Raw genomic sequence first — 72,089 nt, forward strand, 5'->3', positions numbered from 1 at the left:
CCAGTCTGGCTTATAGCTGTCATAGGAACACTTTGTCCTCTACTCAGCCCATAGGGACAAATTATTGCCTTTAGCTTCTATTCTAAAATTTATCTGAAATATCAATTTTTTTTCTTTTTGGGTCACACCTGGTGATGCTCAGGGATTACTCCTGGCTCTGTACTCAGAAATTATTCCTGGTGGTGCTCAGGGGACCATATGGGATGCCAGGAATTGAACCTGGGTCAGCTGCATGCAAGGCAAACTTGCCCTACCCACTGTACTATCATCCAGCCCCTGAAATGTCAATTTTCAAATGATAACTTTGATTTTCAAATGGCAATGATGTATGCATGATTATTAATGTAATAACCTAAAATAGAATCCCAAGAATATATAAATAAAATATTAATGTACTTGAAAAGAGATACTAACGCAATAATAGTAAGGATATTTTATTTACCTATATAATTTGCTTTATACCTGAGAAGTAGTACCTGTCCTAGAACCAGTCTGTGAGACATTAGTTAGTGACACTCTGTGGACCACCAGTAAACCACCAGACAGTGGTTATTTTCAATCATTTTATGCCTACAGACCACCAAAAGTCCATGAACTGGTGGCTGAAAAATCACAAGTCTAGATTTTCTATTGAACTGTAGTAATTTAAATAATTGCCTCTTCACATCACTATTTGGATAAAATCTCAAGTACAACATTCTAAACTTCAGAACGTTCCCACAAAAATATATTCTCCATTTGCAGCTACCACTACATACTTCAGACTTCCTTTACCTGTTCTGTGTTTTCATGGTATAACTCTTTGGTATTGCTCTCTTTGGTATCACAATGCAATGTGCTATATATATACTTCCTCATTTTACTCTGTTTATTTATTTTTTTAATTTATTTATTTTTGATTAGTGAATCACTGTGAGGGTACAGTTACAGATTTATATATTTTTGTGCTCATGTTTCCCCCATACAAAGATTGAGGACCCATCCCTTCACCAGTGCCCATTCTCCACACTCTGTTTATTGTTTATTTTCTGTTTCAGTATATATACTATAAGCTTCATAAGGCAGGGATCACTTCAACAGGCAGGGATCCTTGTTTGTAGCTTAGCTTAAAGAGAGACTTACACAAATGCTCAATAAGTCATTGAACAAATATATGTTGAACAAACATCTCTCAGTAATTAAGTCATTCACTGTTGTATATTGGCCCTAAGTGTTTTAGGCTTCATCAGTGAATTGTCTCTCTCCCCCCAGAGAAACTTACAGTGCTCTTGCAAGCATACCTAATCCCCTGAGTTTATCTTTAACCTTTCCTTTGTGCTTTACCTCTTACTGTTACATTCCCCAGTCAGTCTTGGTTACTCATAAGTCAAAACTTCTGTTTTGGAGTACAAATATGGAATTGTATTTGTTAAAGTAAGAAAAGGGGGACCAGAGAGATAGCATAGCCAGTGGAGTGTTTTGCCTTTCATGCAGCTGACCCAGATTCTATGCCTCACAACCCCATATTGTTCCCCAAGTCCTGCCAAAATGATCCCTGAACACAGAGCCAGGAGTCATCACTGAGCACAGCCAGATGTGGATGAAAACCAAAAAAGTGAGAAAAGGTACAATTTTATAGGATTTTATTTATATAGAAACTAAAGGCAGAGCCTGGCAAGTTACCCATGGTGTATTCGATATGCCAAAAACAGTAACTATAATGGGTCTCATTCCCCTGGCCCCGAAATACGCCATTGGGCTATACTGTCACATGACAGGGACAAATGGAGACGTTACTGGTGCCCACTCAAGCAAATAGATGAACAACAGGACGACAAATGATAAGTAATCAAGTGATTTAATTTGCTTATTCTTTTGTTCTACACTCAGAAATCCCCCAGGCATACTCCTGGCTTTGCATTCAAGAATCATTTGTGGTAGGTTTTAGGAACCATATGAGGTGCCAGGGATTAAATCCTAGTCAACTACATGCAAGGCAAGTACCGTACTTGATATACTATCACTCTAGCCCAGTTTCATATCCCACTTTCATCAATGGAAAAATTACCTAGACAAAAAATTAACAGTAGAATATGCCTTTAAATGAAAAACTAATAAAATGAGCTTAATACATCTTTACAGAGTATTCCATCCTAAGACAATAGAAAAAATATATTCTTCTCAAGTGCACAGGGAATACTTCCAAGGATAAGCCATATGGTAGGATACAAAATTAATCTTGAAAAATTAATAAAAATTTAAATAATTTGGGGCCGGAGTGATAGTACAGTGGGTAGGGTGTTTGCCTTGCATGTGGCCAACTTGGGTTCAATCCCCAGCATCCCATATGGTCCCCCGAGCACCTCCAGCAGTGATTTGTGAGAGCAGAACCAGGACTTAATCCCTGAGCAGTCAGCGTTCCCACCAGCAATGTAGGAGGGCCCCTTTCTCCCCACATCCACGCCAACAGCAGTTGCTTTTGTTCTTTTGGATGTGTGCCAATCTCTGTGGTGTGAGGTGGTACATATAATCTAATTCTTTTGTCTGAGTTAATGTTTGTTTTATACTTTAAAATGCTCTATATGCACTTGAGAAAAAGTAAATTTAGCTATTTTGCAGTAATATGTTCTATTAAGCAATCTAGTTCATAATTTATGCTTCTGTTTTCTTATTTATTCTCTTACTGATTGGTTCATGAAGTCAACATTACCCTGATAACAAAGTCAGATGTGGACATCGTGGACAAAGTTCTCGCTATCTCTTCTTTCTCTCCTCTCTCTCTTTCTCTCTCTCTCTTGCTCGTTCTCTCTCGCTCTCACTTGCTCACTCTCTTCTCCCTCTCTCTCTTCCTCTCTTCCTCTCTGTCTTTGTCTCTGTCTCTGTCTCTCTGTCTCTCCAGTGAATTGGAGGTTGTAACCCAGAATTTCATGGTCGTTCTGATGCAATCCTTTTCACTCTAATCCTCTGTAACAAAACTTGTCTTTATTTCTTAGTGTCTTCCTTCCTTCCTTCCAGATCCTTCCTTCCTTCCTTCCTTTTAAATCCTTCCTTCCTTCCTTCCCTCCTTCCTTCCCTCCTTCCCTCCTTCCCTCCTTCCTTCCTTCCTTCCTTCCTTCCTTCCTTCCTTCCTCCCTTCCTTCCCTTCCTCCCTCCCTCCTCCCTCCCTCCCTCCTTCCTCCCTCCCTCCCTCCCTCCCTCCCTCCCTCCCTCCTTCCTTCCTTCCTTCCTTCCTTCCTTCCTTCCTTCCTTCCTTCCTTCCTTCCTTCCTTCCTTCCTTCCTTCCTTCTTTCCTTCCTTCCTCTCTCTTTCTCTTTGTTTTTTTCCTTGAAATTATATCTAATTAAATTCTTTATTAAGATACCATGATTTACAAAGTTATTCATAGCTGAGTTTTAGGTCGTGATGTGTCCCACCATCACAACTTCCCTCAACCAGTGTCCCATATTTAAAAATCACCATTGTTAAAACGCCATTTTAAAAAAATCACCAATAAAATACTTCTTTTTGGAATTTGGGGGGGTTGGAGTCATACCTGGTGATGCTCAGGGGTTACTCCTGGCTCTGTGTTCAGGCAAGACTTGGGGCGGAGCTTGGGAGATCATATGAATGCCATGCATTGAAATCTGGGTCAGCTTCATGCAAAGTAAGCACCCTGCTCACTGTACTATCACTCTGGTCCATCAATTCTTCTGGATTTGAAAAGGAAGGGAAATGTGAAATTTCACTTTCCCCTTTCTTAAAAAGGGAAAATTTATTTGATATCTGTTATAACTTCTTGCTCATCTCATTTTTGTTGCAATTTACTATGCTTTCCTTTTTTGTTTTCATACATCTAGCTCAATCTTGTCAATCGTCTGTGGGTGTGTGTGTTCATGTTTTATAATAAAATTTGGTTTCATTGACTTTTTTTGGTTTTTCTTTTTTTTAAAAAATATGTCTTAGTATGTACCACCTCCAATAAAGTTTATTTTCCTTTTATAGATGATCTGTTTAATGCTTCTTGCAGAGCTGGTTTAGTAGTCATGGGCTTCAGTTGTTACCTGTAGTACTTTGTGTCATTCTTTTCAATTTGAGTGATAACCTAGTTGGATATAGTATACTTTTATGGTTGTTCTTGTCATTCAACATATTAGCTATGAAATATCACTGACTTCTGGCCTATAAACTTTTATTTGACAGGTCTGCTACAAGTCTTAGGAGCAGCCCCTTGTATGTAAGCTTTTGCTTTTGCTTTGCTGTTCTTAGTGGTGCCCATGGAGTCCCCTGCTAACTTCTGTAAAGTGGGGAGGAGAGTGGTGGAAGCCTCCAGGATGGAACCCACTGCTTTCTCCTGATCCACCTCTGGCACTGGAAGAATATCTGGGGAAATCTAAGACTGATAAGAGTCTGTGGTCAACCTTGTTCCCTGCAGGAAAGAAATGTCCTAGACTTAACCCAGGCCTTTTGGATTTTTGCCTTTCCCTCACGTCAGGAATTTCAGGAGGAGACGAGCAGTGAAGTTAAGACAGGTTTTACTTGGAAGTTTTGAGAAAGAGGATGGGAGAGAGAGGGAGAGGGGGAGAGAGAGAGAGAGAGAGAGAGGGGGGGGGGGGGGAGAGAGAACATGCTCAAGAGAGAATGTGGGTACATGGGTTTCTCCAGAATGGAAAGAGAACACATCCCAGAGGGGAGATACGAACAACAGGTACTTGGTACTAAATGCTCTCTACACTCTACAGCAATACATGGGTATAAGCAGTACATGGGCTCAGGGAGCATATGTACTCACTTCCTTTATTCTAGTTAGCTTTTAAAGGGCTTCTCCAAAGCTGTCCCATGTGGGGCTTTCTACCTAGGTGACAGTCCATTGGTGATTGCCAAGGGGCAAAGTTGGGAGTAGTTGATGGTCTTCTGATAATCCTTTCCTGACTTTTGTTTCTGCTAGAGCCTCTCTTGGAGGTGGATTCAGCCTTCTCTGGGTCTGTGCTGGTGCCAGGTCTTATCAGGCCTTTCTTCTCCTGTGCTCAAAGGTGGATTTTTGCAGCCAGGAAGTTAATTGGTTGTATTAACTTCCCAAGGATTCATTATCATGGGGGTCCTTCTTTATCTACTGCCTGTCTTCTTCATTCAGATCCTCTATTTCTCTTTTACCTTTTTTTTTGGTTTTATTTTTATTGTTGTTGACAATAATTTATTACATTCAATAGTTCAACACCAATCCCACCACCATACACTTTCCCACCACCATTATTCCGAATTTTCCCACCACTACTCAAGCCAAAGGCAGATACTAAATAATTTATTTTGTTGCTTGTTATGAATAATCCACTAAAAATTATCCAAAAATGTTCCCTTAGAGGAAAGTGTGTGAAAATTGTTGTATCTCATTTTGGAGCCATTAAGCCCCCTGTATAAGAGATCACTAACATATTGTTTCAGATTGAGCTTTGTGTGATAATATATATACAGGAATTCTAAACTTTTAAATAGGGTGCTAGAGCTGGAGTTAAAATTTTAACTAGATTGTGACTTTGGGGTCCACAGGCATTTCTGCAGTGCGTTGCTCTCTTCCAATATTTATTTGTGAATCTTTGGATGATGGCCGTTAATGAGCTAATATGGTGCATGGAGGCAGTTCGTGAGCACAACAACCAGGCACCTGGAAACACAGGGGGATGGGAGCAGGGCACCCATTCCTGACTCCGTATGAGCCTAAAAGTTTCAGTCACACCCCACATACCTGGATTTTTCAGCAGAATCATTCTCATGTGTAAGGGGCTAATCCCGAGTCTGTGAAGATCGGATGTGAGCATGGTGGGATTTGGGTTCTGGGTTTTGCAGCTGCTAGGATTCTGTTGGGGCATGTAAAGGGACTCACCTGTGCCCCTCTGAGGTACCCCTATGAAGTTAGCCTGACACTGGGTGAAGAGACATCTCTAAAGTGTGTTTTCTCTCCTCAGAGATTTATTTGTGAGTCTTTTACCTTTTTAATTACAAATTATTTAGGCACTCTTATTTTTGGATTTGTTTGTAATTTGGGGTTTCTTAGACTTTGGTATACGACTCAACCCTCAGATTGAGAAAACTCTTGGTGATCATTTCCTCAACTGCTGGGTATTAACCCTAAGTGCTTTAGTCTTCATCAGCGAATTATCCTTTTTCCTCCCCCCCCCCGAGAAACGTATAGTGCTCTTGTGAGAACCCCTAATCTACCGAGTTTATCTTTTTTTAAACAGTTTTATAAAGTAGTTCGCAATATCTTATTATACTTAATATTTAAACACCAATCCCAACACCCTAACACCTTCCTACCACCATATTTGGGATGTTTCCACCCCAAACCCCAACCCCTGTCCCAAAGCAGAACCGAAATAATTTATTTTGTATTTTTTGTTATGAATAAACCTCTGAAAATGATCCAAGAAAGTTTCCTTAGAGGAAAGTCTGTGAAGATTGTTGTATTTCATCCAAGGGGCCATTAAGCCCTTTTATAAGAGATTATTACAATTCGTTAAAGGTTGAGCCTTGTGTGCTTGTATATTATATATCTGTGTGTATATACATATATATGCAAAAATATATTCCCCTCTAAGATTGGTTGTCTTTTACTTTAAATCCCACCAAATACGGTGTGTTACTCTTGGAATATTAATGGTGTGAAATATGATATGTCATGAATGTGGCCGCATGGTCCAGGAGAAAGTTCACTCATGGGTTTCCCCTAAAAATGAAACAGCCTGGTATGGGGTTCAGCGGCATGATATTGGCAAGTCATTTTATGGACTCTTCCGAGAGAATTTATGAGTCTCTGGATCATGGCTGTTGATGAGATTATCTGGTACCAGCTAGAGGCGGCTTGTGGGCGTGTCTGCCAAGTTGCAGGAAATAGGGGGAGGTGGGGGGAGGTCACTCAGTCCTGGTTCCATTGAACCTGGAGTTTTCAGTCACAAGTCCCACATACCTGGTTTTTCTATGGATTCACTCATGGGTGAGACTTTGCCCGAGCACATGGAGAGTGGCCGTGAGCATGGCAGCAGTTGGGTTCTCCTGAGTTTATCTATAACCTTTCCTTTGTGCTTTACCTCTCATTGTTACATTCTCCAAGTCAGTTTTGATTTTATAAGTCAAATATTTGGGTGACTCTTAATTTTGTATTTGAAGTGAATTATTTGTCTTTTTCTATTTCTCCTTTAGCCTTCAAATTTTACTATAGAGAAATGTTCTTTGCTTATACACAGAAAGACCGTTAATGCTATGCTCCTAATATTTTGGAGTTGATTTACTCTGAAATGTATCTACTCCTGGGCATCTGTCATAATTATTTGACTGGGACTTCAGTTGTCATAGTTCCTAACACCCCACAAAGAGAAGTCTTGACCTAGGGTGCACAGCAAAGTTACCCGAGCATCAAAATGGGACAATCTCAAAAGCATAAAAGCATGGTCTTGATGCAAGCTGTTATGACTTAAGAGACTGGACTCCCATGGGGAAATATAAGGTGGACCAGCCTGAGGACCTAGTCTGTGATCTACAGTAAAAGCTTAACTTGCCCTTAGAGCCTAAAGAACTAAGTTTTGGAATCCCTATTACTTACTGTGTTTATCCAAATAACTGCAAGTATTAATAAGGAATAAACTTTTTTTGTTTAAGATGTACAACTAAAGGGAAAGAGAAAAGCAATATAGATAGATGTTACTGGGAAAAGAACGTCTCCTTGAGTTAATCCCCCCAAGAGAATTGCCTCCATTGAAATGCTTTACCTCTGTAAATGATCAATCACAACTGCGTGCAGTCCTATTCCTTGAACCACCCTCAGATGTTCTACAGGTATGCTAGCAGCTCTGCATTAAATGGACCATTTTCGCCATCTATCTTTGAATCTCCTGTCTCTTTTTCCTCTGCTGGGGAGACCTGGGGAGGCAGTTCTTGGCCACTGAACATACTGGTCATGCACCCACATTTTGAACTCACACTCAACCAATGATTATATCTTATTTTCTTCTCTTTTCCCACAACTCCTATAATATAGATGTTATTCTTCTTGTAGCTGACCCAGAGATCTCTTGTGATTTTTAAAATTTTTCTTAATTCTTCCTTCTATTACATGTGGATGGCTTCTGTCATTTTGCTATTAGCCCACCTACTACGTTTTTTTACTTTACTAGCTTTAGTCTTCAGTTAAGTGATTTCTGAATGGTACTGTTTAAATCAGAAAATTCACACACACACACACACACACACACACAAAACACAAGAGTAAAATTAAGACAAAGAGGAAGGGAAAATTTACTGTGCCCTGTTCCCAGAACAGAGGAACCTGCAGCACCTGTTTTCAGAATAGGGTTCTAGTAATTATGACATGACTGAGCTGCAGCTTGGGTCAGAATGCATGCTTTGCTAACTGTGATTCTTTCTTGCTTCTGTAACTTCTGTAACCTGTCTGCTTGCTTACTTAGTAAAATTCTAGGATATGGTTTTTCCCTCTAAAAACAAACAAACAAAAAACCCTTGCTTTTTGCTCTCAGGGCTGCCTACCTCATCCAGGCTGGGCTTGAGAGAGCAGTCACTGGCTAGCTAATAAAGACTCCTTGATTTGAAACAAAACTCTGATTCTTCTGATTCTGTGTAATAACTTTGGGGTTTCTGCCTAGCCTATAACAGTATCTACAGTATCTTCACATACACTCTCTCATACTTACTCCTTCCTTGCTGTGGATGGGGTCATTTTTCTAGCTTTTCTCAGGGAGCATTCCTATCATCCTAAATAGTGTTCCAGAAGTGTCACTTCCTGTAACGTTTGCTCAGACCAAATGAAAGGCTGCTGATGAGACAGTGACACATTTCCAGAATCAAGGATCACCCGCCTCCCGTGCTCCCCTTCCTTCTTGCCCCCCTTCTCCTCCTTCCCCCTTCCCCCCCACTTCACACACACACTCAGAAGACAGGACTTAACCACCTGGCATGATGGCTCATCAGGCTCCTGGTAGCCACCAGGCTGCATTGCATGCTTCTTACATCCACCCTGGTCCCACTGGTCTTCTCTTCCTGCCCAAGACAAATTAAAAATCACTCTGAGCCTTGTTCTGACCCCAAACTCGCAAGAGTTTTGTAGGGCCTGCCCAGAAGCACATCCCAATAAACCTTTCCTGTTTGTTCACTTACTCACCTCTGTCTCTTTGTCTGCTATGGGTGAAGTCTGAGACCAGTCAATTCCTTACCAGTGTGACTATCAAGTTTTAATCATTGAGCTTTGAGAAACATTATGTGGTTGGGGACAGTTCAGGATTTACCTTAATCCATTAATGTAGGTGAGTTGTTTCCTCCACTTATTTCTTTTCTTTTTTTTAAAAAAAAAATTTTATTTAATCACTGTGAGATAGTTACAAGCTTTCATGTTTGGGTTACAATCACACAATGATCAAACACCCATCCCTCCACCAGTGCACATTCCCCACCACTAATACACCAGTAAACCCCCCTTTTCCTACCCTCCCCCTGTCTCCATGGCAGATGATATTCCCCATACTCTCTCTCTATTTTGGGGCATTATGGCTTGCAACACAGACACTGAGAGGTCATCATGTTTGGTCCATTATCTATTTACAGCACACATCTCCCATCCCGACTGATTTCTCCAGCCATCATTTTCTTAGTGATCCCTTCTCTATTCCATCTGCCTTCTCCCCTCCACTCATGGAGCAGGCTTCCAGCTATGGGGAAATCCTCATGGCCCTTGTATATACTGTCCTTGGGTGTCAGCCTCATGTGATGTTATTCTATATTCCACATATGAGTGCAGTCCTTCTATGTCTGTCCCTCTCTTTCTGACTCACTTCACTTAGCATGATACTCTTCATGTCTATCCATTTGTAAGCAAATTTCATGACTTCATCTCTCCTAGCAGTTGCATTGTATTCCATCGTGTAGATGTACCAAAGTTTCCTTCTTTTGTCTGATGATTGTGCACTTAGTGGTGACGGAATTGTTTTATACGGAACTGGGTGGAAGTCAAAGGTTCACAATCACAAGTTTCATACAGAAACGGAGTTTGTGTTATTTTTTATCACTGCTGGAAATATTCAACTTTCAGTGTCGCCTTAATAATTCAAAATTGCTGGTATTCACCTTGGTTTTGTTGTCACATTCCATAAATTTGGCCATAATTACACAAGAGAACCATATTTCCTCAATATTTAGATAAAATCTCCTTTCTGACTATGGGTGAATGCCAGCACTCAGTCAGATTGCAGTTGGGGTAGGAAAGATGACAGCTTTTGCTTCACCTGAGCCATATAAGCTGTCTGCCTGCCATGTTCTCCCCTTGGCTTGGAATGGCTACTGGGGAATGCAAATGTACCCCTACTTTACCCAATGCTTGCTGTTCACTTCCCAGGTTCTTGGAGATTCCAGAGACTGATCTTGGGAGTAATCCTTCTGCTCTTGTTAATCATTCCTAATGGCAGTTTTTCCAGGTCCACATATATCTTATATGGTCAAATGGACCCTGTGAGATTCCCTCACAAGAACACTAACCTGATTCCTGAGATTCTAGCCTTAGGACTAAGTAATTCCCTGTTGAAGACCCCAACTACTAATGATACCATTTTTGAAAGTTAGGAATCAACTCTCCAAGTAGGAGAGTACACAAGCGAATGCACTAATCCTCCAGCTTCAGTCCTAGTCAAGCCTTTTGATACCTGTTACCAAGTATTTTCACTGCAACCTCATGAAAGCAGCTTCACTAAGACAATTCTAAATCCATGACTCTTGTCAGTGTTGTAGACTGAAGATAGGAGGTCCTAATAATGTGTGTTTTGGGGAAAACAGCATCTGAAAACTAAAACAGCCTGAAGGCATGGAGGCCTGTGACATAAAGGACCTATCTCAGGAGATGACAAGCCATTGAGATGCAGAATTCCAGGAGGCTCCCTGAGAGAAGAGGCTTCCTGGACCCCTTGAGAAGTGAAGGTTAGGCACTGCAACAAAGGCCATGTGAAGAATATCAAAAGGGCTGGAGAGGTGGTACTGTGGCAAAGGCACTTGTCTTGCATTTGGCTGACCTGGGTTCAATCCCCAGCATCCCATATAGTCCCCCCAGCACTGTCAGCAGTAATTCCTGAGTACAAAGCCAGGAATAACCCCGAGCATTGCTAGGTGTCACAGAAAAAAAAAAAAAAAAAAAAGAATATCCAAAGAAGACCAAACAGTTGTTCCAAACCGCCCCTTGGCAACTACCCTAGCAATGGACTTGAGCACGGTAGCAACTTGGGAGAAGTGTGTATAAATTTAAGCTGGGATAAAGGAAGTGTGCTATGTGCCTAAACACAGGATGCCCATACTTCCCTTCCTGAGATGTGTATTTTCATACTTTAACCCTGGGGTGTATACCTGCTCTTTCCATTCTGGAGAAACCCATGTGTTCTCTTGAGCACATATCTTAACTTACCTCTCTCCTTATCTCCCTTTATTTCACAATAAACTTTGCTATTCATCTCCTCTTGAAATTCTTTTCTGCATGAGAAAGGCAATGGATCTAAAAAGCCTAAGTAAGGTCTAGGATTGACTTTCCTTTCCTGCAAAGAGCATTTCTTTGCTCCAGCCTAAGTCCATGATTCCCTAAGAAACCAGATGGTAGGGATCAACTCCCATGCCATGCAGAACAAGTGGACTTCAGGAGCAGCTCAATGGCTGCCTCATGTGACTGGTGAAACATAAGATCTATACCACATAGGGGCTCATTGAAGACTTTACCAGTCCTATATTTCCTCAGCCACTTTCTAGGGTGACAGAGGTGAGGAAAGAAAAAGTAGTAGATTTCCTTCTTGAGAATGCCGCCTTTCTCTTCCCCACTTCACTTAAGTAAGTCACCCAGAAGCCTCCACCAGACATATACTTTGTTTAACTGACATATTTGAGGTAAAATTTCATGCAACAAAGATGGAGTTTATGGTCAGAACTAGAGCTCAAAGGCTGAAAAGGGCTGGAGCACATGCACCACATTCTGATGTCCTAGGTTCAATCCCCAGTACCGTAACAGTCCCCAGAGCATTAAGGTAAGCAACCTATAAACACTGAGAACAATTTAGCTGCTGTCACCCAAAGGCTTGACAAGGCTGGAGAATTTGCTTCCACAATAACTTACTCACTTGATTATTGATAAGAAACTCTATTTCCTTGCAGACTTTTGGGAGGCTGTGTCAGTTCTTCCAAATAGACCTTTCTAGAGACAACCTAATGTTATCTAGATATAACTAGTTTCTGTTAGTAAATGGTCCCAAAGAGTAAGGAGGCAGTAATTTTTCTTATGATATAGTCTCAGAAGTTGTACATAGTCATATCCACAATATTTCATTCATTGCATTCATTAGAAGTTCAGCCCTTTTATTAAAGAGAGATAACTAAGCTCTATCTTTTTGTTATTTTTTTTTAACTGTACCAAAAAGTGCTTGAGGAATAGACCCGTTCTCAGTGTTTATAGGTTGCTTACCTTAATGCTCTGGGGACTGTTACGGTACTGGTAGTAGTCTTAGAAACATCCCAGGTGGGTCCCTCCAAGGGTTAAGAGTACCTAGGAACTAAATGGCCCATTCTTTTGTCCATCAGCCAGGGAAATGACTATCAGTACTTAACACACCAAGGGATACAGATACCATGAGGAATGACACCTAAGTTCAGAGCCAGGAGTAAGCGCTGAGCACTGCTGATTTTGGCCTAAAAAAAAGGAAAAATTCCAGAAATTGCTCTTCATGAATTTTTATTACCTTCTTACTTGTGTATTGCTCCCCATGAATTTTTATTACCTTCTTACTTGTGTACTGAGATTTTGTCTCAGTAACATCCAGGTTGGGTATCCCAAAATACAACCAAGCAGAATTGTGGAGCACCATTAGCAGGTGGACTCTATTGTCTGGTCACTGGTATTGTCTACCATTATTTTGGCTATTTGGGAAGCATGAGAGTGAATTTTTCCTGTGCCAGTGGGTTGAGAGTTGTATGAAAGATTTGCAAACAAAACTCAGATGAGAAAGAAGTTAAGGCTTATTATAACATTCAGTATATGGGTTAGGGCTCCTCATTTAAAACATTAATCGTTTCCCTATCTGGTCTGAATTACCACATCCTTGTTATCTACAACATATGATTCTTTAGTCTTGTCCCTATGCTGTTTGCTGTTTTTCCCTTCAGTGTGTGTTTTTGATCTAGTATCTGTTTAGCTGAGAGGAACCCTATCACCTGACTATACCCCAGCTGTTCTCTATATTCCTGACTTTCCTTAGTCTCTGACCACAGCTACGTGCACATGGGTGAGACTCCGGTGCTCTGTAATGTGTTGATGTCTGGGCATAGATGAGGAGGGCATTGAGCAAGAGCTTTTTTCTTCCTCTTTGTTATTCTGCTTCTTCCTGACTGGGGCTTGCTCTAATCTACTCATTTCCTAGTCTAGTCATCCCATCCTATTTATGATTGGATACCTTTTCATGTGAGTGAGATTTAAAATGATCAGATTAGATTAACCTTAGGTTAACTATTTTTATCTGGAGTCCCACCCTTCCATTCCTACTGTTCCAACATGACTATTAAGGTCCAGTTTCACTATCACTCAAGGGCCAATCAAAGAGAGACATAGTGATAGGTCAAGAAAGAGCTTCTTTGGTAACCAGCCAGCAGGTTAGAAGATGGTTGTGAAACTACCATTATCTAAGAAAAGTTTTTCTGGGGTGAATGCCAAGGAATAAAATCCTCTTGTGGGCGGTTCCATGAGGCACATTTTTATCTGTAAACCTACATAAAATACGGAGAAGGAGGAATGTACTTATCTTGATAGTCTTTGGGCCAATGTCCTTGTCTAATACTGACATTAGTGGCAAAAATTTTGGAAAAATATTTTTGTGCCCTGTTTAGAAATGTCTCTTGCACTGAAAAGATCCATTTAAAAATCACTAGAGGGTCCAGAGAGATACTATAGGGGTCAAGTCACTTACTTTGCATGGGGTTGATCCTGGTTCAATCTCTGGCACCACATATAATCCCCTGAATACTTCCAGGAATGACCCCTAAGGACAGAGCCAGGTGTAAATCCTGAACATCACTTTTGTTTGGTGTGGTCTCCTAATCAAAAAATTAATAAATTGTATTTTATTTTTGTTATAAAATACAAGTTTGCCCTGATCCCAAAGTGGCTTTTCTCAGATTTCTTCCTTAGAAGAAAAGCACCCAGAGGAAAAGAAAAACATTCCAACACAGAAAAATGGGTTTTTATAATCCTTCAGTGTCATCTGCAAATTTATTCTTTGATGAATTAAATCATCTTTTTGTGGGGGCCAGAGCAATAGTATAGGGTGGAAGGGTGTTTGCCTTACACTTGGATGACCCAGGTTCGATTCCTGGCATCCCACAAGTCCCCCAAGCACCACCAGGAGTAATTCCTAAGCACAGAGCCTGAGCATCGACGGGGGTGGCCTCCAAAAAAAAAAAAATTTTTTTTTGTTTGGTTTGGTCTTGGGCCACACCCAGCTATGAAAGGTTATTCCTGACACTGCACTCAGAAATTACTCCTGGTAGTGCTTGGGATGTCAGGGACCAAACCTGGGCCAGCTGCATCAAGGTAAGCGTCCTAGCCAGTGTACTATCTCTCCAGTCCCCTAAATGGCTTTTATTAATGTAAACTTTACAAGACATTGATAGTTCCATAAACAATTTACAAATCACTATTTTTAGTATTTCAGAGTTTTCCCTATTCATCTTAGTTCTCATTTGTTTAAGATTTTTGTTTCTGCTGGGGCCATACTCAGCTGTGCTCACAAATTATTCCAGACTTTGTGGCCATAGTGTTGCTGTAGGGCTATATATGGTGCCAGGGATTTGTTGTTTTTTTTTTTTTTTAATTTTATTGAATCACCATGTGGAGGGTTACATAGTTCTCAGGATTATGTCGGTTATACAATTCTCAAACACCCTTCCCTTCACCAGTGCCCATCTTCCATCACCAACCCCCCCAGTATACCTGCCGCCCCCTCCCACCTCCCCAGTCCCCACCCTTGTACATGATAAGTTTCACTTCGTTTATGCCTTATCTCGATTACATTTCATGTTTCAATACACAACTCACTACCGTTGTTGGGGTTTCCCCCAAAAAAGGAAAGCAGTCCTATTGCCAAGGAGGCATTTGATAGTTCTCCGCTGCTAAGAATATAGAGATATTAAGTCCTGCTGTTTGTTACATAACTTTTCATTTTCCCCCTTGCCCCGCGCCACCGAGTTCACACCTGTTTAGTAATCGCCACGCTGCCTGACAAGGGAAAAAAAACCGAAAAGGATGGTTATTTCCCGTCATCGGCAGGCGTGGGGCTCTGGCTTAGTTGATAGACTAGTAGAGTGTCTGCAAGCAGTTTCTGGAACCGAAGGGCTTGCGCTGGTATCGGCTCCGGCTCGAGATTCCACCAGCGTCCCACTGTTCCATGTACATAATTTTTCCCCTTATATCCCATTCCCACGCCACCAGGTCTGTTTGCTTAATGGACATCACACTGTAGTTGACGACACGCCGCGTTTCTTCCCGAGAAAGAAGAAAATTTCTTCTCAGCCGGCGTGGGGATATAGCTTAGTTCAGTCTAGAGAGATGGCTACCACTTTGATTGCCTTCAATATTTCAGCAACAGACTTACTATTCTTGTTAGGATCTCCCACAAAAGTCCGACCCATTAAAAAGGGACATATTACATATTGCTGATGCTAAGATGACATTAGGGCGCGGCCGCGCGGTTTTGGGTTTCTGTATAAAGTCCAGGGGAAGTACAACCAGAATTAACATCACTATAAACTTTTACCCTTTTATGGTGCTCATAAGATGGAGAAGCCTAGAGAGAGGTTCGGCGTCTCCATTTTGCACTCAGGAAAACCGCGAATCCTGCGCTGTGCTCAGGAGGGAGGAGTGGAGAGAGAGAGAGGTTAAAAGAATTGGGGGATGCCCGGTTCCCACTGTTTCAGCGCACCGTGGGGTCTCTGGTTCCATGCCGGAATTAGTTCAGTGGGCTGTTTGGAGTCCAAGGGCGCTTCCTTGGGCTCTTCCATCATGCTCACTCCACAGCAGGGTTCAAAGGGGTGCCAGGGATTTGAACCAGGGTCAGCAAGATGCAAGGCAAGTGCCTTACCCCCCATACTGTATCTCTAGCCCCCCCCCGAGATATATTTGTATACTTTATAAACCATTCACCAATCCATAAACAAGTCCTTCATAGAGAAGTCTACATAATTTCCTGTGCCTTAGTGATATCTATTTTCTATCCCCATCCTGGTACCAAATATGGTCCTCTGAGTGCCACCAGGAGTGATCCCTGAGCTCAGAGTCAAAAGTAAGTTCTGAGTACAGGATATGCCACTACCCTTCAAATTTGCTTTTTTTAAAAAAAAAAAAGTCTTAAAAATAATCCTAATGAAAGAAGGTAGATGAGTCAATACAAAAATAGGGGAAGTTGGACGATAACAGTTGGGATGTCAAAGGTTTTTCTTGAAAAACATATATTGAAATAAAAGAAAACTCTAATGAGTGGGAGAAGAAATGTATTTCAACGTTAACAAGGAGAAAGAGAATACAATTCTAAGTAGATAGTACTCAATACCAACTACAATTTTTTGTTTCAGTAAAAGGTCTTTAATAGAAAATATGTGAATCCAGTCAGGCAACCTTGCTTTAATAAAAAGAATTGCTTCAATAGATGTTGTAAAGCATCCAACACTAAACACATCTCTTTAAAAAGAGTCTACGATCATGTAGCTCAGAGACAATGTACACTTTGCACTATGAGGGCTTGGGTTCAATTCTAGGCACCAAAGAGAAAAAAAATCTCTATAAGAATAGAAATGTATTGGGGCTGTAGCAACAGTAAAGCAGGTAAGGTACTTGCCTTGCACATGGCTGACCCAGATTCAATCCCTGGTATCACTCCCCTAATACTGTTAGGAGTAATTCCTGAGTGTAGAGGCAGGAATAAGCCCTGAACCCTGCCAGGTGTGGCCCCCAAACAAAACAAAAACAAAACAAAAAGAAATAGAAGTGTATTAATCAATATACATATTTCTTTAAATTGTGAAGCCTTCTCATTAAAGAAAATTCACATATTATTGCTTAACAATTAGAAGGAAAGCAGTCTTACATAGAGGGCTATCTAAAAATGGGATTTTTTAAAAAAAATTATTAGAGAATCACTGTGATGTATAGTTACAAACTTATGAACTTTTGGGTTTGCATTTCACTCATACAGTGATCGTTTACCCATCCCTCCACCAGTGCCCATTCACCTCCACCAATGATCCCAGTATCCCTCTCACCACCCCCACCCCATCCCCCACCACCCCACCCTGCCTCTGCAGCAGGGCATTCAAAATGGGATTTTTTGGATACTGAGATAGATAGAGGAGACGGCAAAATTGGTAGTTTATGGGACTTTTAAATCCAGAATGCTGACATTAGGAGATGGAATACTGCATTAGTGGAGCTCCTGGAATTGTTCTATCTTTGGCCCTTGGACTGGAAGAAACCTCCCCTTAAGAAAGCCCATTACACAGATTTCATCCTGATATACTGAGTTCCTCATATGTGTAAAAGTCTATCTAGGATAGACTATGATAGTTAGGCATTTGACTAAAGAATGTTATTCTCCTTCTGATTACTGATTCTAATCAATAAAAACTGTACATGAAAGACAGTCAAGATTCTCAGGCTCTGAGGCTGTGAGACTCCCAACCCCATGCTTTTTATTTCTCTTTTTTTGGGGGGGGGGTCACACCTGGTGATGTACAGGGGTTAATCCTGGCTCATGCACTCAGGAATTACCCTGGCGGTGCTCAGGGGACCATATGGCATGCTGGGAATCGAACCCCGGTCAGCCGCATGCAAGGCAAATGCTCTACCCGCTGTGCTAATGCTCCAGTCCCTTATTTCTCTTTTAATCCTCGTGGTGTCCTTACTTCAGGCCTGTTCACCCAGGGCCAGTCCCTGGCAAGGGATTAAACTAAAATCATACCTCACTATTAGGGAAAAGAAATAGCAAAAACATTTATTTTTCAAAAAACGTTTTATTACGATTGATATTTACTAACAATTTTTGGCAACATTAATAAAATGATAAATTTTATTTCTGAAAGAACAAGCAGGCAAAATAGACAAGATTCACAAAGAGTAATAACAAAATAGTAATCTTGACAGATATTCAATATATTCAATATAAACAAAACAAAGTGACATTGCCTTAAAAATATAGAGATATCAATAGAAAAACAGAGAAAGCTCCTGAAAGAACTCAACTCACTATATTTTCTTATTTTACAGGCACAGAAATTGACTCAAGCTAGCTCAATTCTAAGAGAAGCAAAGCCCTTAATGATAATCTCTTCAGATTTTTCTAAAAACTTAGGAACTCTCCCTAGATTAGGCAAAGGGGAGAGCAGTGGGGACATACATAAAGTGCCTTCAAGGAGACTAAAGGGAAGGAGGGGATACTCACTGTCAGTGTCATTTTAAGAACACTGGTGAGGCTCAATGAACCAAAGGAAATATCTAACAATTAAATGAGGTAGCAAGCCATGCAGGCCTAGAAGAAAGCATTCTAAGAAAGATAAAAGCAGCTGCAAAGTCTTTGGATCAGGAAAAAAAAGTAAGCTGCTTAAGAAAAAGCAAGGCCAATATGTCACAAAGAGTGCATCAGTGGGGAAAATGGTAGAAGGCTAGCAGAAAATGTTAGGAGAAAATAGGTGTAAGTCATTGTCACTGAATCCCACATAAATAACAATCTGTACTCCTTAGGAGCATGCTTTAGTAACAGCAAACAATAGTAACAGTGTTGATAATACTAAGTAACCACAAAAACAAGACATTTCCTACTTTTACTTTAGAAACAGAATTAAGAGAACAGTATGCAAAAGTTTGCAGATCTATTTATAAACAGAATAGCTTACACCTGAAACCAGAAAAGTGGAACACAAAACATTTTTTTTTTTCACATGAACAGGGTTCACAAGCCACGATTGTCCCAAGTACTTTGGAATGGAAAACTAATGAAGAGGACTATCAAATGTCTTATATGTTCAAAGTGCATATCAAACAACTAATCAAGCACTGAAGAAATATAAACAATCTACATGGGGAAACATGAACATTATATTCACAACTGTTGTATCTGTTGTCCTTCACTAATTCTAAAAGGGATAACTAAATAGTTATCACTTTCAAGCTTTTTGTGAATGTTCATTGAATTTAGTGAAATTGAGGAGGAAATGTAAGAATGGGGGAAAGATAAGGTGCTTTTAAGTAGTGAAATGAAATTTTCTCCTCAGTATGTCTTCAGTTAGGATACCAGATTTCTTGACTGGTACAGAGAAGCTACCGGGTAACAGCACAAAGGGGGCAGAAGAGATGAAACCAGAACATTCTTAAAGAGACTGAATCTGGAAATCCCAAAAAGTAGTCAAGACCACTCATGTTTAGGAACTATAGATCATTCCTTAGTTCTATATGGAAAAGCCACTGAAGCTGGCAAGGGAAAAGATTCCCCCATAGTAGTCAAAGATATGTAAACAGATTAAATGATAGTAATTAGAAGACTAAATAGTTACTGAAATAAATGGGCATTTTCTTGCACACAGGAGTGTGTTCAAACCCAAACTTAATAGTTAAAGCAGAAAATCATACACACATGACCAGTAACTACTCATGTCCACAGCAAAATGTAAAATTACAAACTTAACATGTTCAATGTACACAGAAAAAAAATGTAAGAAAAGCCCATTATAATGGGTTTTAATCCAATGCTCTGGCCTGTTTTTAACCACGGCATCTTCTATTCTTGGACAAGATCTCATTCCAACTTAACAATAAGAGAACTACATTTAGTCCAGTCCATGAAATAGATAACATCTGCTTGGTCTTTTAAGTTCAAACTATGGGTCTACTACAATTCAAACAATGAATATCAGGTTATGGATATCAAGGGATTCTTTCCCCTATGAAAGCATACTTGCTTTACTGTTATAGCTGAGGAGGAAATGGCTAGTTCATTCAGACTAAGGCCAGAGAGGGGAGGACACTGACTGCCTCTTTAATCACTCAACAGGAGGTCCCGTTCTATTATCACTGTTTCTCCATCCAAAGCTACTGATACATACCAGTTGATATCTTCAAGGTCCCTTTACCAAACAATGTAGTTGCATCCTTAGATATTCTTGGTCTAGGTAATGACATTCTGAGCATGTTTCTTCTTCCTTGTCTCCAAGAGTGAATATGTGCTTTTCCCCTAGTTGGGGACAAGGAGTTATTGCTCTCCATTAATTAACCTCCCACTTTCTCATCACTATATATACCAGGGCTTCTTGCTCAACTTTTTCACATCCGTGCTTTCAGAATCAGATTATTTTTGGACAGTAAAACAGGCACTTCTGGGAATTTAGCAGCAAACAGGACCACACCATAACAAAGCCATTTCAGTCTGACTAACTAAATACTGAATTATCAAGGCATGGAAAAATTTGGGAGAAAAATACTAAAACATATTAAAATTTTATATACAGAAACAAACTTCTAAACTTAAAAGTAACATAAAACTCAAAATTAAAAAATAAAAGGCTTCCACTGTTTTTCCCTTCTCACATAAACATACACCTTTTAAGTGTTAAATATCAGTAATACATTTTAAAACTTGAGGGTCAGAGTAATAGCTCAACTAGCTGAATGCATGACTGCATGCAGAAAGTCCAGGTTTAATCCCCAGCCCTGCATGGTTTTCCAATCACTACAGGGAAAAAACCCAGAGCACAGAGCCAGGAGCAGAATCTAAACACCACTTGGTGTGGTGCCAAAAAAAACAAACAAAAAAATCTAAAAAGCCAGGAATTGTGGTTAACTTAAAAATCTCAAGACCATTTATAAATATCACTATAAGGTTAGTGAATAATGCAACATCTGTTATGTCTTTTTAAATGGATGAAATATTTACTTTAGAGTTACTGAAACTGGAATTTTTTTTTTTTGAAACTTTACTTTTAGGTTTGGGCAGTGATGGTTCAGGATCAGAGGTGCTTACAGTAATGGACGCTACTTCTACTGATGGTGCTTGAAGAGATTCGAGTGAGACCTGAATAACAACTTTTGTTTCAGGAGGCAATCCTTCTAGTTGTTTAGGCTTCTTAAACATTTGATGATAATAAGTCTTGTGTTCCATTTTCTCTTTGAAAGTCAAAAACTGTAGACGGCATTTGGAACATGAGTGAACATTCTTTTCCCAGTGTCCTCTATAATGATACATGTATGGTGTTGCAGTTTTGAAAATCTTGAGACAAAATGGACAAAGCAAATTCTTAGTGTTTTCATGACATGTTCTGAAATGTGTTTCCACGTCAGCAAAAAATGATGATCTATAATTGCAAACCTGGCACACATATGGCATTTCACCAGGTTTATGATTGTCTTTCATGTGCTCTAAGAGAATCTGATCTGTTTTGAATGACAATTCACAAATTTTACATACAGAAGAGGGCTCCTGGGAAATATGTACACTTTCAATGTGACATTGCAACTGGAAGGGAGTGGGAAACTGCCGGTGGCAGTGTTGGCACGTGGTATGATTTTCCCAGCTGTCACCCCTCTGCTTCTCAAGTTCCAAATGGTGCTTCATATGATTCATAAACTTGATATTTTTTAGAACTTTCAAGCAGCTGAGGCATTTAAAGGTTGTGTGAGTCTTCTGTTCTGGTTGTTCATTTTCTTTATACTGTCCATAATAGAAGTCACGGAGTAACACAATGAGATTTCCTTTGTTGGAATCAATAGTTTTATGTTGACTTGCTAGATTCAGACAGTCGGCTTTTGCTGGTCTATTTCCCCCACCAGTACTTATGGGCTTAAAATAGACATTTTCCTTTGGCAAAGCAATTGAGAAGGGTATTCCATTCTGAACCTGGTTTAATGAGGTATCAACATCATTTGAGAGTATGCTTTGTGGAGTAGCTGTATGAAAGATACCTGAAGGGGAAAAAACTGAAGAATGCGCCCCTATGTTTCCATCATTGAGTTTAGGTCTTTTGGAGTTTTCACAGTTTGCTTCAGAGATGGAAAGTCTCTTTGACACAAGAGAACTCTCATTCTTATCTCCTACAGAAAGTGCTGTTCCTGGATGCTGCAATGAGTTTGTGAATGTAACCAAAGGAGAACGTAACTGTAAAGTATTATTAGGCACAACTTGTGGTGAATTCTTTTCACAATCAGGCTTTGGCAAAGGCTCAATAATAATAGGGCTATCTGTTGATCTTAATTCAGATTGAGGAAGGCCCGAAACAGTTACTGGTTCTGATGCTGAAGTGGAGTGACTTATGGGTTGCAATTTATGGGTAGTATCTCTTCTGTGGTGGCCATATTTTTTTCTCCTTAAATATGAACCTGGGGTGACTCTATTCAAAATGGTTGAAACAACTGGTTTTGAATGTGAAGTCACTCCAACAAAGATCAGTTCAGCATCTTCATTTACATGTTCCACCCCAACAAAAATCAATTCAGCATCTTCATCTTCCACTTGTTTAGTATCTTTTACACTCTGCTGTGGTTCTGGCTCCTCTTCGTCAGACAGTATATATGGCTGTTCCATTTTCAAATATTTTTGTTATTCTTGAAAGGTATAATCCTTGATCTAAACTGTCACCTAAGCAAAAAAACAGTAGACAACAGTAAATACAGAAAAATGTATTTATTTATTCTTATTTATCTAATTTTATTCTTATTTATCTTATTTAATTCTTCCAAAATTCTAAGAAAGTTTTATATAAACACCTTTATTTTGCAGATAAGGATGAAAAAAATTCAAAGAGAATAAATAACATCTTAACACCCATGATTACAAATGACTGTAGAATAACAGTTTCAAATTTAAAAAATAGAAAAAAGAGTACTCATAAACTCCATAAACTGTATGATGCAATGTCAAGTACTCAGTATATGCCTAGCAAATTATGAATGCTCTTGATAATCTCAACTGAGGCCTTCATTATAATTCATTCACTAATTTCTTCTATTTGTTGCCTTCTAGTCCCAATTTTTCACTAAAATGAAATCCAGAGCTTCCTCCTTCACCCCATTTCAGTCTCTTTTCTACAAACTGATTCTGCTAAATCAAATCAGATTACAACACAGCTCAGCTTAAAAACAACAAAAATGCTTTTTTGGTTTACTCAGTAAAAAGCCAAGTCCTGGGACTCGAATATAAGGGCCAAGGTGCTTTTCTTGAAAGCAGTCAATCCAGTTTGATACCAAACACTGTATGGTTCACCCAAGGACCACAGGGTGTTGGCCCCCAACCACACCTTCCACTCCCCCCCTCAAAAAAGGCTAAGTACTTCTATACCAGTGTTTCTCAATTCAGGGGCTATAAGACCACCTTAGGGTCCCCCAGGACATTCCAAATGAAAATCACATAAAAGGGAGGCCAACAGGAAGTAAACTGGTAAGACATGAGAACCACAGAAAGGAAGGTAGAAAGGGGACAACAGTCAGATAAAGGCTTAAAAACACCTATTCTAGACTAACCCTACATGCTATATCTATCTCCTACTTCTCTGCTCCCTCCTCTTAACTTTAATCACACTCCTTGCTATTTCGTCTTTTTTCCTTTCCCTTGCTATTTCTTAAACATACTAGTTTACCTCACTAAGGGCACCTGTATTTGCTGTCCCTAACACCACCTTCAGGGTCCTGTTCAAGTCGTAATCTCAGACAGGTTCTCCAATACTCCAAACCAACCTCATAACTCATACCTCCATTATCTCTTCACTTCTTTTTCTCTTCAATTCTTTATCCCCATTTAACTCATTGCAAACAATTTTGTTGGTTTTTTTTTCATCTAGTAAAAAGTAACTCAAAATAATCTAGGACTGATATTTTTTTATGGATGTATCTTCAACACAATACAGTGCCTGATACAGGCATGGGAATTCAATAATTGCAAAATTTTTAAAATTAAAAGCAACTTTCAACAATAAGAACCTCTATTTGTAGAGTATATTGTGCCTAGTTAATTCAACATTTCCTACAAATTTACTCTCAGAACCTTGTCTATCAGAAATTCTGTAGACCAATAAAGTAATTAAAGCTGTTACTTTTTGAAACATCTTTATTCGCAACTCCATGATTAAAAAAAAACGAAAAAAATTAGATGGAAACTTGTTACATAACACATATAAATAATAATAACTGCCATCACAGTCAGTATACGGGTTACTCACCATAATCATTTTTTAAAAAATGCAACATGACCCACAAAAACCATTGGGTCATCAATGGGTTACTACTGGTAGAAGAAAATTGGCTTTAAGTATAGAAAGATGTAGATACTTTTTTGGGAGGGATATGGGAAGTTGAGCCATATCTGGCTGTGCTCAGGTATGACTCTGTGCCCTGAAAGGGTTGGGGAACCATATGGGGTGTTGCAGACTGAAACCAGGTTGTTTGCATGCAAGGCAAGTATCTTACCAACGAAACTAGCTTTCCAACCCATAATATATAGATACTTAAAATTTTGTTTCATAAGTCGCCAAGTTGTTGTGTCAGAATTCACTATAGTCCAACAAGGACCCTTCACAGCATGATCTAATTTGTAAAAGTTAAACTGGCATCTAATATGTACCATGCTTCTCTTATATAGCATATAAGCATATAATCTTGGACCAAAAAGGTAATTTTGAAAATGTACCAATTTGGACATGAGTTAAAAAAATATAAAGCATAATAAAAATTATTTGCTCTTTTCCTCACTATTCACAACCATGTTTTCCTTGCCAAAGAATTGAGTTGAAAGTTGTTGATGTATCAAGCTTACAACCAGGGGGGGAATGAATAGCAATTTACAACTCTAAAGCTCAAATTAAGTAGACAGAACACAATTCAAGAAAACACGAAAACACGAGGCAGATCTGAAATACTTCTCTTTGCAGTCTTGTGTTTTAATAATGTAATTCCAGAATGATGAACAGAGGCCACTATTTCTCAACCTAGGAACTAGTGACATTTTTCATCAGATAATCCTACTTAAAGAAAACTGCCAGATGCATTTAGGATGTTGAGCAGCATACTTGGGTTCTACTCAATAGGTCAATGTTTCTCTCTTTTTTCCATCCACGGCCCCCTTCCAACTTTATTTCCTTTATATGCCACCCCTGTTCTACTATTTGGTCCCCTTGTCTCATGCTGTGATCCCCATTTACATGATTTTTACCTATGTCTCCCCCTCAGAATATCCTGGGGCCCACAGGGGGCCATATATCAGCTGGAAAGCACTGCTGTAAATATCAAGAAGCAAGAAGATTAATAAAAGCTATAATAAAAAATGAGTATAAGTATATATTAAAAATTCTGATATACTGATAGACTGACCAACAGTTCACATTAATTTTTATAATAAGTATCTTGAGAAGTAGAAATGTGTTTGTTTCAAGGACAAGATTACTTGTCCTAGCAATTCTAACTTCCTAACGAAAAAAGGAAACACAGAATATCAGTGAATCACACGAAAATTTGGAAACTAATTTTGATTACAGATTGTAAGCCTTAAATGATCTGATCGAAAGAAGGGAAATGATAGCTGAAGTACTTGGGGCATACAGTGGGGTAGATTTATATCAAAAACTTAATAATGTGTAATGAGGTAATGGAAATAAGTTTGGTAACATGAGTGATATGAGTAGGATAAGGAACACTGGAATTAAGGATGGCATCATTCCAGATACTAAAATTCTGTTTGACCTTGACTAGAAGTATGCTTTGGAAGAACCGACTTCAATCTAATAGCTAAAATTATGTAACAATATTGCTGTCAACATGGAAATCTGGAATCCACACTCTAGTAGGAATAAGGGAACTAACATGTTCAGCTCCAATAGTAGAAACCTGAAAGAAAAAGTCTATGGAGTGTTGACTAGAAGAAAGCAAAAAGAGCACTAAAATGAAAAAGAGCCATAAAGTCAATAAAAAAAAATTAAGCAATTGCAATCAAAAAATAAAACATACTCATTCATGTATATATATGACAACGCAGCACTGAATTATATTCCTTAAACAGTAACAAAAACTTCAGTATCATGGCTGGGGTTTAGTCCAACTAATCTAGGTTAGGTTTTTATCTGTCCATACCAGTATTTCCATCAACCAATAATTCAAGATGGAAAAGCAAATACCCCTTTATAAACTCGCCAAAGATGAACCAAAGGGCTATAGGAGGAATCAATGGAAAGGTTTCATTACAAATATTCCCATAGATGAGGCCTGAGAGATAGTGCAGAGGACAGGATGTTTGCCTTGCTTGCAGCTAAACCTGGGTTGGATCCCCAGCATCCAATATGGTCCCCCAGGGATATGAGGAGAGATTCCTGAGTACAGAGCAGGAGTAACCCCTTACCACCCTGGATGTGGCCCCAAAACAAAAAACAATAAAACCCAAATATTCCACTGGTAACAGTTATATCTCCTTCAAGTCCATATCCAAACTTAATTTTCCATAAGATTTACATTTACCATGTAACATCACAATGCTCTTCTACCCAACAATCAATCCTATGACTGCTTATTTTTCGTAACCCCATAATATGACCTCTTATTACAAGAGAATATGTGTATTTATCATATTTTTTATCTTTATTTCTCCACTGTAAATACCTTCCATTGAGGAAACTGCGTTTAATTTGCTTTTATCTGCTTTATTTACTGACTTCACCCCAAGTACTAAGGCAGATCCGGTACACAATATACTCATCATAAAAAAATTATTAAATCAACAAATTTCATTAAAGTGAAAAATTAAATAGTAGTTAGAAATAATTTTTTTAAAATGGTAGGTGGGTTGAGCTAAGAAACAAAAACATTAAAACCAGAAATTGTTTTATTTATATGCAAGAGCCATTGAAATGTGCTTGTTTTTAAGTTTTTTTCACCCTGTGATGCTGGGAGTTACTTGTGATATGGAACTAGGTGAATAGGGGGGCTGGGAGTTGGGCATTACACACCATGTAGTGCCAAGGACTGAACCTGGGTCTCCAGCATGGATATATATACTCCAGCACTTTGAGCTATCTCCTGGGTCCCTAAAGTGTAATCTTAAAAGAGTACATGTGAAGGCTAGAAAGACAATACAGAGGATAGAGTGCTTGCCTTGCACATGGCTGACCCAGGTTCATTTCTAAGGCACCTACCCATATGGTCCAGTGAGCCCCAAAAAGAGTAATTCCTGAATGCAGAATCAGGAGTTACCCCTGGGCATCACCAGGTATGACCCAAAAACAAAATAAAGCAAAAAAAAATCACACAAAAATAGTAAAAATCAAATTTTTAAGAGACTAGAAATTGAAAAAAGGCTAACAGAAATCAGATTTTTTTGTGTGTGGGAAAAAGTTTGTCTTTTTAGTTTTTTACTTTTGGTCCACAGCAGCAGTGTTCAGGGTATGCAAGGCAAGCACTTCACCGGCTATACTACTGTTCCAGCCCCAGTTTGTCAATTCTTCACACAGAATTATTATGACCCCACCAAATCCATATCTAAGTAAATACCAAAAGAAACAGGAACCAAAATAAGTATATATCATGTAACTGCAATGTACACACATATTTAAAATAGCTCAAATGCCCATCAATAGATGAAAGGATAAAAAAATTGTAATACATACATCCTATAGAATTTTATATAACCAAAAAAGGAATAAATCATTGATACATGCATGCTATACCTCAATAAACCCTGAAAAAAACGTAAAGTGAAAGTTTTTGAAAAAAAATGATTTCATCAACAGTAAATATACAAGACCAAGCTATAGAATCTAAACACAAATGGTTGAGGGAAAGGGGAATAGAGAAAGTGCTTAATGAGTAAACATCTTTATTTTAAAATAATGGATTTTTTTAACACAGAAAATTTCAAGTAACAAAATTATTCATTTTGTTAGATGAATTCTTCTTTAATATATTATTTAATGTTTCCTTTCCAGCAGGTCCGACTCTGGGGGTGAGGGAACTCCAAACAATAATAGTAAGTTTTTTGTTTGAATGTAATCAAAATAAAGAGAAAGTAAAGTAAACTTTATCAGCTACACAGGCGGGGTGGGGGGCTAGGGGATTGGGGGGGGAGGTTTACTGTGGTTCTTGGTGGTGGAATACGTGCACTGGTGAAGGGATGGGTGTTTGAGCATTGTGCAACTGAGACTTAAGCCTGAAAGCTTTGTAACTTTCCACATGGTGATTCAATAAAAAAAAATTAATTAATTAAAAAATATACAAAAGTAATAAAAGATAGAGGGAATATTACTACCAACCACACAAACATTAAGGGTACACTATAAACAATTCTAAGACAACAAATTAGACAACCAACATGGACAAATACTAAATCAAAAAACAAACAAAAAAAACCTACCAAAAAATAAAAACAAAACAGAAAAACACAAAAAATTATCTTTAAAAATAATACCAGAAGATCTGACTGCTACCCTAATGAACTCTATCAAAACGATTAAGGAAGAGTAGGTTGGGGGGCATGGTGGGGGGAGGCATAAAGGGAATACAAAACAGTGAGGGGATCATGTGAGATTCTGAGATCAAATCTCTATTAGTTGATGCAAGCAAATGCCTCAACTCCAGAAGAGTTAAGGGAGAAAAAAAAAAAATCAAAGAAACCCTTGATTTACTCTTTCAGGAAATGTAAAGAGAAGGAAAAACTCTCTAGCTCATTCTATAAAATCTTTACCAAAGATATGACATACACAAAAAGAAAGACAGAAATAATAATTATACCTATAATAGAGGGGAAAAAATCTTCAACCACTCTGATTTGGTTTTATACTAAAGGTTCTATATTGAGGGCAACTGGGCAAGAACAAGAATTAAAAAACATCATATTATTAAGAAAAAAATATTTCAGAAATATAAAAAATATTTATTTACAAAATACTAGGCTTATATAAAGTATTTTGGTGGGAATAAAACAGATAATAAAATTAAAACACAAATAATTACACATATATTACATATAATCATATATGAAAATACATATTTCATATAATCACATATACTTATCGGGTAGGGCGTTTGCCTTGTACACGGCTGACCCGGGTTCAATTCCTCCGTCCCTCTTGGAGAGCCTAGCAAGCTACCGAAAGTATCCCGCCCACAAGGCAGAGCCTGGCAAGCATCTGTATTTGATGCCAAATACAGTAGCAAGTCTCACAATGGAAACATTACTGGTGCCTGCTCTGGCAAATAGATGAACAAGAGTATGACAGTGCTACAGTGCTACTTGTCACTTCAAATAGCTATAAATACTAAAAACTAAAAGAGAAAATGGCCAGGTAATAGGTTGATATTTTAATGAACATGGTTATGACTGACTGTATGGGGAACGTATACTAGCAGAGGAAGTAGCAAATACAAAGGGTCTGAGACTGTAGCATGCTTAACACACACAAGAGACTAACATAAGCAAGCCAATGGAAAAGGGAGAAAAGCTGGAAATGAAAGAATGAGTTCTTGTGGTAGAAGAGCTAAGATCAGGGAGATGAAATTAGGTGGCTCGAATTCCACTTTATTCTGTGTCTGATAGAACTTTAGTTGAGTGAAAAGTGATATGATGTTCAATAGGACAACTGGCTGATGTATGAAATAAAGACTGTAGATGGCAATATTGAAAGCAAGTAGACAAGAGATTACTGAAATAATATAAATAAAAGCCGGTAATAATGCTAGACTGGGTAGAAGAATGGAAGCAAGGGTTCAAAAAAGATGTGATGCTGCACAGCTAAATTTGAGTCTAAGGTTCAGGGAGAGATTTGGGCTAGGTATAAAAATGTTGCAGTTTTCAATATGCAGATTTAAATATAAGACTGATGTCTGAGGTCTAAGCTCTGGGTTTTTCACCTGTTAGAGGTCAGAGAAATAAGAAGAAACAAAATAAATATAAAAAAGGAATAGTTATAGCTATTCAGCAGTAGAATAAAGAGACCATTCTGGAATTCAAGTGAAATTTATTTTCAGGGAGAAAACTGAACAATTCTGATAAATGCTGACAAGAGACCAAAAAAAACAAGGAAAGGTAAAATTGGCCATCAAATTAAGCATTATGGAATTCACTGAGGACTTTGAGAGTAGATTTAAAGGAAAGCAAGAAAACTGGATACAGAAATTATGCCCAACTCAAAGAAATTATTCAGTTATTAATACCAAGGAAATATGAAATGATGAAGTAAACAGAAGACAGGTATTAAAATTGAACTGTTAATGAGTTAATATTAAAATAAAAATAACTACTTGAGAACAAGCCACAAACACAGACAAGAAGAGATTTTAGTCTATGGTTAAATGTATCTATTGTAGTATGGGGCAATATCAAAAAGCATATGGACAGCATTCAATAAATGTGTGTGGTAATCTGGAAAAAACCGGAATGCCCCAAAACGGATGACTGGTTGAGGAAGCTTTGGTACATCTATACAATGGAATACTATGCAGCTGTTAGAAAAAAGGAAGTCAAGAATTTTGTAGTTAAGTGGATGGGCATGAAAAGTTTCATGCTGAGTGAAATGAGTCAGAAAGAGAGAGACAGACATAGAAAGACTGCACTCATCTATGGTATATAGAATATCAGAGTGGGAGACTAATACCCAAGAACTGTAGAAATAAGTACCAGGAGGTTGACTCCATGGCTTCGAGGCTGGCCTCACGTTCCGGGGAAAGGGCAACTCAGAGAAGCGATCACCAACTACATTGTAGTTGAAGGCCATGTGGGGGAAGGGAGTTGCGGGCTGAATGAGGGCTAGAGACTGAGCACAGCGGCCACTCAACACCTTTATTGCAAACCACAACAGCTAATTAGAGAGAGAGAACAGAAGGGAATGCCCTGCCACAGTGGCAGGGTGGGGTGGGGGGGAGATGGGATTGGGGAGGGTGGGAGGGACGCTGGGTTTACGGGTGGTGGAGAATGGGCACTGGTGAAGGGATGGGTTCCCGAACTTTGTATGAGGGAAGTATAAGCACAAAAGTGTATAAATATGTAACTGTACCCTCACAGTGATTCTCTAATTAAAAATAAATAAATTATAAATAAATAAATAAATAAATAAATAAATAAATAAATAAATAAAAATGTGTGTGGTAGCCAGTCTCTAATACAGTTCCAAATTAAACCTAGATCCTTTGTAGTATTACTCTAGTATAACTCTTACCCACACTTATAAAATAAATAGAACAGAACTGATGACACGTGGGGCTGGAAAGACAGCACTGTTAAGGGAGTTTGGCCCTACCAGATCAGAAGCAATCAAGAGATCGCTCACAAAAGTCTTAGGAGTAGGGTTTATTTCACTGGTGGATTGACCTGTGAGCTCGTGTTCCAAAAAGAACTGGGTCCAAAACAAAGGAGAAAGCTGTTTTATAGAATATCTGATGGTGGATGGAATATTTGCAGGCAGAAGACAGGAGAGTACAGAAGCAGAAATTCCTTAGCATGTTACTTAGAAAGCAGGGTCAGCACCATTTCAAGGACATTCTGAGCCCAATCATTAGTCACAAGGCAGGGTATTATCTCAAGTCTGTCCTGAGCTCTTCTCATAGTAGCAGCTGTTTCTGGCAGCCTTTCCTTTCTCTCACTGCATAGCTGTTTAGGACAGGGGGCAGGGGGAACAGAGTTCTATTTTCTCTCATCCATAGGGGAGCCAGGGGCCTATTTCCCTCATCACTACAGTGAGTAAGGTACTTGCCTTGCATGCAGCCAACCCACCCAGGTTTGATCCCTGGCACCAGATACAGTCCCCAGAGCCCATGGGCACAGCTGAGTGTGGCTTCCCAAAACAAGCAAACCCAAAAAAAGCATGAAAACTGATGGCATGAAACTTCTGAAAAAGACAGCATTTTATTTTCTAAGTAAGGCCTCTCTAGAATCAGAGAGATTCCATGACAGGATTAGTTCCATGGAAAGACGGAGTAAGGAAGGGTCCTTGTTAAAAGCAAGTGGGAGGTTAGATATAGGTCATCCAAGTCTTCAGATACTTCAAATCCTGTCAAAAGCTTGATTGTAATCTCTTGAGAGATCCTGAGCCAAAACCATCAGACTGAACTACTCCTGGATTTCAGACATTACGAAATAATGAGGGCTGGAGAGATAGTACAGTGGTAAGGAGTTTGCCTTGCTCACAGGTGGTTTGGGTTTAATCTCTGGCACCCCATACTGTCCCCTCGGCCTGCCTGGAGTGAGCCCTGAGTCCTGAGCATACTAGGTGTAGCCCAAAAACAAACAGAAAAAAAGGTAATAATTAAAAAAAAAAAACCTGAGAACCCTTCTCATACAAATTTCCCCTAATCTCAGTTGCTGCCACTCTCTGTCAGCTTCGCCTTCTCCCACTCAGGCAGCGGTCTCCTCCAACTCCCATTTGAGTGTAGGCCAGGTCTGCTTGAGAGAAGGGACCAGGCATGGCTCATAATGGCTTCCCACCATTATGGCGAATAAAGATTATTTTAAGTTATTAAATTTTGAGATCACATGTTACACAATAATAGATAACTATACAATACATCTCATTGAGTTGTATGCATAAACTATTGCATAGAGAATTTACCAATACTGTAAGCATGAAATGAATTCAGATGAGTTACCTATCTAGTCATATTCAATTACTTCATGAAATAAAATCCATAAGTAAATGGAAACAAACAAACCTCATGCAGTTATCTTTACCAATATACATTTGCCCCAATGAACCACTTTATTACTTGAAGACTTGTGGTATGGTCTTAACACATCTTAGTCTCATAGTCAAAAAAAAAGTCAGATTCACATAGTTTAAAATTGATGATCTTTTTCTTTAATCCCTTTCAGGAGTGATGAAAGAAAGCCAGCCTCCCACTCCCCTTTTTCAAGAACGCATTTTAGAGGGCTCGGAATGACAGAAATTAATGAGTGGCCTGAATTTATCAAAAACATTCAGATCCAATTAAGCACTCAGCCTAAACAGGGATGTTTTCACAAAGGGAACAAGAGAAAAGTCGTATTATTTTTATGTATGACAAAGATGCAACCCCAGTCTTCATTATAAAGACCCCTTTCTTATCTTACCTCTGATGTGCACAGAAATTTCCAGGGCCTTGAGAATATTCCAGGATTAAGACAATCATATCCTAGAGATATCAGACAGAAGGATTAGGCTTGCATGTTGCGGGAATATTTTGTAGACCACTGCCTAGCCTACACCACTGATACTGCCATTTGTATGTTTCCCCAAGTATCTCAGACAGAACCAGAGAAAAATAATGAAATCCCTTTCCTTCAAACCTTTCCTCCCATGTACCCTACCTCTGTCAGCAAAGAAAGTACGCCCACACACCACACACACACACACACACACACACACACACACACACACACACACACACACACACACACACACGACGACGCTCTGGTTAAGGGTGAGAGACTAATAAAAGTTTACCGCTTTAAAGGGGCCTCAGAGGCTGGATGCCCCCAAAGGGGGTGCGGCTGGGGTTACAAACGACATAGGATGTTGACCTGTAATAAGCAACCCCGTGAGGGCACCGCGAGGAAGCCGAAGGTATCTGGGGGTGGGGGTGGGGGGAGGTGCTGGGGAGGGGGAGGTGGGAAGCCATTATGAGCCCTGCCAGGCCCCTTCTCCCCTCTCGAGCAGGCCTGGCCTACACTCAAACGGGGGTTGGGGGAGGCCACTCGGCCTGAGTGGCAGAAGGCGAAGCTGACACAAAGTGGCCGCAACTGAGATTCGGGGACATGTTTGTGCGCGGGGTCCTGGCGCCCGTCAGGGGCCGCTTACCCGAAACGCCTTCAGGGGGCCGCGGCACCGGCGGAGGCCGCTCGGTCAGTGAAGGCCAGGCGCGGTGCGGCGACTCGCCGGCGGTGGCGGCCGAATCTCCTCCCTTCTCCCATCAGGGAACACACCCGCCGCGCCACGCCCCCGGGCTTAAGCGCTCGGTCCCCAGCGGTCCCGAAGTCGCCGGCGCGCCACCCGCCCGGGACTCTATCCCGCCTAAGCCCGAGGCAGTGACGCCTAGTCAGGCCCCAGGCACCGCCGACGCCGCGGACGCACCCGCACGCGTACCCGCTGCGACCCGTGATTGGCTGTCAGGTGCGTGCACCAGGTCGGCTGTGCTCCCGGCGCCGCAACCTGATTGGATGCAAGGGCTGGGGAGCATGCGCGCTCACCGGCGCCCCTGGTGGCGACCTCGCACGGGGAGTGAGCGGGGGAGTTGGACTGAGAAAGGAGTGGGCAGTACTTCACCAAGAGGGTCTGGGAGCCCCTACAGTTCCCTGGCTTGCGAATTTTCAGGAGCAGCGGCTTCCCACAGTCCCTGAGGGGCTGCATTAGCCCACCTAAATTTTATTCTCATAATCTACAAGTGTAATTCCTTTGCCATTGCTTCCCATCCCTGCTTAAAAGCACTAGTAGGGGCTAGAGATGTAACACAGCAGGAGGGGTGCTAGGCAGCCCAGGAGTTCGGATGCCCGGCACTCGGGAGCCCTGCCAGGAATGAACCCTGAGCGCAGAGACGGGAGTGAGCTCCGAGTACCACTGAGTACCACTGTAGCCTAAAACAAAACAGAAGAAAAAAATCCTTCTGCACACAACTGGCTCTCAACACCCATTTTCTGGATGGTGATTTCTGGGAACACACCACAGTAACTGCCACCTATTTTTGTTGAACCAAGAGCTAAGAACTTTTGAGGGGAAAGAGGTGTTTTAGGCCATACCTTGCAGTTCTCAGGGGCTAAGTCCCGGCTCTGCTCAGGGATCACTCGTGGTGTGTGGAATTCGGTTGGTTGGGGGTGGGGAGGCAGGGGGGAGACGGGTGAAGATAGTCCTACCGCATGCAAGGCAACGGCCTTAACTCCTGTTCTCTTTGGCCCTTAGATATTTTTAATGGATAGAAAACCCACTAAAAAGAATATTATTTTGGGTCTTGTGAAAGATATAATTCACTTTTCAGTGTACATAAAGTTCTTCACAAAGCCTTTTTGGCCCTTTACAGGACTATTTAATTCTGCCTAGTTCTGCCAGAAGTCTGTTTTATTAATCTTTAAAAAAGAAACAAAAGCCCTTTGATTTTATTATTATATAATTCTATTTTCTATTTTATTTATTTCATTCTTTATTATTGCTTTACCTTTTGTCTATTTAAGTATCTTCCATTGCTCCTATTTTTGAGATAAGGGCTGACTCATTTGTAAATTCTTATGTTTTATGTAATGTTATATAGCTATACCTTGTTTACTTAAGCACCAAGTTAAAATGTGTCACACCTTTTTTTCCTGGTATTGTATTCATTGTCATTCAGTTTCTGACATGTCCTAATTTCCTTAGTGAATCCCCCCCAAAAAAAGCAAGGGTTATTTAGTAAGATGGTATGTGTTTCCAAGTTTATTGAGATTTTAGAGCTCTTGAAATATACTGACTATACTAGAATCAGAATAAAGTGATTATATATATAGGGAAAACATTTGCAATTTCTAAAATATGCATTTGTGGAATGATCTTATTTAAGTCTAACAATTACTCCAATAATTTCAGTAAATAATCATAAATTGAATTCCAGGCTTAATTCCAGTTCTACTACTTGCTTTTTGTTGTTGCTGTTGTTAACTAAGTTCTCATTTCAACTTCTCATGTGACTGCCACATTACATTTAGTCATTGTTTTATTGCCTTAGCTTTCTCTAGTCTATTACAGTTTCTAAAAATGTTCTTGTTTTTCATGACCTTGATAGTTTTAGGGTCAAATATTTTGCACAATATCTGTTTTCCCTCCCTCCCTTGGTCATGCTTACACCAAAGTTAAAGGTTTTTAGAATTGTGCAGCAGATGTGTTATATCCTCCTCCTCACTTTCATGCTATCAATATTTTAACCACTATTATTTTCACTGTAATTTAACGTTTTCTTCTTTCTGTATTCTGTTCTTTATAAGTAAGTCACTAAATGCAGTCCATATTAGGAAAGTATGTGGAATTTAATGGGGAAAAAAATACCTGGGACTTGAGCAATAGTACAGCTGAGAGGGTACTTGCCTTGTACAGGGTGACCCACATTTGATCCTGAACCTGCTATGAGTGATTCCTGAGCTAGGTGCCAGGAGTAAGTCCTGAGCACTACTGGGTGTGGTCCAAAAAACAAAAAAGAACAAAGAGAAAGGAGATGAACAAATTGAGTACACAAACTATTCCGAATTCTTTTGCAAGGAAAAATTACTTTCTTTATTCTACCTTTTTAAAACTTTGTTTTTTCTTTTTGGGTCACACCTGGTGATGCACAGGGGTTACTCCTGGCTCTGTACTCAGGAATCACTCCTGGCGGTGCTCAGGGGACCATATGGGATGCTGGGAATCGAACCCGGGTCGGCCGCGTGCAAGGCAAATGCCCTACTGGCTGTGCTATTGCTCCAGCCCCCTATTCTACCTTTTAAATTAATTTTTAAATAATAAAAATGATAACCAGAAAGGTAATATAAAGATTAAGGCACTTTTCATGCAACCAACCCTTATCTGTTCCTGACACCACATATGATCCTCAAAGACAACTAGGAATGACCCCTAGCACAAAGCCAGGAGTGGCCCATAATCAGCATTTGATGTCCCTCTCCCAAAAATAGCAATTTAAAAAATTAAATTAAAAATTTTAATTTAGTATTTCAGTCATAGTGTGTCTCAGTGATTCCATAGTCAGATATGGCAATTGGATGCAAAAGATAGAGAACATTTACATTACTGCAGAAAATTCTAAGAACAACACTGACTTAGATAATTTATTTTCAGATATACACACTTAAACATATCAGTTTCTGAGGCCATATAATACAGGATTAATGCACGCAACCTAGCTTTGAACATTACTGGATGTGGTCCAAATCCTTCCCTATCCACCCCACCACAAACACACACAAGATATCTGCAAGCATATTCCAAGAACTGATTTGGTGCCATTTTTTTTTCAATATAATTCACTTCTAAATATTTTCTTTTTCCCTCTGGTGATTTTTTATAGGTGCTACAAGTTCCTTAGAATCAGAAACACCACTGTTAAAAGAAGCTTTTGAAAGGACAGAGGGACTTTTGCACTTAGGTTCTTGCTTCCCTCATTTTAAGTCTCTGCAATGTTTAGAATAATATTGCTTACTTTCCATCCTTTGGATTGGGTCGGGGGGGGGGAATATTTCTCAATTGTCTTTCTGTTGTTGATCTATAGTTCAATCCCTCTGCAATTGGTAGGCAACTGCAAAATAAAAGTCTTAAATCTAATATCACAATTGGTGTACTGCTTTTTGGGAACTTGAAAATAAGACAAAAATGTTCACTATAACAACTTTCTCAACAAAGCACATAAATAGCCAAAACCAATTTTGAACCTAAGAGCTTAAACTTCTATTCCCAGATATCTGCTTTGTATTAGTAAAGATTCTCAAACAACCAAAACCAATAGGATATTGAACAAGATATAGAATATTCAATAAGGGAGTTTGCACAAGCAATTATAGAAGCTGAGAAGTTTTACAATAAGCTGTTAGCAGGAAAAACTCAATGGTATAGTTCAATATAAGTTTGAGGGACTGAGAATCAGGAGTAGGAATGAATGCTAGTCTAAGTGGGAAACTGAAAGCCCAAATGCAGAGAGCTCTGATGTCCAAGAAAGCAGAATGAATGTTTCTTATTAATAACCAGAGGAAAATTCTTCTTTTCTCTCCCCTTAGTTCTATTAAAGCTCTAAATGAGTTTGAGGGTCAGACTAGAAAATGTCCACTCACATTATTGAGTATTTAGTCCTACCTGTTTAATCTCAACCCAAATCATAGCATAGTATACTCCAAAAATATTGAGGCAAAGCAAAGAAAAACTGTAGTTTTTTCATGTAGTTTTTTTTTTAACATGCTTTAAAATGTATTTCTACATCAGGAAAGACTGATGATCTGTAATTGCAAACCTGAAACACATAGGGCATTTTATCAGATTTATGATTTTCCTTCATGTGCTCTAAGAAAACCTAATCTGTTTTGAATGAAAATTCACAAATTTTACACACAGAAGAGAGCTCCTGAGGAGCGTGCACACTTTCAACGTGACATTGCAACTGGAAAGGAGTAAGAAGCTGCCAGTGGCAGTGTTGGCACATGGTATGATTTTCCCAGCTGTCACCCCTCTGCTTCTCAAGTTCCAAATGGTGCTTCGTGTGATTCATAAAGTTGCCATTTTTTTTTCAGAACTTGCAAGCAGCTGAGGCATTTTAAGTTTGTGTGAGTCTTCTGCTCTGGTTGTTCATTTTCTTTGTGCTGTTCATAATAGAAGTCATGAAGAAACATGATCGTTTTTCTTTTGTTGGCAATTTTGTTTTGACTTGCTAGGCTAAAATATTCTGTGTTTTTGCTTTTCTAATCTATTTGGTCTGTGTGGATCCACAAAATTTATGTATGCCTTGTCATTTTCATAAGTGCAAAGGAATGGTTCTCTGTTCTGAAAACAGCTTAATAAGAAAGAAGGCACCTTCTACCAGTTTATTTGTGTTCATTTTAGGAGAGGTCTTTGTATGGAGCACAGCTGATTAGTGTTCCCCTGAGATGCTATCACTGAGATGAGATATTTTGGGATTTCCACTGTTTATATCTAAAGTAAAAAGTTGCTTCAATACATGAAAGCTTTCAGTTTTGCCTCCTACAGAGAGTATAGATCCTAGACCATGAGACCATGAGGAGAGCATATCTGAAGTATTTTATTGAGACAGACTTATTGGTGCTCTTGTTTTATAATAAGATTTGGAGAAAGGCTCAAAGGAATGAGATTATTGTCTGCTGGACATTAAAATTGTGAAACTAGCAAGATAACTACAGTTTTTGTCACAGTGTCACATGATTTTCAGGTTGCAATGTGTGAATTGGGTCTTGATTCAAGTATTTCTTCTTTATCAGTGTGATCCTGGGTTGCTCAGCTCAAAATGTGAAATGATTGGCTTAGAATTTGAAATCACCTTGACAAAGAAAATTGCAGTATCTTCATTCTCATCTTCCATTCTAATAAAAAAATAAGTTCAGCCAGCATCTTCACTGACTTTATACCTGTTTTGAATTCTCAATTCTTCATGGGGTGTTCCTGACACTTGTTTATCTTCATTCAAAAGGAGATCTGTCATTTTACAGTTGGTTTTGTTTTGTTTCGGTTTGCTTTAAGTGGTCTTTTCATCTTCTAGTCCTTTCATTTTGTAAACTTCCACCTAAATGCAGGCACAGGCTAATCAGTACATGTCTCCCTTACTATCTGAAAATAGAAGGTTCCTATTGGGTGTATCGTGGTACATTATTGGGAAGTTCCTGGATATGTGATTTAACATTTATTGTTATGGAAGACATTCTACAACCCACAAGCCAAATTATCTACCAAATTTTATGAAACAAAAATATTTGACTTAGTAGGTGAAGCCTGTATTTACTTCAAAAGATAAAATCATTGCTTTATTTAATCATCTTTTGAAAAGATGAGATAACAGTCAATACCCCTATAACTGTCTTCCAAGGAGCTTGGTAATTTGATTCTATCTTCACTGTCTTTCCCTATCAAAGGTACCATCCTATTTCCCTAGATTATTGCAAAAGTTTCCAACCTTGTGTCTCTTGTCATTATTACTCCATGGCAAGTTGTAGGATAACATTCGTTTGTTCTTCCTCCCTTGCCACAAGGAGTTTAGGTTTAAGTGCTCTGGAGACACTCCCATTCCTTTTTTTTATCTGTAAACTCTTCTCTGCACCCTCCTTCCCAGCCAGTTAATCACTTTTTCCCTAATCAGATTCTGTTATCTTGTAATATCAGATCCTTCTAAGGACTCTAAATTTGTATTGTAAGTTAGTGTCTTTTGCATAGTTTACCTTAAAGCAATGTTCTTTCTGTATGGACACAGGAAAACAGTTAATATTATGCTTTGTAACTTGGGAGTTGATTGACTCCAATAATATTTACTCCTGGGCATCTGCTTTCTTGACTCAGTTGCCCTTAGTTCCTAACACCCCAAAGGTGGGGTCCGACAAGGGATGGAATGGACCCAGGGCAAGCTGTGAGCTACCCTGGCATCGAAATGGGCCAGGCCAAAGCGCCACAATACTCATAGACCCAGGGCAAGCTGTGAGCTACCCTGGCATCGAAATGGGCCAAGCCAAAGCGCCACAATACTCATGGACCCAGGGCAAGCTGTGAGCTACCCTGGCATCGAAATGGCCCAGGCCAAAGCGCTACAATATTCAACTATAAGTTGAGGGCATGATCATGGACAATGCTGTCATGATCCAAAGGTAATGACGAGATTAGGACCCTGCTGGGGTTAGGAAAATTAACCTGGCCTGAAGACTGTGGTCTGGAATGTATAGTGAGATGTCCTCAGGAAGAACCAAACTTTAAGGTTATATCTCTTACTGTGCTCATACAGAATGACATTGCCAGAAATAGTAGAAGTAGATTTACTACAACTATGTAAGTGGATAACTAGCTGAGGAAAGGAGAAAGAGACACACCCTTGTTCGCCTTGAGCAGATCTCCTAGTAATCTTCTTAGATAAGATTTTGTCCTTGAGGAGTGGTCTTATCTCATTGATATGTTAATGTTCCAACCTACCTTTGTGTTACCACCCTATGTGATTGCTATATAAACTAAGACTGTAGGAGAAGTAAGGGGGAAGACACAGAAGTAGGGGAACACACAGAAGCACGGGAGAAGACACAGAAGTAGGGGGAACACACAGAAGCAAGGGAGACACAGAAGCAGAGCACAAGGCAAAAGAATTGAGAGCAAGAGGGCCGCGCGCGAGAGAGAAGCAGAAGGGGAATGGAGATTGAAATAAACTGCAACTGATACCAACCAGCCTGGCACTTGTTCCTTCCTTTGCCTGCCCATATTCATCAGCCTCCCTGAGGTGGGGGAAGGGGTGTGAGATTACCGAATGTGGGCAGCAGGAGAGATAGAGCCCCGCTGCTTCCCTCCACTTTTGTGAACACACAGCAAGTGGCTCCAATAATCCCTTTAAAATATGTGAAAGAGCATTGGGGAGAAATGGCTCAAAAGACTAGAGTACATGCTTTGCATGAAAAAGGCACAGGATCAATCTCTGATACCATGTAATTCTCAGTACCACCAGGAGCTACCTGCAAGCACAAGCCCAGGGTAGTATACAGCTGGGTGTGGTCCAAAATTGTAGCACTGTCTTTGTTCATTGATTTGCTTGAGCGGGCACCAGTAATGTCTCCATTGTAAGACTTGTTACTGTTTTTGGCATATCGAATATGCCACAGGTAGCTTGCCAGGCTCTACCGTGTGGGCAGGATACTCTTGGTAGCTTGCCAGGCTCTCCGAGAGGGATGGAAGAATCAAACCCAGGTCGGCCATGTGCAAGGCAAACACTCTACCCGCTGTGCTATCGCTCCAGCCCAGTCCAGAATTTAAAAACCTAAAGATGGGAGAGCTAGAATATACTCAATGGATTTTATCTCATTTTGTAAAAATACCAGTGAGCACACAATATTCAAAATATCCGCCACCATCAGCCCATGGGTCTTCATTCATTTATCTGTAACCACGTCAAACTCCATAAGTCTGGAAGACACAAGGTTCTATACTTTCTCAGAACTTACATAGCTCCCTAATTTGGGCATTTTTTTCTGTTATCCCTCAGGTCAAGGTTCAGCTGCAGTCTGACCTTTCCACACTCGCGGTTGAAGTCGGCCAGCATTTGTGCCACTTGGCTAATGTTTGGCGTTATGAGAATGATATCACCAGCGAAGCGAAGGTGGTGTAGTTGCCGACCGTCTAGCTTCACTCCCACTCCTTCCCATTCCAGTCATCTCGAGGATGTTCTCGAGGATGACACTGAAGAGTTTTGGTGAAATGGTATTGCCCTGCCGAACCCCTCTCTTTACGTTAATGATCACTTCCTTCCATGATCACTCAACATGAGGAACGACTTGGTGCCAGAACTGCACAGGAGGAAGAGAGCAGCGTGGAAAGCCTTCAAGAGCGTCGAAGAAGTGGTTAAGAGGGCAAAGAACCTCTGGCTCCGGGCACATCTTTTCAACTCCACCGTTCTTCCTGCACTAACATACGCCTCAGAGACCTGGGTCCTACGCAAACAGGATGAGAACGCTATTCAGGTATGCCAAAGAGGAATTGAAAGAGCTATGCTAGGAGTATCACATCTCACTCAAATGAGAGAAGGAATCCGGAGTTCCAACCTCTGTCAATGGTCAAGAATGAGGGATGCTGTCTCATTTGCTAAGACATCAAAAATCAGATGGGCTGGACATGTCATGCGATTCAGAGATGACCGCTAGACTAGAGCTGTTACCGACTGGATTCCACAGGACATCAAAAGACCGCGTGGCTGCCCACCAATGAGATGGTCAGACTTCTTCGTCAAAACCTTAAGGCTCTTCCTGTCCCTGGAGCGAGCAGATATCATTGGGCTACACTGGCATGCGACAGGGACAAATGGAGATGTTACTGGCGCCAGCTAGAACAAATCAAAGATCAATGGGAAGACAAGTGATACAAGTGAGCCCTCAGGTCAACTCCTGACCTTCTTCAGGTTCACAGCTTTTTGCAGGTTTTCCTGTAATGCTATTAAAAATCTCAGTTTCCCTCAATTCTTATGCCCTATTCCTCTAACAAAAATATTAAAATACATCTTTCTTCTTTATCTCCATCTAACAGACATGTCACTAAAGAGAACAGGCAATTATTTTTTCCCCTGTTTGGTTTTTGGGAACTACCCAGCAGTGATCATGGACTAGCTATTTCTGGCTCTGTGTATGAAGTGACCTTATACAAAATGCCCACTACCACATAAAGTCCCTCCCAATGTGGTGCTGGACATTCAAACCAGGCTTTTCGAGATATTAAGCAAGTGCTTTAATCCCTATACTATCTGCCAAGTCTTGAGGGGCTTGTGTTTCATTCACTATGATGACCTCCATTTTTTGGAGTCATGTTGACACACTATTCATGCAAAATCTTTGTTAAACATGTAATAACTATTTTAGTATGACTAATCATATTGTGTGTGCAATAGATCTAAATTCACTCATTCTAGCATTGTAAGTATTTAATGAATTACAAATTCAAGTGATTTAATACTAATATACAAGAAAGAAATTAAACCAATTCATCTGTGTGAATATGTCTCCAAAACAAAAATGTTTGCAAAATAATACCTTTCCTACAACAGATATGCTGACACCTCTGTATCATTAAAACATTGCATAAAGTTCTTTCTTTTTTTTCTTTTTGGGTCACATCCAGTGATGCACAGTGGTTATTCCTGGCTCATGCATTCAGGAATTACTCCTGGCAGTGCTCAGAAGACCATATGGGATGCTGGGAGTCGAACCCGGGTCAGTCTTGTGCAAGGCAAACACCCTATCCACTGTGTTATCACTTCAGCCCCAAAACATTTCATAGATTTCAAGGAGTATATGAATGTTCATACTTTGCTATTTCCAAAATATCAGATTGTATCTTCTCAGGAAGATTTTAAATTTATTTTTATTTTAGCATATTTTATTTTTAATTATAGTGATATTAGAAATAATGTTTCATTTTACAGTTTATGACTTCTTAGAACAATGAAGAAATTGTTTTTTTTCAAAAGCTGATTGTTGATCATTCAATTAATTTCATACTCTATTAATGGGTACTGGTTGCAATTTGGCAACTTCTTTAGGTAAGGGATTGGCCCAAATGTTTTTGCACAGCTGCCAAACTAAGAATGGTCTTCATATTTTTAATAGACCTGTCAGTGCTCAGGTTGAGGTACCATGAGAACCACTGGGTAGACCAGATAATCCCTAGCACAAGAAGGTCCAAACTGTACAGTATTTTAAAGCACTCACATTGAACCACCAACCAGTTTTGTTGAGAGTTGCCAGGAGTGACCCCAGGCCCTGGAGCAGTTTTGGAGGTCCCAAAATCAAACATTTTGTGACACTCAAGAATTACATGACATCCAAATTTCAATGTCCACGAATAAAATTTTATTGTAACATAGCCTCTTTTCACACTACAATGGTGGAGGCAAATCATTTCAGCAAAGACAACATGGTACTTTCACCTAAAACATATATGGTCCATGAAATTGATCCAAAAGTAAGAACTGAATTTGAAAGTTAATAAAAGCAAAAGTAAGAAGCTCTTCTGGGCAGGTATGTCTGTTCTTATTTTGTCCTTTTCCACAGAGCAAATGATAAGTTATACCCTTACTCAGAAATCTGAGTTAGGATTGCAGATAAGATGTTGTGTACCCTCACAAATAACTCCTGGTAGTGCTCAAGGGATCATATGCAATGTCAGAGATCAAACTAGGATCAGTTATATATACAACAAGAACCTTAGCCCCTGTATTATCTCTCTACTTCAGATGAGAGCCCTTTTTATATCATCTCAGGTATGAAAGGAAATATGTCCTCTCGGGTTAATATACTTGATAAGGGAAGGAAAAAAGGCAAATTGTAACTGTAGAGTACACATAATGTTATGAAAAAGAAGAGGATATCAGTTCAGCAGTTGCTGGGAAGATCTGGGAAAAGTGGCTACTATGCTTTCCACGGAAAAGAAGATAGTTTCTGCAGACTGGGTTGAGAAAAGAACAAACAGCAAAAGAAAACTGCAGGCAGGGGCAACAACACAAAGGGCTGAGTACCTGCTTTTATATGGCAGGTCCATTTTCAATCTTTGGGATCCCAGATCTTAGCACTGAATAAAAGAAAAGAAAGAGAGAAGGAGAGAAAGAAAGAAAGAAAGAAAGAAAGAAAGAAAGAAAGAAAGAAAGAAAGAAAGAAAGAAAGAAAGAAAGAAGGAAGGAAGGAAGGAAGGAAGGAAGGAAGGAAGGAAGGAAGGAAGGAAGGAAGGAAGGAAGGAAGGAAGGAAGGAGAAAGAAAGAGAGAAAGAAGGGAGGGAGGGAGAAATTGGGTCTGCAGTTAGTTAAAAAAAAACATTAATGAAAGAAGAGCTGGGAAAGGGTAATGTCATTTATAAATTTTCTCCACTTCCAAGAACCTCCATAATCTGAGCCTAGGTGAGGCTGGGGGGAAGGTAGGGTTGTTGTGAAAATGTAGTTTTCAGTATGTAGTCACTGTCCCTGTCATTCCCTTGGTCATCTATTTGCTCGAGCAGGCACCAGTAACATCTTCATTATGAGACTTGTTTCTATTTTTGGCATATCAAATACACCACGGGTAGCTTGCCAGGCTCTACCCTGTGAGCAGGATACTCTCAGTAACTTGCTGGGCTCTCCAAGAGAGGTGAAGGAATCACCGGTCGGCCGCATGCAAAGCAAATGCCCTACCCGCTGTGCTATTGCTCCAGTCCCTCAGTATGTAGTAGGGAAGGTAATCACAACCTGACCATAAAAGCTTGTCACTATAGGGCAGGAACTACTGATGATGTAAATGATGTTGGATATTTATGTAATATCATTCACAGGCTAGAAGGACACACGCGTAATTGTCCCACCAGGTACCAGGGCCAAACCACATGATTTCATAGTCCATATATGGCCTAATGGCCAGATGTTCTCCACCCCTGCTTTAAGACTGCTTCTCTTACCAGTTAACATACAAATACTTTTGTGCAGTATGCCAGACTCAAGAAATTAATACCTGGTCCACCTGTCCTTCCACAGAAAATACCACCATCCCCTCCCCCAATTCCAGCCCCACTATGATCAAAGTAGCCTGCATAGTCAGTTCTGTGGTTAAGGAGGCATTTTCTTAACCTCAACATAATCGCTGGGTCTTGTGGTTAGTAGAGTGAGGATGATAATAAATCAGCCAGCGCACCAGGGCTCCCAAACAATGATCCTTAAATGGAGGCTAGAGCTCTGTGGAGATCCAGAGAAGCACACCTCTGTTCTAGAGAACCTGATTAAGGTAGTCCCTTCATCTCTGCTGGAGATTAAGCACTCCCTTTGTTCCTTTAAACCATTTCCTCTCTTTAAACCATTCCCCAGGGAGAGCTTTATCTCAAAAAGAGCTGGGATTTTGTAATCAGCACCACTTAACTTGATTGGTTTTCTGCTTCTTCTGCTTTCTGCTTTGTACTTATAATAAGAAATCCCAAAAATACAGTTCCTAACTTAAATGCAAGGTGCTGCAAAGAGAGATCAAAATGCATCTGTACAAGACATTAAAAAAATGAAGCAATTCTCTTGGCCTTTTCCTCCCAAGACCATGTTCTCTCCTCTCTCTCTTTCTCTCTCTCTCTCTCCCTCTCTCTCTCTCTCTCTCTCTCTCTCTCTCTCTGTCTCTCTCTCTCTCTCTCCTTCTGAGAGAGAGAAACCTTTTCTAGATTTCTTTCAATAAAATTATTTTGCTCACCCCCAAACAAACAACAACAAACTTAATAACTGATGACTTTGAAGCAGTTACCAATCCAATCCAAGGGTATGGTATGCACCAATAGTGAGTGCCATACTCAATACTCAATACCACATGTTGGAACATTTTTAACCCCTGTCCTTTAAAGGAATTCTTTTAAAACCTCTTGCAAAATTGGTTTCAAGGACATTAATTCCTTAAGCTGTTGCCTATTCATGAAGATCTCTATCATTTCTTCAATTCTGAATGATAGGGGCTGGAGTGATAGTATAGTGTCTAGCATTTATCTTGCACATGGGCAACTTGGTTTTTACCCTGGCTCCCCATATGGTTCCCTGAGTCTTGTCAGGAGTAATTCCTGAGTGCATAGTCAGTAGTGATGGCATCACTCCAAAACCTTAAAACAAACAAACAAAAAATCCAAATGATAACTACATTCCTTGCTTGGCATCTTTTTTATTTTTTCTGTCATGTCAAGGATGAACCCAGAGTGTCACATAAGCAAGACAAATACTCTACTACAATACCCTGTCTCTTAAATGAAAAAAAGAAAAAGAAAAAAATAAACAAAAGATGTTTTCTTTCAAGTTTTCAAGAATATTTAAGACACAATTGACATATATTAGTTTAAGGTATAAAACATAACAATTTGGTGTTTTGTTAATACCCATAGCCTGTTAAAGGTTTTGTGCTATTATAAAAATAGCTTTCCAGATGTCTGTCAGTGGTCCTTGTTTCTGGAATTCATGCCCTTGCACAGGATAAACATTCGTGCCTAGATATTTTAAAGAATATTGTAGAATGATAGTAAGTGATTTTAAAATGTTTTGCCTTCCTTTTTCAGGTTCACCAACCTGGAAATTCTCCAAAAGCTAACCTTATTTTGGCCCATGAACCACTTTCACTGCCATGTAAACTCACCTACCAGCCTTGTTCCAGAAACTCATAAATAAATCTCTAAAGAGATCAACTAGCTGCAAGAATTTCTCAGACACCCTTTCTCAGCTGAGACATCTGGGCCACTCTGAAGGGATGGGCCAGCACCTGTCCAAACAGCCCCTATCTCCCACACTCCAAAATCACCACTCCAGCTAGACTCATCATCTCAGAACTAAGACTCACTCAAATTAACCTGCAGAGAACTCAGGTACACAATGGGTCTCTGTGATTGAAATCTCCAGGCTTTCACTGGGTCAGGATAAGCTACCTCCCCCTACGGCTTATTTTCAGAAGCCTCGCTGTGACATCCATACCCAAAAGCTGCCACTGAGAGGGGCTGGAACAATAGTACAGTGGGTAGGGCATTTGCTTTGTACGTGGCCAACCCGGGTTCGATTCCCAGCATCCCATATGGTCCCCCGAGCACTGCCAGGAGTAATTCCTGAGTGCAAAGCCAGGAGTAACCCCTGTGCATTACCGGGTGTGACCCTCCCCCCAAAAATTTAACTTCAGCTGTATTTAACTTTTAAATACAGCTTTAAAAGTTTAACTTCAGTTAAATATTCTGGGTTTTCTAGAGCATGGCTGTATTTGTGGCCACGCAACATCTCCAAACTCTACAATACTGCGCTCTAAAACACACTAGTAGCATACCAGATTGGATAGGATGTAACATAGAAGCCAACCAATCTCAACTAGCAAAAACATTAACACAGAAAACTTTACATATAACAACATATTAGTAATCCCTTATACAAGGACTTAATGTCTCCATGATGAGATACAACAATTTACAATAATTTTCTTCTAAGGAAATACTTTTTAATCATTCCATTAGCAATTTCTTAGTAACAAACAATATAAAGTAAATTATGGGCACACTGCTATGGGGCCAGGCTTGAGGGGTAGTTGGGAAAATTATAGATAATGGTGGTGGGAAGGTGATAGTGGTGGTGGGATTGATGTTGAAATATTTAATGCCTGGAACAAATCATCAGACAACTTTGTAAACCAAAGTGTTTAAATAAGGTGTAAGCTAAAAGATTTATACATGTCGGCCTTACCTATTTCATATAAACTCCAAAACATATATTAGCACAAAATTTTTTTAAATTTTATTAATTACAAGTAAGACATAATTATAACTGAGATCCAAGTACAAAATAAAATTTAATGTAATATATTTTAGATTTCAGAGTTGAAACATCTAAATGAAAATAGGCATTTATTATATTGTATTATATATATTAAATTTCCTTGATTACATAGGTTAAAATCATACAGCATTCGCAAATTGATTTTTGCTGATGTATTTTATGATCATTTAATTTGCTATTTCATTAAGTTTTGTTCAAGCAATCAATATAAAATTGTTATGTGACTAAGGGGGCAGGTTGGGGTTGGGAGGGAAACTGGGGACATTGTGGAAGGAAGGTCACACTGGTGGTGTTGGAACACTTGTATCACTTGTCATCCTGTTGATCTTAGATTTGCTTGAGGGGTCACGAATAACATCTCCATTTGTCCCTGTCATGTGCTAGTGTAACCCAATGGTATCTGCTTGCTCCAGGAACAGGAAGAGCCTTAAATCATTCATTCGGGGTTTTGACGAAGAAATCTGACAATCTGTAGGTGGATGGCCACGAGGTCTTTTGACGTCTCGTGGAATCCAGTCGGTAACAGCTCTAGTCCAGCGGTCGTCTCTGAATTGCATTACATATCCGGCCCATCTGATTTTTGATGCCTTGGCAAGCGAGAATGCGTCCCTGATTCTTGATCATTGATGGAGGTTGGAACTCCAGATTCCTTCTCTCACTTGAGTGAAATGTGCTACTCCAAGCATAGCTTTTTCGATTCCTCTTGGGATACCCGAATAGCATTCTCATCCCATTTACATAGGACCCAGGTCTCTGAGGCGTACGTTAGTGCAGGAAGAACGGTGGAGTTGAAAAGATGTGCCTGGAGGGGCTGGAGCAATAGCACAGCGGGTAGGGCATTTGCCTTGCACGCGGCCGACTCGGGTTCGAATCCCAGCATCCCATATGGTCCCCTGAGCACCGCCAGGGGTGATTCCTGAGTGCATGAGCCAGGAGTGACCCCTGTGCATGGCGGGTGTGACCCAAAAAGAAAAAAAAAAGAAAAGAAAAGATGTGCCTGGAGCCAGACGTTCTTTGCCCTCTTAACCACTTCTTCAACGCTCTTGAAGGCTTTCCACTCTGCTCTCTTCCTCCTGTGTAGTTCTGGTGCCAAGTTGCTCCTCGTGTTGTGTTTTCAACCAGGTACACATAGCTGCTGCATTCGGAGATGTTTGTTCCATTGAGGCAAATGGAACATCAGTGACTAGTTCGTTTTCATGAGCATTGTTTTGACCATTCATGACCTTTCCACACTCGATCGAGGTTGAAGTCGGCCAGCATTTGTGCCGCTTGGCTAATGTTTGGCATTATCAGAGAACAATGTCATCAGCGAAGCGGAGGTGGTGTAATTGCCGACCGTCTATCTTCACTCCCATTCCTTCCCATTCCAGTCATCACATGATATTCTCGAGGGTGGCACTGAAGAGTTTTGGTGAAATGGTATCACCCTGCTGAACCCCTCTTTTTACGTCAATGATCACTTCCTTGTAGAATGGTGCGATCCTCATGGTGAATCCGTAATATAGCTCATGGAGGATGTTGATAAACTGAGTTTAAACATCCTGTTTGGCCAGGGCTTCGATGACCGCTTCAGTCCTAACAGAATCAAAGGCCTTATTTAAATTGATGAACATTAGACAGAGTGGCATATTGAACTCATGCGAAACTTCAATGAGCTTGGTCACTGTGTGGATATGGTCGATTGTGCTGAATCCTTTTCAGAACCCGGCTTACTAGCATGGTTTTCCTTCATCTAGTGTTCTGCCTATTCTATTCAGGATGACTCAAGTGAACAACTTGTAAATGACAGACAACAGGCAGATTGGGCGGTAATTGCCAATGTCATGGATGTCTCCCTTCTTGTACAACAGAACAGTCCTGCTAGTTTCCACTGGGACTGAACCTTGCATTCGGACAGGTAAGGTATGAAGAGCAAGCCAGTGTATTGACAAGTACTGGCAGCAGGTTCTTCAGGTGTTTGGGTCTGACCTTGTCTGGATCTGATGCTGTACGCGTCTTTACTGACAAAATGGTGTGTCAGATTTCAGAAGGGAGGACTTTGGGAATGACATCCATCCTGTGGAATTTGGTATGTGGGCAGGTGGACGTGGCTGTCAAAGAGATCCAACTAGAAGTCGTGAATAATGCTCTCCATTGCCCTTCTGGAAGATGTGATAGATCTATTAGAACATTGGAGGGCAGTCATCTTGGTCTTGTAGTTGGTGAAGGACAGGCGAGTATTGTGAATACTTTTCCCTGCTTCTGCCACGTAGGCCGACACTGCTGCTCTTCTCTTTTTGAACGACGAGAACACCTATAAGGGCGACTGGAGGCCGCCCTAAAAGCCTCCATCCCTTTCGGAGAGCCTGGCAAACTATCGAGAGTACATCGCCCACACGGCAGAGCCTGGCAAGCTACCCCTGGTGTATTCAATATGCCAAAAACAGTAACAACAATGGGCCTCATTCACCTGACACCAAAAGAGCCCCCAATACAGCAGTGTTAAGAAGGATAAGCAAGGAGAGGCTGATAAAGTCTCAGGGACGAACTAGACTGCCAAAATGAAGAAAGACCAAAATGACTGTCTGTACTTTCAATGCACATACACTGGCATCAGAAGCATTCATCAAGGACCTGATGGTGCAAGTGCAGAAGATCAAGTACATCATTGGTCTGACCGAAACGAGAAGGCATTGATCACATCACGCCATTTTCAACAGTGGAGAAGAACTGTTCCTCGGAACATGCGACAACAGAGGCGTCGGTGGCATCAGTGTCCCTGTCAACACAAACTTGGCCATGAGCATTGATTCATTTGAATGCCTAACAACTTGAATTAGATGAGTATGCTTGACTAGATGTGGCTCACTGCTGGCAGTTTCTATCTTCGTCGTCTATGCACCAACATCCAACTATGATGAAGAAGAAATTGAGAAGTTCTACATGGAGCTGGAGAAGTTCTATAAAGAAGACCACACCTTCTACAAGATCATTGTTGGTGATTTTAATGCCAAGATAGAACTGAGAAGGTCACCCAAAGAACTCCACATTGGGACCCATGGCCTAGACCCATGGAACGAACAGGGTGAGAGCTGTCTGAGTTCATCATGTCAACCAAGAACATCCATGGTAACTAACAGTTCCAGAAGGACGAATCTAAATGTTGGACATGGGAGTCTCCCGGTGGACAGTTCCACTGCAGGATGACATTACTTTGCCCTTTTCCTCCTTGCCACAAGTAGCTTGTCCCGGTTTTACCCAGAGTTTAGGCTTACCCCAGTCACACCCATCAAGGTGTTCCCCAGTCTCTCCCATCCCTTTGTTTAGCTATAATCACTTCTCCATGCTCTCTTCCCCAAAAGAGTTAATCCGCGGCTTTCCCTTAATCTGACTCTGCTAATTTGTAAGGTCAGAGCTTCCTAGGATACTGAATTTATATTATGTAAGTTAATATTGCCTTTCTCCTCTTCCTGTGCCTTTTGAATAATTTACTTTAAAGCTATGTCTGTTTTGTATAGACACAAGAAGACAATATTATGTTTTTATAACTTGGGAATTAATTGGCCTTGAATATTATTCCCTCCCGGGCATCTGCTTTCTTCACTTAAGCCTCAGTTGCCCCCAGTTCCTAGCACCCCAAAGTAGGGTCCCCGACGTGGGACGAGAAGGATCCAGGGCAAGCTGTGAGTTATGTGCTACCCTGGCATCGAGATGGGCCTGGCCAAAGTGCCTAATTCTTAACTATAAGTTAAGAGCTTGATCATAGACAAATGCTGTCATGATCCAATAGTAATTATGAGACTGGGAACCTGCCAGGGATAGGAAAGACTGATCTGGCCTGAGCACTGTAGTCTGAGATTGAGATGGCCCCAGGAGAGCAATTCTATAAGCTTTAATGCATCTCTTATTGTGTCCATACAAAATAATTAATATTATGAATTCTTATATGTTTGCTGGCTGAGGAGAAGAGAAACACATTCATGGGACTCCACCCTTGGGTGGATCCTCCTGCTGAAAGAGAATTAAGTCCTAGGAGAAGCATCCCCTAAGGAAAAGGAACCTTACCCTATTGATGGTGACCACACCTATGTGTATGCCCCAACCCCCTCATGCTGTGGAGATTTAACTAGGCTGTAAGAGTGGGTTGGGGGGCCAGATCCACGGGGCCAGATCCACGGGGCCAGATCCATGAGAGCGGGAGAGAAGCGGAGAGAGAGAATGAAATAAACGGATCAAGCAACCAGTTTGGCCTTCTTCCTTCTTCCTTCCGTCGCCTGCCCTTGACCGACGGCACACACAGCGGTTCCTGGGCACAGGACGCGGGCGGTGAAACAGAGCCGCCCGGAGAGCCCGCGAGTGCTCGAGCCCTTCGGCGTTCCTTAGTTTTTTACATTCCACAACAAAATTGACCACATCATATTCAGTCGAAGGTTTTGCCTGACTGATGTCTCTGATGTCCCAAAATTCCAAACAGGGTCAGACCACCATCTCCTTTGTGCAAAACTCTACTTCACAGAGCAGGTAGAAAGGTCTGCAAAGTCTAAATTTAAGATGAGAACTCCCAGAATGACCACCAACTGGGAGCTCTTTGGCTCTATTTCGGCAGCGTGGGAAGATGCTGTCGTTGACAACATCAACGAGGAATATGATCGACTGTTTCAGCACCTCCATGACTGCACGAAGAATGCCAAGAGTGAGAAAGCCACAAGCAGACGACTGTATTTGGAAACTCTCAAGCTGACCTTGTCTGGACCGGATGCTGTACTTGTCTTTACCGACAAAATGGCGTGTCAGATTTCGGAAGGGAGGACTTTGGGAATGACATACCCATTGCCAATGTGGTTTGACACGAGCCTCAGGCAACCACAAGCTAACATCCAAGCTGGCAAAGCTGTACACAGAAGCGATAAAGGAAGACCTCAAAGAGAAAAGAGCACCAGTGTTGGAACACTAAATGCCCTAAATAATTGTATTATGAACAACTTTGTAAATTAACAGTGGTTAAAAAAAAATTAAAGATAGAAAAAGAAAAAAATAACCTTCCCCCCCCTCCCCCCTTATTTTGCAAAGGGAAAGGAGGAGGTATGGTGGGAATGTGAGAGGTACTCTCAAGCAGCACACAAGAGACCCAGGGACCACCCCAGGAATTTCTCTGCCTGACTGTACAGGCCAGAAGTCCAATGCTTAGCCCTTCAATGTGGTGCTGAGGTTCATCCCAATGGGACTCTGTTGAGCCCTTTAACTCTTTACTTGCATGGGTGTGATTGGTTAAATGATTGGTTATTGGAAATTGAAGTCAATTGATCTTCAGTCTCTCTCCCTCCAGGAATAGTGAAATATAAAGTTCAGATCTTTAACCATGATTGGTTTCTCTGTTGTTCAACCCCATTACAGAGTTCACTTCACTGACATAACAAAAGACATGTTTATTTCTGTCTTCACTTAGCAAATTCCAGGGGATTTGCAATTTTGTGTCAGAAGGGGAGTAAGACTCTATCTATCTATCTATCTATCTATCTATCTATCTATCTATCCATCTATCTATCTATCTATGCACATATCATTGTATTACCATTATCCCATTGTTCTTAGATTTACTTGAGTGGGCACTAGTAACCTCTCTAATCCTCTCAGCCTTGAGATTTTAGCAGACTCTCCTTACTAGTCTTTCCCAACAATTGGAGGCTCATTCATTAGGGGAATGAGACCTATCGTTATTGTTTTTGGCATATCAAATACCCCATGGGTAGCTTGCCAGGCTCTGCCCATGCGGGCAGGATACTCTTGGCAGCTTTCCGGGCTCTCCGAGAGGTATGTATATATCACTGTATCACGGCCATCCCGTTAATCAATGATTTGATCGAGCGGGTCCAGTAACGTCTCCATTCATCATAGCCCTGAGATTTTAGCACCCTCTCTTTACTCGTCCTTCCCAATGGTTCTGCATTAGTGGCTCTTTAGGGTCAGGGGAATGAGACCCATCATTGTTACTGTATTTGGCATATGAATATGCCACAGGGAGCTTGCCAGGCTCTCCCATGCAGGTAGCCAACTCTTGGCAGCCTTCAAGGTTCTCCAGGAGGGAGAACTAGGCTATCAAATGTACATATATATCTGCATATATACATATATGTTTCTTGTTACCAACCACAGTATCACAAGTAAGCAAAGGGATGTTTGTTTTGGGGATTAGCACAGCAGGTAGGACGTTTGCCTTGCACACGGCCAACCCAGGTTCAGTTCCTCTGTCCCTCTTGGAGATCCTGGCAAGCTACCCAGAGTATCTCGCCTGCATGGCAGAGCCTGGCAAGCTACCTGTGGCGTATTCGATATGCCAAAAACAGTAACAACAAGTTTCACCATGGAGACGTTACTGGTGCCTGCTCTAGCAAATCAATGAGCTATGGGATGACAGTGATGCTGAACAAATTTTATTTATTCCATTAGGTAGCTTTTATTTATTGTGGAATAAAATTTATTTATTGCATAACAAAAGCTCTGGAATTAAGGACTTAAAACTTAAAGCTCCCTTGTAATTCCTTAGACCCCCTTTCATAGATTTTATTTCTAAATATTGTAACGGGATGGTAATAGAACACGGAAATGTAATTGCTTAAAAAGTAACCCCAGTTTTTAAGAAGAGGAGCAAGTTTATGAAGACTCATAAAAGCATCCTTCTTTCAGCCTCACTACTGATTCATTTTTATGGCCCAATTACTAGGTAAAAAGCAACCACACTACCTTGTGTTTCAGGCATCTGTAGTATCTTGTGCAGACAAGGGCATGTAGAAAATATTTAATATTTTGTTAATTTGAGAAATGGTTAGTAAACCTTTTTATATTTATATAAATAAATAAATAAAAACAATAAAATTTTAAAATAAATATAAACATAAATTTATAAGTAAATATGTTCATAAATATAAATTTATATTTAATTTTTTATAAATCATCACATTTTTCTTTCACTGGCCCATCTTTTTACTTCTTTTTTATTTTGGAAAGAATTTCAGGAGTAGACGAGCAGTGAAGTAAAACAGATTTTACTTGGAAGTTTTTAGTAAGGGGAAAGAGGGAGAGAAAGTGAAAAAGAGTAAAGCACTCAAGAGATGTGGGCTTCTCCAAAATGGAGGGAGTCCCTACACGTATTCTAACACTAGATATGGAAGCATCAAAGTTACTTTTTTTTAATTTAAATTTTGGTGAGCAGTAGTAATTTTTTAAAACCAGCATGGTATTGAACTAGAAACAGACCCATAGACCAATGGAATACAGCTGAATATTCTGTCACATATTCTCAAATATATGATCACTTAATCTTTGGTAAAGGAGCAAGAAATGTGAAGTGGAACAAGGAAAGCCTCTTCAACAATTGGTACTGGGAAAACAGATCAACTACCTGCAAAAAAATGAACTCTGACCTATATTTAATGCCAGGCACAAAAGCCAGAACAAAGTAGATGAAAGACCTCAATATCAGACCTGAATCTATAAAATACATAGAAGAAAACATAGGCAGATCCCTCTATGACATTGAAGCTAAAAGCATCTTTAAGGATGAAACCCCACAGACCAAGCAAGTGGAAACAAACATAAACAAATGGGACTATATAAACTAAGATGTTTCTGCACCTCAAAAGAAACAGTGACTAAAATAGAGAGAGCCCACAAAGTAGGAAAAAATATTTGCCCAACACTCATCAGATAAGGGTATATGTATATGCAGGATATACAAGACAACAGAATTATACTGTGTCACTGTATCACTGTCATCCCGTTGTTCATCGGTGTGCTCAAGTGGACACCAGTAACATCCATTCATCCCAGCCCTGATATGTTAGTAGCCTCTCCTTATTCTTATTTCCCAATGATTGGAGGTTCTTTCACGGTCTGGGAAATGAATTATCCAAGAAAAAAATCTCCAACCCCATCCAAAAACAGGGGAGAAAAAATGAACAGAAGCTTCCTCAAAAAAGAAATACAAATGGCTAAAAGACACGTGAAAAAAATGCTCTACATCACTAATCATCAGAAAGATGCAAATCAAAACAAAAATGAGATATCATCTCACACCACAGAGATTAGCACACATCAAGAAGAACAAGAACAACCAGTGCTGGTGCAAATGTGGGGAGAAAGGAACTCTTTCATTGTTGAAAGGAATGTCACTGGTCCAGCCTTTTTGGAAAACAATATGGACATTCCTTAAAAAACTAGAAATTTATCTTCCATATGACTCAGCAATACCACTTCTGGGAACATATCTGAGGTGCAAAAAAGCACATAGAAATTATATCTGCACCTGTATATTCATTGCAGCACTGTTCACAATAGTCAGAATCTGGAAACAACCTGAGGGAGCCGAGAACAGACAACTGGTTGAAGAAACTTTAGTACATCTACACAATGGAATACTATGCAGCTATTATGAAAGATGAAGTCATAACATTTGCCTATAAGTGGATGAACATGGAGAATATCCTGCTAAGTGAAATGAATCAGAAAGAGAGGGACAGACATAGAATGATTGCACTCACTTGTGGAATATAAAATATCATAATATGAGACTAGCACCCAAGACTGTAGAGACAAGGGCCAGGAAGATTGAAGATTGTTTTGAAGATTGAAGACTGAAGACTGAAGATTGAAGATTGAAGATTGAAGACTGAAGATTGAAGACTGTTTTGAAGCCTGCCTTATTATCTGTGAAGGCAGCTGGGATAGAGAAGGGATCACTAAGTCAATGATGGCTGGAAGGAATGCTTGGGATGGGAGATGTATGCTGAAAGTACATAAAGGACCAGACATGATGCCTCTAAATATCTGTATTGCAAACCACAATGCCCTTAAGTAGAGAGAAAGAGGGAAGTTGTCTGCCATGGAGGAAGGGGGAGGGGTAAGACAGGGGTGGGTGCAGGATACTGGGGACATTGGTGGTGGAAAATGTACACTAGCAGAGTGATGGATGTTCAATCGTTCATTCATTGTATGACTGAAACTCAAACATGAAAGCTTTGTAACTGTAGCCCATAGTAATTCAATAAAAAATAAGCTTTTGGTAGGGTAAGGAGATTGGGTCACATCTGGCTGTGTTTAAGGCTTACTCTTCACTCAGCCAGCTGCTGTACAATTCCAGTCTCCTTCAGAGCATCACTGAGCATCACTGGATGTGACTTCCCCCCTCAAAAATAAATTAATTAAAAATATAAACCCATCTCACCAAAAGGAAGATATAGCACCTACTAATCTATGAACTAGGATAAAGTTATGCAGAAACTCACCAGGACTAGAGTGTGGAAAATGTACAGAGATCTGCCATGCACAGGATGTTTGTGTATCTCAGATGAAACCCTCCACATGCAGCTCACAACCCGTACTTCTACGTGCAGTTTGCGTGACACTGAGGGAATCATGAACCTGCTCAGTTCTCTCTGGATTGGAGGGATATCTGTTGAAAGAATATTTAGCAAAAGTTCTGTGGGTACTGTTGTGTTCTCTAGCACACTGAGGAACTGGCTCTTCATCTTTAATATTAAGGTTTATATGCTCTCTTGGTTCACTTATCTCCTTAATCCCTTTTATTTCTAAAATCACTTCCTTTAGATCTTAGATTCCTATGTCAACACACATTTGCAAGAACTCCAGTTTTGTCTCCTTATGCTAAAGTTCTCTTGAGTTTCAGTGTTCAAGATCACCAGTGAGATATAAAATTAGACAGGTACCAAAGAGTTAGTGCAATAAGGTCTTGCCTTCTACACAGATAACCTGGGTTTGATTTCCGGCACCATATATGGTCATCTGAGCAATGCCAGAAGTGAACCCTAAGCACATCCAGATGTGGCCCAAACATGAGAAAAAAAATTAGACAAAGGATTAAAAACATAACTTTAATAGTGACTTCATATTAGTTGCAGAATCTGGGATATTTCTCTCAGAACCTAGTTGTATAGTTATAATATGGATAGTGGTAATCATAGCCGTTGTTGACCATACTTAAGAGTCTGTAGGTGTAGGAGTAGTTTGGTTCCTAATATACTGATACAGTGCTAAAGGTTCAGTCAACATTTTGGATAAGTCAGAAGCTGGCATAAGGAAATAGCTTCTCTCTTCTAAAACTTAATCTTACCTGCCTGCTGGCTGTGCAGGGTCAATTAATACCAAACAACGTGTGTGCACCAATCTTACCCAAGACGTTTCATATGCAAGGTGCCTATGCCACTAGTCATCACTATCTCTCACATCCTATGTATGGTTATTTCCAGTGAGGGGTCTTTTTAGTCAAGCTCAACTTTTCTATCCCTCATCTCTTTCTTTGCTGTCACTTCTCAGAATATCCTGATGGCAACATATACATTCGAAAAAAAGGATCTGACCCATAGTATCTGAAGTAAGATCTCTAATACAAATAAAGTTCTAACTGAAGGGCACACTGTTTTGGGAGCAAAGAGAATGTGTAGTTTTCATCTGCATTTCGTGGGAAATAATATTAATATATTCTGAAGACCTCGAGAACCCAGCCACAGCCATGCTCAAGGCCACTCTCCACACACCCGGATGAGCCTCACACATGGAGGAACCGGCAGAGGAACCCAGGTGTGCAGGACCCAGGGCTGAGATCTCCAAGCCTGCTCGGATGGGGACTGGACCTCCTCCACCCAGGACCCAAATTTTCCAGTAGCTAGGCAGTCACACCCACAAACTGCCCCCGGCAGCCATGTAATCCCATCAACGGCCAAGATCCAGAGACTATAAAACTAAGCTCCCTTATTGTCTTCTTGTCTAGTTCTCTCTCTTGGAGAATCCGGCAAGCTACTGAGAGGATCCTGCCCACACGACAGAGCCTGGCAAGTTCCCTGTTGCTGACAAATAGCAAAGAGCAGCATGCATGAGTGACTAGAATCCAATGGGAGGCGTGGAAGGAGGCCTGCAGTACGTTCAGGGAAAACATGCAATTGAAGTCCTACTTCTGGGACCTAGTATGTGGTCTTATCTCCAGGGAATTCTCTGGGGAGCCAGTTAGAGACATAGCCGTGAGGTAGGACAGAGGCACAGGCACTGTGTTTTGACTCCACATTGACATTGGATTGTCCCATAGGATAGTTCTTCCACAATCATTTTCCCAGTCTAATGTTACATTTTCTTTCACCCAGGATTTAGCACGGGTTCGTTTGTTCTTGGGACCCCAAATCCAGATATTTCACTGGACCAAAGTTTTGTCACCTCCATAGGAAGAATGACCTCATGGGAAAATGCCATCCTTCTGTAACCTAACGCCTACAAAAGTATTATTTGGGCAAGGGGTAGTTTGGGCCCAACAGTCCTTGGGGGTCACTCCAGATGGTTCTCAAGGAATTATACAGTGCTGGGGATCAAACTTGGCTGAGCTGGATGCAAGGGAAGCAACTTTATTTCTGGACTGTATCTACAGCTCCAAGATCCCTATTTTTAATGATACAAACATTAAAATGTTTATCGATTACATCTTATTAATCTAAATGAGCTTAACAATAAGACTGGGTTTATATATGGTCAAAAAAAAGAGCCCAATAAAAAACTAAGCTCAATTATGAGTTGGTGAGGTTGAAAAGCTGTTTTTGTCTGCAGTAAAGACATCTCCCATCTGATGCTAGTGCAACATGCAGTTTTAAAGCTGCACATCAAGGTAGGGTTCAAGGCTTTAGATACGTTTTTCTACCTGTGAACCAGTACTAGACCCACAGATATGCAGCTGAAATCCACTGTTAAGGGACAATAGCTGTTATGGACTAGCAGTAAATTTCTATGATCTGCCACCTATCCATAGACCAAGGTTAAATACTCTTGCATTAGAAGACCCATGGTGTGCTCAGGTCAGGTCACCATGGAGTTAGCAGCGATGACTCCTGTAGGGAACATTTTCTCCAGTGGTGTTATTGAGTACATAGTACATTCCGGGTCCCCAAGGATGTACCTTATGTATGTTCAGTTGAATGACCACAGAAATAGGCAATAGGCCTTAGAGAGAACTAAATAGAATCCTAAGTGGCTCCACAAATTTCAGGGGACAAATGTCATTCAGTTCAGAGTGTTTGAGCATTATGGCATGCTCAGATTCTTCTCAGTAACAAGGATCTTGAGATTTAAACTGGAAAATCAGATTAATGTATTACAACCAAACAGTTGACATGGAGATTTGCTTTATTTCTGAACATTTCAACAAATCAACTCAGGGACAATTCCCACACAATCTTCTAAGCTCGAATCTGCTGCTAGAAATTCAGATTGATTTCTAACTCTGTAGGGTGCATCTTTCCAAAGACTCCATGAATTCAAATCAAAATCTCTCCCCACCCCTGAAATGAACTTTCTTCCCCAACTCTGCCCACATTGAACAGTTATCTGAACTAAGATTTCTATGTTCCTTCAAAATGCACTTATAAATGGGCTTCAATGTCAATGCCCAAATTATTAAACAAGCAACCATCTAGGCAGACATATAACAGGGGCACAGGATGGGATCAGGGTCATAGAAGGTCCTGTCACCACAGCGAGGACAAGGGTTAGCACTGAACCAGACCATGCCAGGCCGCCCCAACTCCTGCATCATCTGCTTCAGTTTGGCATGCAGCTGGGCAAGTCTGCCCAGATCAAGGGTGCCACGGACATCCTCATAACTCTCCAGAGGGGTAGGATATAGCACATGGCTCAGCTTGCTCAGCCCAATGGTGTGACGCAGCAGGTCTTTCACAACTACCATTGAAGTTGGGTTTCCACAGAAGCTAAAGGTGGTGAGCTGTGAGCAGCGACTCAGAGCAGGCAGAATGGAAGTAAGCTGAGCATCCATAATACCACACTCATCCAGGTCTAGATCCTGCAGAGTGCCAGAGGCTCTCTCTATCAGAACCTGGAGTGGCTCAGGGTTTACACAGGTCAGGTTGACCCCACTAAGACCCAGGTCCTTCAACTGACTAACAATCTCGCTCTGGGAAAGATGCACCAAATCTGATTCTGAAATCAGGCAATTAGTTATTGACAGAGTCTCCAAAGGGGTCGTCAGGCACCTGTGAAGAAAACAAACATTATTCAGTTATGGGCAAGGAGAGTGGTGATAGAGGGAGTGGGTCATGACCAAGACCTCAAGTGATTAAAGACCCTTTCATCAAAATCTCATCTTTTAGATAACTATTAATCCCCAGGATGTCTATGGTAAAAGGACGAAACATGAAGTAGTCAAGTCTGAATGGCATTTTCTCTTCACTTCCTTGCTATAGTACTGTTATCAAATAAAACTTTAATACCTTTTTCCCATCTATCAACCAGAGTACAACATAACCATTAAGGTTTTTGTAAGGATGAAGAAATAATGATGAGTGGTTCTTGGAAGAAAGACTACTGTCACAAGCAGTATAGTAAACACTAGCTCTGGCAGACATGATCAGAATTACTTTCAATCTGGGATTACTTCTGGCTATTTGTAGCTATTTGCACTTGAGCCCAATTAGACTATGGGAAGACAAAGGGCTACTTACCCTGGGGAAAGTGTGGAAGCACAAGCAGGGTAACCACCTTGCAAAATCACAAACCATCTATCACTTTTTACAGTATATCCCTTTCCATCATTTCTAGAACCATGCATTTTCCAAATACTACCTTATTTGGAGCTTTATAGGTAGGAATTTCAAGGCAGATTGCAAGCAAAAATTCATTTACACTGGCAGAGTTTATCACTTACAATTTGGACATTCCATGTGATGGCCCTTTCTTTTTTTACAATGCCTTCCTCACTTTCCTTCAAATTTATTCAGTAATTCCCTCTCATTTGGCCAGAAGTCCCCATTAAATAGATTGCTAGCAAGAAATCGATTCTAATAGCATCTCTCAGTTCCTATTTCTAATCTTTATTTGGGTAATTATGTAACAAAATGCTCATGGGACAAGGAAATTATGATCTTCTATGAGTCATGTACTCCAGAATTGTTGAAAACTGACACATAGTACATGCCCAATATTGCTTTTTTAAAAAGGTCGGGGGGGTAGGGATTGTTCTGTTACTGAAAAAAAATCCTCTATTCCTTACCTGAGCACCTGATCTAGGCGGTCATTGAGGAATGAGATGGAGTCCAAATAGAGTTCCTGGAGTTGTTCCAGACTGAGAAAATAAGAGGTGAATTGGCTCACAAACTGCTCCTCCTTTGCCCTGGTGGAGTGGGAGGGCATACGAATGTGGGAGAGTCGGAGGCTACGCAGGTTGCACATTTGGCCCAGGTGAGACGCAAACTTCACCAGGGTAGGCAATTTCCAGGTGCAATTCACATCTAATTCTTGGACAGAGTCCAGTCGCACCATTTTCAGAATCTTCTTAATGTCCTGCATTGGCATTTCAAAAATTTTCAGCTTCCTACAGCACAAGCGGAGTGCCCCTCTTCTCTGCTTTACTTTCTTAAGGAGGTAGGTAAGAGACTCATCAGGGGTACCTTCCTTGAGGCAAAGATCTATGAGCACCTCCACTGGAGTGAAGGGCTGCACTGAGTCTGCCTTTGAATCTCTCGCTTTTAGCTTCTTCATGGGCTGGGCCACCTCTGGCTCAAACATTGAATACATGCTGATCCTGTTTCCAGCCCACACATTCCAGAAGTCCTGATGAGCATTCTTCCGCAAATCCAGCACCTGCAGTTTCCATCTCCTGCACAGAAAGACCAAGAAGTTTTAAAACCAGCAGGGACTAAGACCATAACTCTTGGAATCTAAGTAAGAATCAGGTATCTAACCTGCACTTTTTTCCACACCCAGATAGCTCCCACTTTGTGCTGCTGGGGTGTCTCCCCAGTTCCCCACTTTTAGTACCTTCAAGTGCCATTGGGAGGAGTTGGGTACTGGTTCCTTCAGTCCTGTTCCATGTTTCTAATAAGAATCCTCATTGGCAGCACCATAAGACTGTGGCTTCCCCTCCTGGTCTTTCCTGACCACATATAAGTATATCTAGCTCAGACTACCAAGTCTCTACCCGGCTATTGGCAACCCTCACCTGGGGCGAACTTTCTGGGCAAGCAGAGCATCAAGTCCTTCAAGTGCAGCTTGGAAATTTTCCTGGTGAGGCAGCTGTTCCTTCAGCAGGACCCCCAGAGGGAGACAGGCAAATGGCCAGGCCTGCACCATTGCCTTCAGGATCCCAGTGTGTCTTCCAGAAAAGGCCGCAGTAAATAGTGGTGGGAAGAGCTCTGTGGGCAGCATCTCCAGAGAGGCAATGGCCATGGCTTCGTTCTTCAGCAGGCTCTCACATGCCAGTTCCACCAGTGTGGATGGGGCTGGTACGTCCATCCTAATAAATCGGCTTCGAAATGAATCCTGGATGAAGAGCCAATGAACAAGCCATCCTTCTCAGACAGAGTATACAAAATAATACAAATTAAAGCAAAAGTCAACCCCTACTGGACCTCTACCCTTCATAGGAATCAACTCAAAGTGACTGCTCTGTCACAGCCAGAGTCCAGTTTACCCTAGTTCTTTCTGCTCTCAGTGAACACAAAGCGTTAGGACCACTACTGCAAGGCACTAAGGAAGTAGCAAGCTGCTCACTATCTACTCACTGTTCCATTTTATTCTAGATCCACTATGAAGGAAGTATTATGGAGACTGAGATCTGACTCCATCCTTTTATTTTTTTGAGGGACAGAATTTCTGATTATTACTTATGGACTGGAAACAGGAATAAGAGCACCATGTGACCTACAAATAACCCATAAGATTAAGAAACACTCACAAAATGTGTGTCATTATGCCATAGAAAACCTTAAGTGAAAAACAGTAAAAGCAGCATTACCAGTACTATTTCCCATGTAGAAATTGGAAATGAAAAAAGAAAAAAATAATTCCAAGATATATTTAAGATCTATAATTAGATGCCTTTCATTTATAAAACATTTGGTTATACTATAAACATCTGTAAAATGATACAAATTAAAGCAAAAATCAAAATGTTTTGAATCAAGGCAAAAACATGTAGAGGCAAAAAACAAAGCCTGGTGATTTGTAAATAAATAAAAAATAATACCATCTACATCTTAGTAAGATAGATCTTTATGAACATTTAAATATTTATGGAGCATGCTATAGTGACTACAAGAATGAAACTGTCTAAAATTTTATCCTTTTAGAAAGGCTATCAGCATTCTTACCCAATAATTTTACAGAATTGAGCTTGTTAGTAGAGCTGATAAATCTGTCTCAAGGATTCTGTAACAGGTATTTACTTCCCCAGTCCTGCTCTTTCTCTCTCAAGGATGACAGATATAAACAAATATAGAACTAGAAATAATGGCATATTTTAAGCCATGTCCCAGAAAAAATGATAGAGGAAAGCACTGTCATATAGTGTCAAGATAATGGCCCTTTATGGCCCTAATCCCATTTATCAAAAATGGGCAGTTAATTACTTCAGGATCCCTCTGCTTAACAAGAGCGACAAAGCCAGTAATATGCAGCCAAGTCTAAGACCTTGTGTTCCACAAGTACCCCTATGAAACAAAAAAAGAGGTGAACAGCAAATATGGACTTTCCACTATCTCCCACCTCCTCTCTCAGTTTGGCAAAAAAATGTTTTTCTACTTTTGTAAAAATCTATGTGATAGTTTTGAGCTCTGTTAATTCAGGGTAGATCAAGAGCCCACTTTTGGCAACATGCTCACATCTCAGAATCTGCAAATCGCTTCTTGTGCTCTCAGGCCTCTAGATACCTCACATGACTACTGGATAGGCATTTCTGGGCACATCATTCTCCTATCTTAGCTAAAATTTCAATTTCCAATCAAAATTGAAATTTTACCACTGAATCTCCTGGTTCTTCAATTGATCCTGGGTGGCTTTTGGCTTCTGAATTTCTCCTATAACTAACTAAACAGTATAACCAACAATATATGATAGGCAAATAAAAAGGAAAACAAAACAACCAACCTGGAAGTATACTTGGGGAATTTTGGGCCTCATCAAAACTACCCAATTGTTCCAGTTAAGACAGCTTCACGAAGAAAGTGTTATCAACCCCAAAGAAACAAAAGAAACAAGTAAATGTACTATCTGTAGTTACCACTTAAGACTTTTATGTTACCTAAAATAGCAAATCATGTGACTATTTGGAAAGATATGACAGTGGAACCAGAACAATTGGTAGGGCACTTGCTTTGCATGTGACCAACAGAGGTTGGATCCCCAGTACCCAATATGGTCACCCAAGCCCTCTATGAATAAACCCTGAGCACTATTGGGTATGGCCCCCAAACAAAAAAAAAAAGAAAAAGAGAAATATATAACTGAGAGAATAGTGGTTCTTATAGAACCTGAGAGTCATGTTTCTTAAAGGAGGTAAGGTCAAAATTATTAGTTTGATTGTAAATTTTGAGTAGTTCAAACTCAAAATTTGGGTAACAATGTGTAGGATAACATTGGGTTTGTCCTTTCAGCCTTGCCGCAGGGAACTTAGTTTACCTTAAAGCAATGTCCTTTCTGTATGACACATGAAGACAGTTAATTATGCTTTGTAACTTGGGAGCTGATTGACTCCAATAATATTTACTCCTGGGCATCTGCTTTCTCAATTCAGTTGTCCTTAGTTCATAGCATCCCAAAAGCAGGATCCCGACAAGGACCCAGGGCAAGCTGTGAGCTACCCTGGCATCGAAATGGGCCAGGCCAAAGCGACACAATACTCAACTGTAAGTTGAGAGCATTGTCATAGACAAATGCCGTTATGATCCAAAAGTAACGACGAGACTAGGACCCTGCTGGGGTTGGGAAGACTAACCTAGTTTGAGGACTGTGGTCTGGAATATATATTGAATGTCCTCAGGAAGAACCAAACTTTAAGTCTGATATATCACTTACTGTGCTCATACAGAATGACATTGCTATAAATATTAGAAGTAAATTTGCTACAACTATTTAAGTGGACTACTAGCTGAGGAAGGAAGAAAGCGACACACCCTTGTTTGGATCCCACCCTTGAGAGGATCTCCTAGTAATCTGGAGTAATCTCAGATGAGATTTTGTTAATCTCCTGGAGAAAAGGTCTTACCCCTCTTTGTTGATTTGTTAATGTTCAACCCACCTTTGTGTCACCACCCTATGTAATTGCTATATAAACTAAGACTGTAAGAGAAGAAGCAGCAGCAGAGAAGACACAGGAGAGAAGACACAGAAGCGAGAGAGAAGAAATGGAGGTAAGACAGAAGCAAGGAGAAGAGACAGAAGCGGAGAGAAGACACAGAGGCAACACAGAAGACACAGAAGCAAGAGAGAAGACACAGAAGTAGAGACAGAGACAGGTCAGAAAAGACCAAAGAAGAGATGACAGAGACAGAGACAGAGATAGAGAGACAGACAAAAGAGAGCACAGTGGCACACACAGAAGCGGACCACAAAAGAGGAGCCATTCCGATCCGGTCCATACACAGTGGCTCTAGAGCACCAAATGCAAGTGGTGAGTGGTGAGAGTGAGAGAGAGAGAGAGAGAGAGAGAGAGAGAGAGAGAGAGAGAGAGAGAGAGAAAGAGAGAGAGAGAGAGAGAGAGCGCAAGAGCGAGAGAGAGTGAGAGAGAGCAAGAGCGAGAGAGAGCACGAGAGCCTGCCAACAATACTACATCACCCCTCTGCGCACATGTGCCGTTTGTATTTTTTACAAAAAGGACAATTTCGAATGCTCCAGAGAAGTTGGGCATTTGTAAAATAAGTGTTCTTTGGGAAACAAAACACAGTTTTGTCTGGATGGACTCAGTAAAGAGAAAACTTAGGAGCTGAAGTGATAGTATAGTGGGTATACTTTTGCCTTGCACGAGGCTAACCTGAGGTCCGCCAGGAGTAACCCACAAACACTGCCAAATGACTGAAAAACAAAAATAAAACAAAAACAAACAGAACAAAAAAAGGGGGTGGGGGAAACTGTAAACCATTTTAGCCCAAGATCCTGATGCCAGAGAGTACAAGGATTAAGGCACTTGCCTTGTTGTGGCCGATCTCAGTACCACAGCATTATGGTCCCAAGCACTGCCAGGAGTGATTCCCGAGCAGAGCGAGCCATGACTTAGTTGTGAGCTGTTAGATGTGGTCCTAAAGTCAGGAAAATTATGTTTAAATAAACAAAAATAAAAAATATCAGGGGCCAGGCCAAATAGTAAAGGGGCTGATGTACTTGCCTTCCATGTGACTATGGTTGCTTTGACCCTGGTTCAAATTCCCAGCATCACATATATAGTACTACTCTGAGCACCACATGCAGGGTCACTCATGAACAGAACCAGGAATAGCACCTGAGCACCACCAGGTGGGGCCATTTTTTCCTTGTCAAAGATTAAGCACTCTTATTATAGTATACATATAATATGTAATATACAAAGAAAATAAGATTACTATTCAGTAGCATTGTTTTCTTCTTGTGTAATCTATGATATTTTCTGCATTTTGGCAAACTCTTCCACTGCTTTTAAATTGGCATAGTTTCCAACATTTATTCTTTTGTGCTTTCAACATAATGACAACTCCAGTGTTACTTTAATGGGAAAATTTTTGCTGGCATCACTATCTTTAGATTCAATATCCTTTTACCAAAATCATGTTCTTCATTATGCTCTGGTGAGAGGGAATTTGAGCTTTAAGTTGGATTGAAAATTGCATGAGTGAAAATAATTACTTGCATTTTTTTGATAAATATTGGACAGGACCAATAGCACAGTGGGGAGGGCTCTTGCCTTCCATGTGGCTGACCCGAGTTTGATTCCTTCATCCCTCTCGAAGAGCCTGGCAAGCTACCTGTGGTGTATTCGATATGCCAAAAACAGTAACAAGTCTTACAATGGAGACATTACTCGTGCCCGTTTTTCATCGAGCAAATCGATGAAAAACGGGACAGTGTTACAGATAAGAATTAAGAAGTGAACAAAGCAAAGTCACTTTCTGAATCTTACAAATCCTCTCCCAAGACATGAAACATGGATGCTTAGGATATAAGCTAACCTCTCTCTTATCTCTACCCACCCTAAACTGACATAGCTACTCTAAACCTAAGCTGACCTGTTATCTCTGCCCATACTAACCTAAAGGCTACTTAAAAGCTCAGTGCTCTGAGCCAGAAAGCAACAATTTCTTCTTCATTTGTTTTTTTTAATTTTGGGGTCACAACCAGTGATGTTCAGGGATTACACCTGGCTGTGCACTCTGGAATCACTCTTGGCAGTGCTCAGGGGACCATATGGGATGTGGGGATGCGGCGGGGTGGGGGGGAAGGGAGGGGAAGGGGGATTTGAACCCAGGTCAGCCACGTGCGCAAGGCAAACGCCCTACCTGCTGTACTATCACCCTGGTCCCCTAACTATTTCTTGTTCTGGATGCAGCAACAATAGTGCTGGCTGTAACTAGGTTTACTACCTCACACTACCAAGGCACAAGAGAAGAGGCTGTGCATTATTGTTGCTACTGTGAGACTTTTGGGGAGTAGAGGGGAGGGTTAGGCACACCTTGAGGTAGACAGTATGTAGTTCTGCAAATCAAACTGGGCCTGCCAAATTCAAGACAATCATCTCAGTGCTGTACTCTCTCTCCGGACCTCTAATTTTCCTTTTTTCCTTTTTGGTTGTTATTGTTGTTTTCAGGCCATACTCTGCCCATGCTCAGGGCTTACTTCTGGTTCTGTGCTCAGGGATCACTTATGATGGGCTTGGGGAAACATGTGGGGTGCTAAAAATCAAATTCAGCCTTGTTAAGGGCAAATAAATGCTCTACCTGCTGTACCCCCTTGCACTATCACTTCCACCCTGCTAATTTGTATTTTGCTTGCATTTTTGTGTTATCCCTTGTAATGCTTAGCAATGCATAGGAATGATGATGTGTTCATGGGGGGTCAACCGGACCTCCTTCATGGAAAGCCTGCGCTTTCTCTAGCCCCATTGTTATTTATTAAGCTTTTGGGCCACATCCTGCAGTGCTCAGAACTTACTCCTGGTGATGCTCTGGGACCATATGGGATGCTGGGGATCGAATTGGGGTCCCCAAGTGTAAGGCAAGCCCCTTAACCACTATACCACCTCTCTGACCCACTGTTGTCTATTTTTCAAACAACCATGTACTGATCCAAATCCAAAGAGAACTGAGCCCCAATCCCCCACCCGCTTATCCTCCAACCCCACTCAAACACCTGACTTTTGAACACTGAATTGATCTCTGGGGTCTGACAGACAGATCTCTGGGGCCTTGTTCCTTCTATCACCCACAACATTAAATCTGGTTTTGTTTTCCGAGGACCACATCTGACAATGCTCAGGTTTTAACTCTTGGCTTTGTGCTCAAGGATCTCTCCTGGTGGGACTCCAGGGACCATAGGTGGTACTGAAGATCGAGCCAGGATCTGCGTCATGCAAGGCAAGTGAGCTTACCTGCTATATACTATTGCTTTGGCCCCCAAAGCACTAATTCTGAACTCACGGATTTGGACACCGCAATTGCTTCAAGTGCTTCCGGATAGGTAGGAGGGCAAATGTTTACTTGGGAAAATGATGGTTAGAAAGAGGTTTTTAAGTACCCCACCACTGCCGCTCAGCGGGGGTTGCCGCTCTACTCTCAAGGTACTCCCCACCGCACTCCTTCGCAGGCGGAAGAGATCAGGCAGGGGGTTCCCAGGCCCATCCTACCTGTAGTCGACTTCTGTCCACTCTGGTTCAACTCACACTGGCCTCGGAACCTCTTTCCTTTCCTCAGTCACTTGCGTCCACTTAAGTCTGAGAGTGAGAACCGAAATGCTCCAAAAACAAGTAGACAATGTGTTAACACACGTACTTTGAGCCACGGATTCTTGGGGAAATCATTTCTGAGATAATTGAAATCTGGAGACGTTATTATGCCCTTTGGGGGCAGAGGTGCCGGAGTGAGGGGTGGGGCGAGAAAATCTCATACCTCCAAACCGGAAGACCAGTTTCTCCGCGGCTAGACCAGAAAACAATTCGAAGCACAGGCCTCCCGTTCTGTCAACTGTACCCCTTCAAGCCCCTACTCACGATTCTGCTGGTCACATTTCCGTCCCTTCTTCCCCCACCCACCCACCTACCTCCCTACCCGCCACGTCCAGGGGCGCCCGCATTCTGGAGTGAGGGTCTCCATTTCAAGCGCAAACCCCAGTCAGCCCATGAGATCAAACAATAAACCGACGCCGCAGTTCCGTTGAATTATTACGTCTCAAGCTCTTACGGACGGCCATCTTCACAAAAATGGGGGCCAGGGCAGACCAGAGTCGCCACTGCGGCTGGCCTAGTCTTCGTAGCTCTCTCATTTTCACCCAGAACACAGGGAGGGGAAAAGGGAAAGTGGGGCTTATCCGTGAGGAGTCCAAGATTAAAGGTGGGGGAACCCGGCTTTGAACTTACAAGTTCTCCTCAGACAGACTGCGACTCACCACGCGGCCTCTCCAGGAAAGTGGCGAGAGGCGAGAACCGGTACAAGCTGGTACAGGCTGTGACTCAGCAAACCTCGTGAACTGGCCAATCCTGGCTTCGCTTTCCCTCTGGAGCAAGTCTCACGAGATCTTGAGATCACGAGTGGGGTCTCCCTGGGTGACCACAGGGGTTTAATTTCATTGGCTGTGAGGGCTCACATGATTATAAGGGCAGAATGGGGGGGAATGGAAGAGGGGAATTCTGGGGGATTGGGGGCGGGGCGTAGAAGTGGGGAAGCTTTGAGGTGGAAAAAGGGGTTCTAAGATAGGGTGAAAAAGGCAAAAGTCATCGCCTACTCACCCCGACCCGAGGTTCTAGTGATTTCTTGGGAGGTGGGGGTGGAGGTCCGCCAGAGTCCTGAGTTCATACACTTACCTTGCCTCCACTTCCTTGTTTAGAAAAACTTTCAGATGCCCATGTCAGGTTTAACTTCCCTTACTCTACGGGCTTTGGCACTTCTCTAAACTCTCATCGGAGCGTGCTCCCCGCCCCCTTGTTTCTCCCTGCCCGCCATCTTCCCTCCCCCGTCCCCTTATTTTTTATCCTTCCCTTACTTCCGCCCTCCCCTCCTCCACAGTCGCCATTCGCCTCTTGCCCTCGGAATAGTTTTTCAGAGATTTAAAAATTAAAAAAAAAAAATCCTGTGTTTAATCTATTCACCTCCCTCAATACTTTTTCTAGTCCTAAATAAAAGGGTTTCCCTTTGCATCAACTAATTTCTTTGAACAAGCTCAGGGCTCGGACCTGGAAAATGAAAATGGCGGTGAAGCAGAGGCGGGTGCTGAGCAGAGGCCGGGGAACGCGGTGTTAGCAGTCTCCTTTCTGACTAATCGTGAACCGAGCCACTTAACCCTTGGGAGCCTGTGTATGCAGGCCCCCGGAGGGCACTGGGGAGACACGGAGAATGCCAGAGCAGGGTCAGGTTTGGCACCGGATTCCTCCCAGTGGGGGAGCAGACGGGCTTCCGGAGGGGGTGGGAATGGGGGAAGGTGTACGTGATGGGTGAGCATTTATGACCCTTTTCCTGGTAAAGAAAGATGAGAAGCAAGAATTAAGAGTAAAGGGCTAGAGTGATAATACAGCCTGGAAAGCCAGTCCCGGGTTCGAGCCTCAGCACCACATACCCGGAACCCTACCAGGAGTGATCCTTAAACATTGAGCCAAGAATATGCCCTGAGCACTAGTGGGTATGGC

General features: G+C 40.9%; 2 protein-coding genes across 2 annotated transcripts; both read right to left on the minus strand.

The window, feature by feature from the left end:
• Nucleotides 1–18,020: 18,020 nt before the first annotated feature.
• On the minus strand, nucleotides 18,021–34,043 carry ZNF280B (zinc finger protein 280B). Its single transcript, XM_055147088.1, has 3 exons — nucleotides 33,805–34,043; nucleotides 33,078–33,139; nucleotides 18,021–22,643 (listed from the first exon to the last, which is right to left on the minus strand). The coding sequence occupies exon 3, from the start codon at nucleotides 22,587–22,589 to the stop codon at nucleotides 20,925–20,927; it is 1,665 nt and encodes a 554-aa protein (XP_055003063.1). The 5' UTR covers nucleotides 22,590–22,643; nucleotides 33,078–33,139; nucleotides 33,805–34,043; the 3' UTR covers nucleotides 18,021–20,924.
• Nucleotides 34,044–60,911: 26,868 nt separating this feature from the next.
• On the minus strand, nucleotides 60,912–65,410 carry LOC101537525 (PRAME nuclear receptor transcriptional regulator). Its single transcript, XM_012935823.2, has 4 exons — nucleotides 65,378–65,410; nucleotides 63,453–63,772; nucleotides 62,505–63,110; nucleotides 60,912–61,488 (listed from the first exon to the last, which is right to left on the minus strand). Exons 1-4 carry the CDS (start codon nucleotides 65,408–65,410, stop codon nucleotides 60,912–60,914), a joined length of 1,536 nt encoding a protein of 511 aa, XP_012791277.2.
• Nucleotides 65,411–72,089: the final 6,679 nt, after the last annotated feature.

The sequence above is a fragment of the Sorex araneus genome, chromosome 9, assembly GCF_027595985.1.
Source record: "Sorex araneus isolate mSorAra2 chromosome 9, mSorAra2.pri, whole genome shotgun sequence".
In the NCBI taxonomy this organism is placed as follows: domain Eukaryota; kingdom Metazoa; phylum Chordata; class Mammalia; order Eulipotyphla; family Soricidae; genus Sorex; species Sorex araneus.

Excerpts from the sequence above, each read along its gene's own strand:
- ZNF280B (XM_055147088.1), bottom strand. The coding sequence starts at position 22,589 with ATGGAACAGCCATATATACTGTCTGACGAAGAGGAGCCAGAACCACAG.
- LOC101537525 (XM_012935823.2), bottom strand. The coding sequence starts at position 65,410 with ATGAGGCCCAAAATTCCCCAAGTATACTTCCAG. Across the intron at positions 63,773-65,377 it reads TTCCCCAAGTATACTTCCAG|GATTCATTTCGAAGCCGATT; the intron begins GTTGGTTGTTTT and ends CTCTTCATCCAG. Across the intron at positions 63,111-63,452 it reads GCCCAGAAAGTTCGCCCCAG|GAGATGGAAACTGCAGGTGC; the intron begins GTGAGGGTTGCC and ends CTTTCTGTGCAG.